Consider the following 70874-nt stretch of genomic DNA (forward strand, 5'->3'; position numbering starts at 1 on the left):
AAATGAGGATGAAACCTTTTAAAGACAATTTACTATGAAGAGTGCGTTCTAGTTGACAGAGCCAATCAAGATTTCATGAATACGATGCATTCTTTTCAGTATTGATTGACCTTGAATTATTTTGAGTACGAAATATCATGATTTGAAAATTTCCTGATGAACACTTGTCGCAAATTTCTTTCCAAATCCACCTTTGTCTCTTAGTTTCTTTCCCGAGAGTTATTCTCTAGACAGGACAATCTTGTAGTGTGGGGTGAGAATAAATGCATACAATTTTTATATAATTAATATAATAAATATTGTTTTTCCTGTATTATCTATACTTTTGCTTAAAAAAATGGTTTCGTGTGTTGTCATATTTTGCCTGCTTTTTGTTACATACAATCTCATTGAAGTTCTACTCTTGTTTAAAGTAACCTTGTAATTCAATGCAATACTGTTTTATTTAGAAATTTAAGTTTGAGCCGAAAGTTTTGTATTAAATATAAATGAAAAATTGAATAGTATATAAGAAAAATAAAATTTATAAATATTAAATTTTAAAATTTTATGTTGGAATTTGTATCATGTATTTTATACGAACAACCTATGTCGGTGTGTGGTTGGTTTTTCCACTTTATCCAAGTAAAAACGGTTAAACATGAAATCAAATTAAACAATAAAAAATTCAATGAAAAGTTAAAACTAATTAAACACCACATTACTTTTGGTATGAAAACAAGTTGGATAGAAATATATAAATGAATATTTTTAGTGACTTCACTTTCTTATTCTATTAAGCTCATAAATAAAAAAAATAAAAAAAACCTCTCTAGAAAGACAAGTTACACTTGAGTATCTTACAGTAAACCTTAAATATATCATATTCACGTACAAAAACAACTTGTAATGTTATAACATTATGAATTCAAAAATCAGTGACATTTTTGTAAATAAATATAATTATTAGACGTTGTTTAAGTCTGTAATTCGATTTGTTATAAGAAGTCGGATATTGAGAAGTCTAACGTTCTATTAGGTAAATTTCGCGAAAATGTATTGCGAGAGAGTGAAAATGTACTTAAGTATGATGTCGAATGCTTAGAATTAGACATCAAAATGTTAGTGAATTCAATAAAAATTTGAGCGAAAGATTGAAAATTCATTCACTTTATCTTAGCACGAGACCCTTTTCTCTCCTCAAACTTTTCTGAAACGAAGTTTAACGACCAACACATGTAATCTTTTTTTCATTTGATACAAATGCATGTTGATTAACTACTTTAGGTATGATTTTTGTTTGTTTTGAGCAATTGTTTTCGTGTTATTGTCCTTCATAGACGCATTATGATTTCTCCCTCACTGGTGGCAATACTCTATTCTGACGAACCCATCTTTTGAATGTTAGTTTTCATTTTCGTTTTGAAGAACTTGTTTGTTGAACTTGTGTGTTGTTGTTTGTTGTTGGTGGCAACACTTTATTCTGACGAACCCACGTTTGAAGGTTAGTTTTGATTTTCGTTTTGAATAACTTGTTTGTTACTGTTATTGTTTGTTGTTGATACTACACCACATGTTAGGATAAAACTGAAAGTATATTGAAAACAACTCCAAATGATCTAAAAATTTGTTCAAAGCACCAAAATATCATGCTAAGCCCCCACAAAAAAAATTTAGAGGTTTCGTAGAGTTGTAAAAAATTTCACAAAGGATCACAAATAATTTAAAAAAAATAAAAAAGTTTATTAACCTCAACAAATAACAAAATTCAACATTAATTGACGTCGGACATAAAACAATATCCAACATGAATTTGCTCTACCGGACGTTGTATTGTTCTATATCCGACGTCAATTGACATTGAATTTTAACATCTTACGGTATGCTTTGAATTTGACGTGAAAGGCCCGAAAACTATTGCCATTATACATTATTTTTGTATTGGTGTCAATTATATTTTTGTATGTTGCAAAGTTAATTGTATATTACCAAAGGCAAAAAAAAATTAAAATTATGTTTATAGACAATTCATACAATCCTATACAACTTCAAAAATAAGTCGTGCAGAAGTACACAATTTTGGTTTTGAACAATTTAAAAAGTTTTTGCAATCGATTAAAAAAGTAATTGATTAAGTAATGTTGAAATTGTGAGGGAATACACATGTTCATTGCAATCCATTATTATTGGGAAAAAAGGATGAATTAATATATAATTGATTATGGTTTAAGTTTTAATTATAATTGAGATATAATTTATTATGATTGAAAAAATAGAGTTTATGTTGTCCTTCATAATGTGATTTTTGATGTTTTAATTACAATTGATTATAATTAAAATATAATTGAGTATGATTGAATATGATTTAAGTTTTAATTACAATTTATTATAATTAAGATATAGTTGTTTATTGATTATGAATTATTAACAATTAATTTTTAATTATAATTGATTATAACTAAGATATAATTGATTGTGATTGAAAAACAAAGTTTTACATTGTTCTTGATGATGTGATTTTTGATGTTTTAATTACAACTCATTGTAACTAAGATATGATTATTATGATTTAAGTTTTAACTATAATTGATTATAATTAAGATATAATTGATGATTTTTTATGTTTTAATTACAATTGATAAATATTTTATAATCATAATCAATCATATCTTAATTATAATAAATTGTAATTAAAACTTAAACCATAATCCATTACAATATCCCGTAATCTCAATTACATGCACAATGCATCCCTTAACGATTTCAGCTAAATGAATTACAAATTTCAAAAAACAAATGAGAGGTGAACAACTTATTTTTTTAAATTAGGTCTCTGACTTCTTCATTTAAAATTGTGTGGGATTACAACACTTGACTATAAATGTAATTTTAAATTTTTTTATCTACACAGACAATGGGAGATTTGCCTATAAATATAAGAAAACCTATTCAATTATAATTCTTTGTAACTAAATAAAATATAAATCTATATTCTACATTAAGTTCAAATATTATAAATGATTAGTAATTCATCCACGGTTCCCGATCAAATTATTTATTAATTATTTTATTTTAGATCAAGAACCCGTAAGGATTTTATAATGTATTACGACTTCAATTAATTTATAATTAATTAAGTCACAATAAAAGAATTAAATATACATAGATAAAAAAACCAAATCTTAATGGACAGATATCCTAATTAATTTATTTTTTTACTTCGTTTTTAATTAATATTTTTATATATGTTTCTATAATATCTAATAATTCCACATCATTAAGATTCAGGCTTTCTAAGTAAAACTTAACTCTTATTATGCAATAACTTTTAAAGCAAAACTCAACCTTGTTATGCAAGACAATTATTCTCCAATCCATATTTTGATTCAACAAGGAAGATACTAAAAAAAATTATTTTAACCAAATAAAGAATGATATTAATTAGCTAAATTTACTTCTTCAATATTTCTTTATTTTCCTGACTTTCCCTTTTTACTAACTCCAACCAAAAAAAATAAAAAGCTTTATCATCAAATCATAGTCTTCATTTAGGATCGTATCATATGGAAAAGGTCTCAACAGACTATTTTACATGTGTCGGTGTCGGTGTCTGATGAAGACTCTGAAGTACTACTAAATAAACTCAGACACATGTCTAGGAATTTAAAAGGCCAAATCTGGTATTCTGACAACTTAACCGACTAAAACAATAATGTTATTTCAAATAATGTTTTTCAATTTTAAATTAATATTACTGAAGACACGTTCTCGTGTATTCTGCATAACATTATTTTTCTCAGATAAGAGAAGTGAGAAGGTATTGAACGAAACTTGTTCTGCAAAAACATAACACTCTTAAATATTTGTGCAATAAGGTTACTTTGGAAGCTATCGAGTATCTGACACCAATGATTGACTCATCAGTCAAAGAGTAGTTGAACTACATCAAACTGCAGCAGCCGTGAGTTGAATATATATATATATATATGGCTTGAAACATGCGTGAGGAGAAGTAGAACCTACTTTGTTTTATCTTGTTCTTTTCATTCTTAACCGAAAAAGATAGACCTACTTCAAACTGAAAGCAAAGCATCTGCATTTGAAAACAACGACTAGAGGAAATGGGACACGAGTTGTTACTCATCCTATGGAAGTATCTGATGAACAACCCTTCACTTTTCGACATTATTAATATAATTTTAAGGGCTCCTTTTCCGTCGCTGTATCCTTTTTTTATGTTTCGGTTAGATGAGATTGGGTTATATTTTCAATAAATTTATTAGGTTGTTAAACCTCTTACTTTTTGATCAACCTTGTTTTGGCTTTTATACTGTGAAGTTGCCACCTAGCTGAAAGTAGATAAAAGAGTTTGAAAGAGTGATGATGAAGGTTAAGGAGGGAGATTTTGAGAGAACTGAGGAGAACATGGCCTCGATGTTTTCAGCAGTTTGCCTTTGAAACTAAAATGAATTCACACTTACATACATGTTTGTGTTTTCTTGAAGCTTACCACTTTTGTAGCTTCTTGCCTATTATCTTAACTTGGAAAAAAAGGCATGAGCCCACCATCAAACCAAATTAATCATAAAATATCACAAAGATTCCTTAGCTTTTACTTTTCTCCAATATAAAGGTAATAATAATTTGAAGATTTGCTTTTTAAGAAAGTATTAACTATTAATTAGCTTTGACGATTGTGATTTAGGTTAGGTTCATGTTGTGTCGAAAACAACTAGTTGAATGACTAGACAAAGATAGTAAAGTAGTCTTCAAAAATTTTTTATCTTGAACTCATAACGGAAGAGAAGAGGCTTATTTAGTTGCACACCAACTAGAAAGATGAAATATCCATGATCACCATGAGGGATGAGTTTGAGCTAATCGATCCAAATGTTCTGCCTTGATCACCAGGGCTTTTACAAGGGGTCATCCCAGATAGAATATTGTTAGGCCGGATAAAAACATTTTTACTTCTTTATATATTTAAATCATCTTTTAGAAAACTAATTTTAAAATGTTTTCATCATATATAACTTTGCTGGGAGGGGAATCTGACACTCTCTGCTAACTTACTGATAGACAAAATGTAGTTAAAACTTCTCAGAGTTCATCTGATACGTTGTGCCAAAACTATACAGAACATTCAATTATGTTTCTTTAATTGGTTTGAGCTCTATAACTTAACTGGACTCTATGTTCATACATTTTTTTTAGTAATACTATCCTTACATACACTGCACAATTTACTATTTTTCCTCTTCTTATCATGTTACTATTTTTGTTTCATCCTTGTCTCTTCTATTTTTCTTTGAAGTTCTGAAAAATGTAGTGAAATAAATTACGTGAAAAATTAATCTCATTGCCAGGGAACCTAATATTATAATAACTAAAAATATATTTAACTTCCTATTTAATTATATAACGATTGACTTAATGGATTCTAGACTCTCTGGTGGGGTCAATACATAATCTAACCATCGTAACCCTCTACCAAGAAAAAGAAAGATTAGTCTCTGACCAATCAATGATAAAAAAATGCAACCTTGCAATATGAAAATAACATTGTGTCTACCAAAGAGCCTGAACCACACCACACAGACCACCCTTTTCATTCAACTGACTCGGACTAGGACCAACCCTGAAGGCTTTGAGATCACTCCTCTCCCTCAGTTATTGTCTGAAAAGGAGGAAGAGAGGTTCAAAAGTGGTTGCAAATGGATTATAGCGATTTAAAAAATTCAGAAAACAAAGAACTTGAGAAAGACAACCTTCCTTCACTTCACCAATACAGCACCCTCTTCTATCCCAGTTTCTGCAAAGAAAACACCCTTTCACCCACCCCAATTAAACAAACACAACCTAATACTAAAAAATAGTGAGTTATTAGAAAAATTCTCTATTTCAATGTTGTTCATTTCTTTCTCTATATTTCCCATCTTTCCCTCCCTTCCCAGCACACCCTCAAGCTAAAGCCTTGTCTTGCTCACTCTTTCTCTCTACCATGCAGCCCCCTCGGCGCAAGAACAATCCTCCAAACTCAGAAACCGCAACAACAATGAAAGGCAAAAGAAACAGCAGCGTTAGCATCTCCATTTTCGTGGTGGTGTTCACCATATTCCTCTTTGGGGTATTCATTTACAACGAGGACGTTAAGTCAATGGCCGAGTTCACCTTCTTGAGGCCTAAGGCTGAAGACATCCAAGAAGCTAAACCGGAACAAGAAGAAACGGTTTCCAAGAATTCAAGAACTCAACTTGAGAAAAGACAGGTCGAGGACTCCGAGGAGGAAAATCGAGAACCAATTGATTTGAAAGCTGCTGTGGCAGAAGAGAAAGAAGAGAAGATTTTGGAAGAGTATGACGAAGAAAAAGAAGATGTCGTGTTGCCTCCAGAAGACTGTGACTTGTTTACTGGGGATTGGGTTCTTGACAACTTGACACACCCTCTGTACAAAGAAGACCAGTGCGAATTCCTCACTTCACAAGTCACTTGCATGAAGAATGGAAGACGTGATTCTCTCTATCAGAATTGGAGATGGCAGCCCAGAGATTGCTCTTTGCCCGAGTACACTTTAACCCCTCAACTTTCTCTTTTCTTATTTCTCTTTGCTTTACTGATAATTTTGTTATCAATTGATTAAATTTGTATTAACTTTTGAAGTTTCAAACCGAGACTTTTGCTTGAGAAGCTCAGAGGGAAGAGGCTTATGTTTGTTGGAGACTCGTTGAATAGGAACCAATGGGAATCAATGATTTGTTTGGTCCAGTCTGCTGTTCCTCAAGTCAAAAAGAGCTTGAGCAAGAATGGTTCTCTTTCTATTTTCACTATTGAGGTTTGTGTTTATTCTTCTTTTTATTTCTTTTTCCTGATTCTCTGCTGAAAATTTTGTCTACTCTGGTTTTGAATATGATAAAGATATGGAAAAAAGTAGAGGAGATATGGCTGGTCATTTTTTGTCGGCATAATTTGACATAATGATTAATCAAGGGCATAATAATAATTGGCTACCAAAGTGCTGCTCTATTGACTAAATTGCCATCAGCATCATGTTGAGCAGCTCACTGATTAATTATTTGACCACTTTTATTTATTATTATGGCTTTAGTCTTTCTTTCTGACTTTCCAATACTGCACCAATCACGCCGGTAGTTAAGGAATTCCATACATAAGCCTTATATCGTGGGATAGCATTCATATGACAGATTTGGTTTGTGCAGGATTTCAATGCTACGGTTGAGTTCTACTGGGCACCATTCCTTGTAGAGTCAAACTCAGATGATCCAAAAATGCACAGCATATTGAACCGTATCATCATGCCTGAATCCATTGAAAAGCATGCTGTGAACTGGAAGAATGTGGACTATCTTATCTTTAACACTTACATATGGTGGATGAATACCGCCACTATGAAAGTCTTGTAAGCACCACATATATTAATTCACTCCAGTCCAAATCTATATTCGATCGTGCATAGTATCTTATTTTTGAAGAAAAAAAATGCAATAGACTTATAAGTGTTCATGTTTGTCGTGTGATGTGTGTGTATTGCAAAAGACGAGGATCGTTTGATGAAGGATCCACGGAGTACGATGAAGTCCCTCGCCCAATAGCGTATGGGAGAGTCCTCAACACGTGGTCCAAATGGGTGGAAGACAACATTGATCCAAATCGCACCAAAGTTTTCTTCTCCAGCATGTCCCCTCTTCATATTAAGTAATGCTCAAACCTTAATTTCATTTGTTTAAGAAGGAAAAGTGATTTTCTGGTCAAAAACTACGACACGATAGACTGCTTTTTTTCTGATTCCAATTGGTGTGTCTAATGTTAATTAGCGCTTGCTTTTTCATCACGTTCATGGATTACTTTACTTTACAGTCCCCAAACTAAGTTGCACATGACCACTTTTTTGGCTATGATATTGAGTTGCCAATTTTGTCTCAATTCTGAACTACTATAATAAATCCTCGTAGAGCTTAGTAATCCTCAAACGCTGTATTATATTTGTTGTGTCATTAATCAGGTGAAGCCCTACTTTCTGTGATCTAATTAACATAGTTGGTATTTTCACGTTGGATCTTTGGTAGTTGGGTTGGTGACCCACAAATAACATGGTTGTATGGTTGAAAAGCTTTATATTTGATTGTGAAAAACGTATCGGGTACACCGTGATCTTCTAGGTGAGTCTCTGTGGATAGTTGTAGTGTGATACTGTCATATAAGTAAGCCTTCACTGATAGTCTCCGTATGACATTCTGTTCTATGACATGTTTTAAAACACACCAAACAACCTATGGATTACAAATCTAAGCATGTATGACTTTGTAGGAGTGAGGCTTGGAACAATCCAGATGGAATAAAATGTGCTAAGGAGACCACCCCAATTGTGAACATGTCGAACACATTAGAAATTGGTACCGATAGACGGCTTTTTGTTGTAGCGAACAATGTGACACAGTCAATGAAGGTGGTGCCAGTGAAGTTCCTTAACATCACAACCTTGTCAGAGTTCAGAAAAGATGCACACACATCTGTTTACACCATACGCCAAGGCAAGATGTTGACTCCAGAGCAACAAGCTGATCCTGCCACCTATGCAGATTGTATCCATTGGTGTCTACCTGGCTTACCTGACACATGGAACGAGTTCCTTTATACACATATCATCTCTCAATCTTGACTAACAACAACTTATAAATATCCTTACAAATCTCCTCATTTCACTCTTTACATAACTGTTATAAATTTTACTCTCTTTTTCTTCATGCCTCGGCGTTTTTTAGTCTTGTCTCAATGTTCTTGTAAGTTGTAAATTTTCTTGAGACATTTTCTCTTAGCTTTCTATACTTGTAGATTGAGATCTAGGAATTGGCGTTGCTTTTCAGTTTCACCCCTTTTGTTTCCTCTTGCTATTTCTTCTTTGTTGAGTCCATTTGGTTGAGGTTAGAAGCACAAACAAACGAATTGTACAATGAATTCTTGAAGAGAAAATAAATCAACTATACATTGTATGTGTTTGGACTGTTGTACATCAATGTTTTTGTATAAACGTTTAATTTATTCACCATTTAATGTTTACATATTGTGGTATCATGGGAGAATACAAAATTGGAACAAAACCACTCATGTAATTGTTTTTGTCTACATATCAATAAATTGGTGATACTACGAACTAAGAAAACCGTGCATGAATCCCGGGTTATAACTTTTTTCAGTAAAAAGTAAAATATAAGGAAGTATTTACTTGATATCTTTTCAAGTAAAAGATTCTTGTAGATTAAAAGAAACTGTAACAATGTGATCTTAATTATTCTAAGATTAACCTCTAACTATGTTGAGTGATGATTTGATAAATTAATCATAGTCAACCTTCACTCCAGTTGGAATGGTGATTTAATAAACTAATCTTAGTTGTTTTAGTTAAGATTAATCCACAATTCAGTTAGAGTGATAGTTTATAAATTAATATTAGTCGTTCTGAGATCAACCCTTAGTCCAGTTGGAGTGGCGATTTAATAAATTGATCTTAGTTATTCTAAGAAAAAGAAAAATGTATAGCCAGTTTGGTAAAATTTTGTTATAATCTAACTAATAATAATATGTAAGAGCTGTAATCAGCTGAAATGTTAAAACTTATGGATTGTTATGACTGTAAATAATTCAGTTGCATTTCGACGAAAAAACAATAAATGTGGTGTTGCCTTTTGCCTTTTATATTTTATTTATTTTTCTGAATGGTCATGAACCAAATATATAGAGACATAATTGGTATGATTTTTCGTATTTTTTTTTTCAAAATTATCATTTTAAAATTTATTTAAAAAAATCGAAAAATGTGATTTGGAAATATTTAAATATTCATATAATTTTATTATTAAAATAATATAAACTTACAGTTCGTAAACATGTTTTAATTATTCACAAAGATTAAAATAAAAGAACATATTTTGGATAAATAAAACTAAACAGAAGATCTTTCGGCCGAAGCCCATTTGAATTATTTTGAAACCAGGCCCGGCCCACCTCTTTCCCCCGGTCCATAGTATATACTGATTCTTTCAGCCGCATGACCTAGTTAGGGTTATCGGCTTCAGGTATTTTCTCTACTCTGAACGTTTGCCATTGGGGTTTTGTCTCTCTTTGTTCTGCTCCGCCAGATAACCATTTTGTCTGTCTGGTTTTTTTCTTCACAGCGCTGTGAGATCCTTTGCCGCTGATTGGAAAAGATGAGGTGCCTATACTTTTTTCTTCCATTTGCTTCTGTTCACCGTTTTCCTGCCTGTTTATTATGCTTTTTTATCATGTGGACGATATCCCTCATTGCTATTCATTGATGAATAATGTTTACTATTGTTTGAGTTTCTGATTTGTTGTTGGATGCTTGTGGTGTAGTAAGCTTCAGAGTGATGCCTTGCGAGAAGCTATCACCGGAATCATGGCCGATTCCAAGGAGAAGAATCGCAAATTTGTGGAGACTATCGAACTCCAGATTGGGCTGAAAAACTATGATCCACAGAAGGACAAACGTTTCAGTGGCTCTGTCAAGTTGCCCCACATTCCTCGCCCCAAGATGAAAATATGCATGCTTGGTGATGCACAACATGTCGAAGAGGTATCTACCTGCTGTATTAATCAAGTTGTTTCTGTTGGTATTTAAATAGGTTATGCAGGCCACCCCATGTTTCAAAGCGAGGTTTATTATTATTTTTTAAGTATTTTATGACAGCACCAGATTATTGTATGCTAATTTCGACTGTAAAACCATGCTTGTTTTATTCTGTTTGCTTATGTTAGTTGCCTACTATTTGATTTATTCAATTTACTGGCTGTCGGTAATCTCTTAAGTTTCTTGGAAGTTGATAATACGACGTTTTTGAAATTCTGTAATTTCAATCCAAGATATAAATGCCAGCCATGTGGATTTGATTTTTGTTTCTTTTATGTTTCTGTTGTAGAGTTAGTTGAAAATTGTTGTTCAGCTGTTGTTAAGTTTGTTGTGTTAATGTTTTTTATTCTAAATCGCAGGCCGAGAAGATAGGACTGGACTGGATGGATGTCGAAGCTTTGAAGAAGCTAAACAAGAACAAGAAGTTGGTGAAGAAACTAGCTAAAAAGTACCATGCCTTTTTAGCTTCTGAAGCAGTTATTAAGCAGATTCCACGTCTGTTGGGTCCTGGTCTAAACAAGGCAGGCATGTATTCCGATTTTATTTCTCTGTTTAGGGTACTTATTTATTTTAAATTGTTAGATATTTGGTGTTTTGCTTTTGTCTTTCTTATCATTTTAACACTAGGGCATTATTGAAGTCTTTTTATTAGTCTTTGGTCACATGATATTTAATTTTTGTTTGTAAATATGAACTGCATTATGATATCTTGAATTACTTTCTGTTCACAAATTAAGCGATCCCTTCCCCTGCGTGTTGTGGACTACTTTGTTTGATAGAATCTTTTGTTTTTGTTTTCTTATTTCTTCCATTGTAGCTGAGTTTGATGTGTTGTGTAAACTATACAGGAAAATTCCCTACACTTGTTACTCATCAGGAAACTCTTGAGTCAAAGGTAAACGAGTCTAAGGCTATGGTCAAATTTCAACTCAAGAAAGTGCTGTGCATGGGAGTAGCCGTGGGCAATGTCAGTATGGAGGAAAAACAAATCTTCCAAAATGTTCAACTGAGTGTTAACTTCCTGGTATCCTTATTGAAAAAGAACTGGCAAAATGTGAGTAGTTCACTCAATTTTTACTAAAACCATTTTCTCTGCCACATTCTTTTTTATTGTGCTTTTTCAATAAATCATGTTTTTCTAGCCATTTTCTGCTTATCATGTTTGATTTACGAGGAATTATTGGTGTAACTAAAGAGGCTCGGCTATATACTATGTGCGTCGACCGAATCCATGATTACGACATAGGTTTTATCATATCGTAATCCATGGATTAAACCTGATTTGGTCCTTCAAGTATTACATTATGCCATAAACAGTCTATAATAGAGTTAAAGGGATTATATTCAAGTTATCCATATTGTATTGGATACCTATGAATTTAGTTCCAATATTAATATATTTTACTAGAGTTCTAGGGACAAAATTGATGGATTCTTTACTTGTTTTATGATTTGGAATAGCTGAGTGAACTTTTATTGTTTGTATAGTTTTAGGATTGGTTAAGAGAGTAGTTTTTTACGAATTGTTCAAAATCGGTGAATAAAATTTTGGAGAATGCTGGTTAGCATTTTATGGAAATTTGTCCCCTTGACTTTGGAGGTCTAGACATGGAGTAGTATTATTTCTAAAGTTTCAGTATCCAATCCTACATTAGTCACGTATTCTTTTTTCCTATCCTTGGAATATTTTATATCTTGATTATATGCCAGACAATCATCGGCTAATGTAATTTTTTGTTGATTTCAGGTTAGGTGCTTGTATCTGAAGAGTACCATGGGAAAATCTTACCGTGTCTTTTGAGGGATATCTATTTTTTATTCGGTGAATGTTATGGCGCATAATACATTTCTCAATAGCTAGATGCAAATTTTCATCTTGATACAGTTTTGCGGGTTGGACTTTTGTTGTTAGTGTTTCGTGATCTTGTTCAAACATTTGATAATGATATGCGTTAATTTTTGCTCTGCTTTCTTGTTTACATGTTATTGCCCTATTTGCTATAATTCATCCTTATGATGCTGCCCATTTAAACTTATTATCTGGTAGAAAATATCTAAAAGTGGTTTCTTGAAAGTGCTAACCTCAACTGTGAATTTTGTTGTGCCGATTAACACTATGAAGATAATATCTAAGGCCCCAAGTTTTGTGCTGTGTCTGAAATAAGGTACTTTGTGGAAATAAAAATGACAATTACTTGTGGATCTTTGTAAAAGTCATTATTTTAAATTGGATTGTTGATGTTTAATTTTTAAGATTTAAAATAAAAATATATATTTAGTGTGTGCAAGCCTGATAACTTTTTTTAAGGCTATTTAAATAGAACATCCGCGGTGCAAAACATTAAAATGGTGTCTCGATTATAATTTTTCTTTTCTATTGTGTTATGGAAATTGTTTGTCGTTCTTATTGTTATGAGTACTTTATTGGAAATGCACAGCTGCCGCTTTTGATTTCCTCTGAATGTGAGTTTTATTCGCTTTAGAAAGATATACATTTATGTACATTTAAAGATAAACACTTTTTAAAAAAATAAAAATTCTTGGCATTTATATTCAATGAAATGAATTGCATCAATAAGTTAAAGGGTGATTAAATTTATTATCTACCTTTGAAACTATTAATTTATTTTATGACCCTTCTCTAATTTGCTTACAATGTTTTTAATAGTGCTTTGAAATCGGGCATTTAGGATTACACAACTGTTTTAAGATAGCCAAACATATAGTTTTACAAAAATTCTTAATAAGAATATTTTTTAAGTAATAAAATGTTACAATTTTTATTATAATAATGAAACATTGTTTTAATTTTTATAATGTTGTATTAACTTTATAGGATTTATATTTTTCACCATCATCATTTTTTGAAATTCTCCAAACCACTCTTATTAGTGAATGGAGTTAAATCCAAACTTCTTCCAAAGTCCCTTTCAACTTTTATCATTAAGTCTATCTTATAGCTCTTTAATAGTGTTTTCTTATAAAATAAACTTTGATGATAGAAATATAATTGGAGTATTTATCTAGAATAATTTATTGAAGATGATATATAAGCATATAATGTTATATAATGAGATGGTATTAACTTTCTATAAACATTTAACATTATTTATCTATACCGGTACTATTACTAATAATTTTACTAATTTAAGAATTAAAAATATATAACTATATATAATGAGGATATATTTTGGAAACACATTGATCTATAACTATATATAAAAAGATATCTTGTTTTGTGTACATATTTATTATTTCTATTTTCCTGTTCTAATATAATTCTTTATCGATTTTTTAAATATTAACCATAGGCAGTTTCATAAATGAGAAAACATTTTCTCTCTATCACGTATACTTAATAATTGGTTTTTTATTAAATATTATTTAATAAGTCAGGAGTTTTAATAATTTTATTTTTTATTATCAATATTAATAATATTATTTGTGACAATATTAATATTGATAATACTATTTAATAATAAAGTAATTTAAATAATAAACATTTTAATTTTTAAATATATAATTATACATAAAGAGGACCTTTATATTTGTTATTCCTATTTTTTTTTAATATAATTATTTTTTAAATATTAATCGTCATGGACAGTTTTATAAATTGAAAATTAGTTTCTCTCTACCATCTCCACTTAATAATTGTTTAAAAATTTTATTTTTATTAAATATTATTTAATAAGTTGAAAGTTTTAATAATTTCATTTTTATTATTAACATTAATAATATTATTTATGACAATATTGAAAATACTGTTTAATAATAAAGTAATTTAAATAATAAACGTCATAATTTCTAAATATATTAGTCATCATAATAAATTATTTTATTATGATTTTGAATACAACTTTTTTTAATAATTTCACTTTGGGATAAAGTGAGATATTTGCCACTTTTAATATTGAAAAGATATCTAGCAAATAATAAAAATAGAGCTTTAATATACCAATTACATGATCTTCATTCTCCATTACTCAATTAGTAATTAAACCTAATAATAATAATAAAAAATAATAATAATAACAACAATGCGTTTTCACCAGATTTTGAAAATTCATTATGATATTAAAAACTAAACGAGTAAACTTCAAAAGATTACTAAAAGACATAAACAAAATGAAAAAGTTTTAAAACCCATTATCTCTTAAAATAGCATAACAAAATCATAATAAAATTTATTAATAAAATATTTAAATATAATTTGTCGTAATATAATAAAATCACTATATAATTCAATAAAATAGATATTAAAAATATATAAAATATTATAAAAATATAAAAATATAATATTATTTTAATATAGTAAGTGATATTTATCACCATAATAATAAAATAAAATAGTTTAAAGAGTAAATATTTTACATGTTTAAATTATGATTAATATTCAATCTCTTATACTATATTATATATCATTACCATGTCATATATTTATATTATCTTTTTTTTCAGTTTTTTAAAATTGAAAAAATTATGTGTGATGTATTTTACACAAAATTAAAGAAACTCATTGAAAAGTATAATATACTTTTTAAAATAATTAATATATTTATTTTTTCAAAAATATATATAGATATATACAAATAAATATTACACTTTATTTATAATTAATATTTAAAAAATACCAAGCCATAGCGCTGCGTTTTTGCTAGTTTTAGTAATAAGAAGTTTGCTGTTGTTCTATCACATAAATTTAGTATATTATTCTTCTTGATTTAATTAGATTAGTTTATTTTTATCTCCGTCGTTTATTTTAAAAAAGGAAAAATAGTGTTGGTGTAAAATACCCATCATCACCAATGAGTTAGTAGTGTGTCTCTGACCATGGCTTTTGTCTGTTTCTTTTTTATTTTTTACTCCTTTGATTTGTATATATTTACTACGTATGAGCTCTCTAATAAAAGAACCCATATTACGTTAATCATGTCAAATTATTTACGGACAAGTCAAGCATCAATAAATGATCAATTACAAACATTAAACTCGTACAGTCATCATATCAATATGTTGTGTTCAATGGAGCTATTCCTCGAAGTAAAATAAATGATAAAAAAAGAATACAAAAGAAGAATTAGTTGGATCCTAAGCTATCATGTCAGTTTTGGTAATGGCAGTGGTAAAAAGAAGGTATACACTCTCACTCTCGGTTGGTCCTATTTTTTTATGGAAATTTCATTTGGGTCTTCATTTGTAATTGTCTCAATTGGATCATATTTTTTGTAAAAATGAATTAATTTTATCTTAACGGTTGTCCCAGAAGAGCATCATCTTCCTCCATTCATTCATTCATTCATCATTCGTCCCTGCATTTCTCTCCCAACAAATCTGTCTGAAAAGCCGGGGTGAAAGGAGAGGGTCCAACACCACCAACAAGAAGGGATATTTTTTTGGGATATAATACCAGGTCACTGTAACAACAATATTTTTGGTAAGTGTTGGAGGAGGGATCGTGGGAAGTAGCCGCTATGTTTGTGGAGTTTATCGATTAGGGATGGGAGGGAGGAGAGGATGCAAGAAAGGTTGCGGAGGTTAGGGTCGGAGGAGAAGACGGCGTGGGACTTGGCTTCGAGGTCGAGGAGCGTGTCAATGACAATGCTGGAATCTGTTGGGAAGAGGAAGGTGAAAGGATTGATGTTCATATGAAGGGTTTTGGAAGCTTATTTGACACCTTCAATTTTGCCATATCATAATTCTTTAATAATTGATTCATTTTTACAAAAAATATGACCAAATTGAGACAGTTACAAAAATGAGGACCCAACTGAGATTACCATACAAAAATGAGGACCAAGGGTCTAAACCTAAAAAGAATAATGAAAAAATAATCTAGAGTTTTCCATTAAAAAATTAATATGTTATGTTAATATAACTTTTTCAGTAAATATTATATTTTTAATGATTTATTTATTAGTTTTCCTTTTTTGCTGAGATATTAATTTCTTAATCCTTATTTTGAGGCAGTTGTAAACAAAATCATTATCAAATTACTCAGATCCCCGATTGCTAGGCTGTAAATCTAAACTTAAGTAGGATTTTAATTTTGAGATTTATTTTAGTAAATTTGCTTTATTAGCTCATAAGACGAGAGAATTCTTTAATGTTTCCGTGTCGTTTATTTTTTTCCAAGGAATTCAATTCTCTTCTCGTTCCGATTCTCACCAAGCCCGCTTTATTAGTGTCAGAACCTCCTTTTTTTTTTCTTCCTCCGTAGATCTCTCCCTCTTTTCTCTTTAGAGGTCCAACTTACTTCCAGATCTCGCACCGATTTGTATCACTCTTTTGACTCTTCTTCCTCTTCCAATTCAATCGCCGCCGCAGATCTCACTCTTCCATCCAAGCCGTCATGGCGGCCGCTAACGCTCCGATCGCCATGAAAGAAGCTCTCACTGTGAGTTCTCTGCGCTCTTCGTTTACTCTAGATTTCTTGAGCTTAATTCGCAACTCCACTTCACCTGCTATCTTTATAACCGATAGTAACAATCAAAGTTTTGCAAGTCACTCTTACGCTCTACTAAACTTTTATTTTCCGAATGGAGTGTTCTGCAACAAATTCGATCGTGTTGTAACGAAGTTCACTGCGCTACTTTGTTTTCTTATTTTTGAGTTAGCATAGATCTAGATGTTTCTTGATTTTCTTTTTTCTGAACTGTTGAGTGAGATTGTGTTGTGAATTGAAAGTGATGTAACTCGTGTCGCGTGATTTGTGATTGCAGTTGCCGAGCATTGGCATAAATCCGCAGTTCATCACGTTCACGCATGTGACAATGGAGTCCGATAAGTATATATGCGTTCGAGAAACGGCTCCGCAGAATAGCGTGGTTATCGTTGATATGAACATGCCGAATCAGCCTTTGAGGAGGCCTATTACTGCAGATTCCGCTCTTATGAATCCCAATTCCAGAATCCTTGCCTTGAAAGGTTGGATACTAGTTCGTTTTATTCTTGTCATGAATTTGTGACTTGTGTTTGTGGCTAGTACTGTTGTGGATAATCTAACTAAAGCCATTTCGGTATTGAGTTGGATTTTTTATGGTATTGTATATATTGGGAATTTTTATTCTTTATATATTTATTTTTTGGGAGAGATGAAGCTTACTTTCCTTATGTTTTTGCCACTGAGGCAATCGTTATCATCATCGTATGAAAATAGCTTGGTCTGAACTTGTTTAGGAGTGGAATAACACATGCACTTCTTGCATGGTATCAGGACTTAGTTGAACAAGACGATCTGAGCTAATTTTGGTTTTATGATCCTTACTTGCTTCTCAAGCATTAGTTCTACTAACCAGAGTACCGAGTGCGTGTGTCCTTAAGCATCCTGATCATTAGGGGTACATTATTGTAAAACAGGTGCCTTTGCTTGATTCTTATTTAACAATTTACCAATATGATAAATTAAAAGATCATGTTCTTAAGTGATATAATTTTATCGAAGAAAACTGTCATACTTTTCTTTCATTTCTCACATGCTAAGCTAATATGATTATTAGGGGAAGTCACCAATAGGCTTTGAATTTATCCCTACGAGGTTTATTAAAGATGGACTGATCTCATTGGTTGTAATGCCATAGACCTGTTAAGTGGTTCTTTTTCGTGATTTATTGTTCAGATAATGTATTTACCATTCACCATTCATCTATGACCAATTAAACATTGTGATTATATATATTATTCACGATACCATCATTTGAGAAGCATGAAAGTGGTTGCATATTAAGAAAAAAATGCCCCTAGAACAAAGGAAAATAGCCAGTGTAAAAAGGGCTCACTGTTCATAGCATTCCAACTATTGGGATAAAATTGTAGGTTTTATTTGATTACATCACAAGCTTCTGTTTGCATTGCATTTTAATTAGTATTTACTTTTGGATTATATTTGCTTATAAGTTGCATCCTTCTCTTGAAGCTCAACTCCAAGGAACAACTCAAGATCACCTACAAATTTTTAACATTGAAATGAAAGCGAAGATGAAATCGTATCAGATGCCCGAGCAGGTAACTATTACGTACAAGTATACAACCACTATTAAATGATGGTTGATAACGAGAGCTTTGTTAAACCTTGTGGAATGCTCCCATTGCATGTGCAGGTGGTCTTTTGGAAATGGATTACCCCCAAGTTGTTGGGTCTTGTGACACAAACCTCTGTATACCATTGGTCAATTGAAGGTAAGAAATTGATAAACTGCAATTCCACTTGACAACTTGGTTTTGTGCTATTATGTTTTTCAGTTTATCCATTGCTGTTCAGCGTAATTTTGCTCATCTTCAAATGTTTTACTAGGATATTTCTGTGTGATATATGTAAATTGTAGGTGACTCAGAACCTGTCAAGATGTTTGAGAGAACAGCGAATTTAGCAAACAATCAAATAATTAATTATCGATGTGATCCTTCAGAAAAATGGTTGGTCTTGATTGGTATTGCTCCAGGTTCCCCTGAGGTATATCTCTAGTGTCTATCATCTATAACTTTATACAAAAGGGATACATTTTTTTGGTATACACATTTTGTATGTCCTATTTTACATTTATAAGTACTACTAACACTCTCCAAATGTCTCTTCCAATAACACACCACACCCCAATTCACTCACTATTTATTATTGACTACCATTATCCTTTTTTTTTCATTTATTTTAAAAAAATATAAAGGCATATTTTCTTCTTTTCCCTAGGAGATAGTAACTAGGTTATAATGTTTCTTGTTTTAGTTATTTAGACTTTTTCTTTTTTCTCATATTCATGTCTTTATTTTTTAATTTTATGTTTCCATTGGATTTATCTGTGTAAAATTTTGCTACCATTGTATGATATTTAAATTAAAAAACTGAAAGCTATATTGGACGCTTTGTTCTGGGCATGGTATTAATCCTCCTTGATTAAGTGGTCTGGGTTTAACGTTAAACCTTGTTTCTCATAGAGTTTCAAGCTTTCTAAGGAAAAAAAATGGACTTATGTAGTGTCAACACTCCAAGCTCAAAGGATTCCACTTTGAGGAGGAGTTGAATTTAAAACAATTTATATAGCCTATGCCATTGGGATAGATTATCCTTGGAAATAATCATTTTCCTTTTTACTAGAATTTGTTTGAGTCTGATCTTGTTTTTTTTCTTTTTGTATGTTGTGTTGTCTATAGAGGCAACAATTGGTTAAAGGAAACATGCAGCTCTTCTCTGTGGATCAACAACGAAGCCAGGCTCTTGAAGCGCATGCTGCATCATTTGCTCAATTTAAAGTGTGTCTCTTTATGATTCTTTGTTTACTTTCCTTCGTTAATTTCATATTTACAAATAAATATTTCTGTAGCATGTTACTGTCATACAATGTGCTAGAAAAATTGAAGTGCTTTTTGGACAGGTTCCTGGGAATGAAAATCCTTCTGTTTTGATTTCTTTTGCCACTAAGACACTTAATGCTGGTCAAATTATATCCAAGTTGCATGTTATTGAGCTGGGTGCTCAGCCAGGTCTGTATATATTTTCTTTAGCATATCTGTCTCTTCAGCATTAATTAATCTGATGGACAATATTGTTATTAGACAAATCTGACTTAACTTTACAATTTAGTTGCCCTTGTCCCATATCGAATTTCCAAGGTTACTTTTCCTGTTAAATCATAAATCTATATTTAAACTGGTCATAAACTTTATTGAACCGAAGTTTGGAGAAGAATGACCTTTCTTAAAGATATGCCCAGAGAGGTGCCTTTGTCTTGTTATTCAAAATTCTTCTACTCAGAATAATGATTTCTTGAACTTCAAGTTGTGGATGGATAAATTGAAGTGATCATGTTTTGCACTATCAGTATGGAGGAGGTTACTCATTATTGGCAATAGATTCAGTTAATAATAAAGAAATATACTGCTTTCTGTTGGAGAATTGGTCATGCTCCTGGGATTACTAAATTTGAATGAATGATTGGAAATTTTGAATAATGTGATGGTGACAGTCTTCTCTTGGATTTTCTATTTAATGATAAGTCAGTGAAGTTGCTGCTGTGATTATCTTCACAAATAAAGTGAGCAGCATACTGAAATGAGGGTATTTAAGCATGGATAGATATTTTGTATTATAGCTGTAAATCATTTGTATAGTTTTATAATCTTTGATTTGGTTTATCATCATTCCGGAATTTACCTTACCGATTGTCTTTGCAGGGAAGCCATCGTTTACAAAGAAACAAGCTGACCTTTTCTTTCCCCCAGATTTTGCTGATGATTTTCCAGTTGCCATGCAGGTACAAAGGTTGCTAGAATTGTTCATTTTGTAAAACTGTGCTGGTATTTGATTCATAATTTTCTCTTTTGGCAGATATCCCACAAATATAGTTTGATTTATGTGATTACGAAACTTGGTCTCCTATTTGTCTATGATTTGGAGACTGCTACTGCTGTATATAGGAACAGAATTAGTCCTGATCCTATATTTTTGACGTCAGAAGCTACATCAGTTGGAGGCTTTTATGCTATTAACAGGAGAGGCCAGGTGTTATTGGCTACTGTTAATGAGCAAACGATTGTGAATTTTGTCAGTGGTCAAGTATGTATCTGATCATGTTATCACTTTCCTATTGTAAAGGGGGAAACAAGGTGACATTTCCACAAATTTCATTTTTTATTGTCACAGCTAAACAATTTGGAGCTAGCGGTTAATCTTGCCAAGCGAGGAAATCTTCCTGGTGCTGAGAAATTGGTATGTGAGTTTTCATATCGAACTTGCTATTTTGTCATTAGGGTGCTTTCAGGACTTAGGATGGTTCTACTGAATCTCACGTGTTATCTTAGATTGGATTTTATTTAATTGGTAAATGCCAACTTGTGTAATATTTGGTATGGTCGTTCTATTGTACAATGCACAATGTTTTAAGGCTCTTATGGCAACGAGTGTCCTAAAGGTATTGATAAATGAATTAGTAAATAAAAAGTTTTCAACGGAAATACAGTGTGATTGCATTGGAAATGAATCATATCATGATGGAGTGCATTGATAACAATTTCCCATGAAAAAAAATCCACTTTGGATTCCTTATCCAGTTCCGTGAGGCATTTGTTAGTGTTCTTCTTTAATGAATTTTTACTAATATTTCTCTTCAGCATTTACTTATTCTATTCTAGTTAGTACATATCTGTTTAACAGAATCATCCTTCTGTTGCTGATATTTTCTGTATCTCTTTAACACCATCAATTTTTTATGTAGAAATTTTTTATGCATCTAAAAGATAGATGCATGGACCAAAGGAGTTTATGTGAGTGACCTGAATTCTGTATGGCGACAAACGTTTTTTCTTTAGTCTTTTACATTTTTTTTCTCTATTAATGAAATCTGCACTCTAATGTTTTTGATAATGTATTTATTTTCCAAATATTTTGATAATTTTTTGGTATTGTTTGATTAGAGAGTGTCTTAGCTTCATTTAAACTAGTTTGTTTTTCATTACCTTTTTTGTGTGTGAATTTTAGTCCTTAACTTGTTGACATTATAGGTGGTTGAACGATTCCATGAACTGTTTGCCCAAACAAAGTATAAAGAAGCAGCTGAGCTTGCAGCTGAATCTCCACAAGGAATCCTTCGCACTCCTGATACAGTTGCAAAATTTCAGGTGTGGTGATAAGTTACAGTGCTTGTTTGTCTTTCTGTTCAACAAACTGAATACCAATCAAGCATTACAGGCATTCTCATGTATTTTTGTTTTCGAAAGTGGGAAAATCCCATTGAATTTGGTTACAACAGAAGAATAAACACACCCATAGCCATCAAATATTTTGTTTGTGCTCTTTCCTCAACAAATTGAACCTACGCATTCATCTTTGCTTGTTTTTATGGATAAAGGATTAAAGAAATTTGAACTGTTTGTCCTTTTTCATGGTCAATTAGACTATCATGGGTGAAGTGTCACAAGTTGTTCTATTTGGCAGAGTGTTCCTGTGCAAGCTGGGCAAACTCCTCCACTATTGCAGTATTTTGGAACACTTTTGACAAGAGGAAAGCTGAATGCCTTTGAGTCATTAGAATTGTCAAGGCTGGTAGTAAACCAGAACAAGAAAAACCTTTTGGAGAATTGGTTGGCAGAGGACAAGCTTGAATGCAGTGAGGAACTAGGAGATCTTGTAAAGGTAGGTTGCATTTGAAATTTTGAAATACTTTTAATTGATTGTCTTTTTTCTTTTTTTTTTGCTTTTTGTTTACCTAATAGTTTATTTAATATGAAATGAGATTTTTTTGTTAATTTCGTTTAATGTGTTCTACCGTGTAGACTGTGGATAATGATCTTGCTTTAAAAATATACATCAAAGCCAGAGCTACTCCAAAAGTTGTTGCTGCTTTTGCTGAGAGAAGGGAATTTGACAAGATTCTAATATACTCTAAGCAGGTAGAGGCTTGTTTATTTATCAAATTATACTGATTTTTGTTCAGCAGATTATTTGGTGCTCCTTTTGTTAATTTCTTTGATATTGTTCTAGCCTAGAGTATTTTAATTGACCATTATATTAACATCATTTCATATCTTATCTCTGCTTTTAATGGAGCTATTTGTGGCTGATAATTTTCATTACTTTTGGGCTACAGGTTGGCTACACACCTGACTATCTCTTCCTTTTGCAAACAATTCTCCGATCAGATCCTCAGGTATAAGTGTACCCTATGTAGTTCATTTTCACTATTTATGTTGAGCTATTTCTTTGTATTTCTTCCATTGTCTTCCACTCTGTTAGATACTGATTATCAAATTATATATTTTCTGAATAGAATTTATAGAACTTTATTTTATTTTTTCATTCTCAATTTTCTAAAATTGGTTGTTGTACTAACTAATTCAACAACTCTTTCTTTTTCCATTTTGGTTTTGTAGGGTGCTGTTAATTTTGCATTAATGATGTCGCAAATGGAGGGAGGTTGCCCAGTTGATTATAACACCATAACTGATTTATTTCTTCAGGTTGTTTATCTACTATGATTAAGTCATTATTATGGTGATTAGTAATATAATATTCATGCTTCACGATCGTTGATTTATGAAATGTTTCTTTATGTGGCATTATGTTGATTTCTATGTACAAGCACTCGCCTAGTCCTTTTTCCTCATTGTTTTTACTGTAATTATTTATTATTGATTGACAGTTCATGTATTACCTTCTTTTTGTCCTGTTCAGAGAAATTTGATCCGTGAGGCAACTGCCTTTCTCCTAGATGTTCTGAAACCAAATCTACCAGAACATGGGTTCCTTCAAACTAAGGTGTTGGAGATAAATCTGGTTACTTTCCCTAATGTTGCAGATGCAATTTTGGCTAATGGCATGTTCAGTCATTATGACCGTCCTCGTATTGCCCAACTTTGTGAAAAAGCTGCTCTTTATGTGCGAGCTTTGCAAGTAATGACTCACCAAATGTGTTTTCTTCTTACTTTTTTTCTTATTTAACCCACAAGCCTCCTCTTTCTATTGATTACATTATTTTTGATGCAGCATTACACAGAGTTGTCAGATATAAAACGTGTGATTGTAAATACACATGCAATTGAACCGCAGGTTTGTGTGCTCCATTGCTTCTATAGTTTATCTATTGAAACATTGTGCTAATTTGAATAATACTAAGTGGTTTTTCGGTTCTTGTAGTCACTTGTTGAATTTTTTGGCACTCTATCACGAGAATGGGCATTAGAGTGCATGAAAGACTTATTGCTAGTCAATCTTAGAGGCAACCTACAGATTATTGTGCAGGTATGAAACTATAATTTTCTTCTATAATATGAAATTATTAATATTTTATTGATAACTAAAAGCTTATTTATATCTGTCTAGGTTGCCAAAGAATATTGTGAACAGTTGGGCATTGATGCCTGCATAAAGATTTTTGAGCAATTCAGGTCATATGAAGGGTTGTATTTTTTCCTGGGATCATATTTGAGCTCCAGGTAATTCTTTCACTTTTATAGAACTGTTTTGTCTGGTGGACAAGGGATGCCTTCTGTAAAGGGGATATTGTCTCATATCAGCTAATTTCTCCCCTGTCCCCCTGAATATGGACAGTGAGGATCCTGACATTCACTTTAAGTACATTGAGGCAGCAGCAAAGACTGGACAAATCAAAGAGGTTGAGCGTGTGACTAGAGAATCAAGTTTCTATGATGCTGAGAAAACAAAGAACTTTCTAATGGAGGCTAAGCTTCCCGATGCACGACCTCTGATTAATGTTTGTGACCGATTTGGATTTGTTCCAGATCTAACACACTATCTATACACAAGCAACATGCTCCGCTACATTGAAGGTTATGTTCAGAAGGTATTATAGTTTGCATTTATAATTCAGTAGCCTTTTTATTTCTTGAATACTACCTACTTTCTCTTTTCCAGTGTTAACTGTCTGTCTTGCTTTGCTTTGCTTTATAGGTGAACCCAGGGAATGCTCCTTTAGTCGTTGGGCAGCTTTTAGATGATGAGTGTCCAGAAGATTTTATCAAAGGCTTGATTCTCTCTGTTCGTTCCTTACTGCCGGTGGAGCCCCTTGTGGAGGAGTGTGAGAAGAGGTGGTATCGGTTCTCTAATCTTACACTTTTTGAGCTCACCTTTCTAATTTTTCTCTGGTGTTAATTTGTCATGCAGGAATCGGCTTCGTTTGCTCACACAGTTTTTGGAACATCTTGTAAGCGAGGGAAGCCAGGATGTACATGTTCACAATGCACTGGGTAAAATCATCATTGATAGCAACAATAATCCGGAACATTTTCTCACTACCAACCCATACTATGATTCTCGAGTTGTGGGCAAATATTGTGAGAAACGTGATCCCACCTTAGCAGTTGTAGCTTATAGGCGTGGACAATGTGATGATGAACTTATCAATGTGACAAACAAAAATTCTTTGTTTAAACTACAAGCAAGGTTTGTGGGTTATATTTATGTATTTTTTGCTCTAAACAATTATCGTTGGATCCAATGGTTACCTGCTTTTGTTTGGATTACAGATATGTTGTTGAGCGGATGGATGCTGATCTTTGGGACAAAGTTCTTAACCCTGATAATGCCTACAGAAGGCAACTTATTGATCAGGTTGTATCTACAGCTCTGCCTGAAAGCAAGAGCCCTGAACAAGTATCTGCTGCTGTTAAGGCTTTCATGACGGCTGATCTACCTCATGAATTGATCGAGCTTCTTGAGAAGATTGTCCTTCAGAATTCTGCATTCAGTGGCAATTTTAATCTGCAGAATCTACTTATTTTAACAGCAATAAAGGCTGATCCATCCAGAGTTATGGATTATATTAATAGACTGGATAATTTTGATGGGCCTGCAGTGGGAGATATGGCTGTTGAGGCTCAATTATATGAGGAAGCATTTGCAATTTTCAAGAAGTTCAACTTAAATGTCCAGGCAGTCAATGTCTTGTTAGACAATATTCATAGCATTGATAGAGCTGTGGAGTTTGCTTTCCGAGTTGAAGAAGATGCTGTTTGGAGTCAAGTGGCCAAAGCTCAACTAAGGGAAGGACTAGTAAGTGATGCCATTGAGTCCTTTATACGAGCAGACGATACTACACAATTTTTGGATGTTATCCGAGCTGCTGAAGATGCCAATGTTTACCATGACCTGGTGAGATACTTGCTGATGGTTCGGCAGAAGACTAAAGAACCCAAGGTGGACAGTGAGCTCATTTATGCATATGCAAAGATTGATAGGCTCAGTGACATTGAGGAGTTCATTCTTATGCCAAATGTAGCCAATCTTCAAAATGTTGGTGACCGATTGTATGATGAAGAACTATATGAAGCTGCCAAAATCATATTTGCCTTTATATCTAACTGGGCCAAGTTAGCAGTTACACTTGTGAAGTTGAAACAGTTCCAAGGTGCAGTTGATGCAGCAAGGAAAGCTAACAGTGCAAAAACATGGAAGGAAGTTTGCTTTGCCTGTGTTGATGCAGAGGAGTTCCGTTTGGCCCAGATATGTGGGCTTAACATTATTATTCAGGTAAATTGTTGTTTTTGTTTGGCAATTCATTAAGTAAATTTTTAAATTAACTGGATTTTTTCTTATTTAGCTGTCATCTGATTCCAAATTATAAAGGTTGAATAATTTGTTCTTTCAAAATGTAATGGGGAAATGGATACTAAAATGTATAAATATGCTGTGAACTTGTGGTGATTGGAAGGTTTTGTGAACATTACTTGAGTCTGCTGCTTGTGAGCTTATACTCTTTGCGATGCTTGTTAAGTCAATTTTGATTGTGAATTTGGTAGGTGGATGACTTGGAAGAGGTCAGTGAATATTACCAAAATAGAGGTTGCTTCAACGAACTAATATCCCTCATGGAGAGTGGTTTAGGTTTAGAACGGGCACATATGGGTATCTTCACTGAGTTGGGAGTTCTATATGCTAGATATCGTCCTGAGAAGCTTATGGAACATATCAAACTATTTGCAACCCGGCTCAACATTCCAAAGCTTATAAGAGCTTGTGACGAACAACAACATTGGAAGGAGCTGACCTATTTGTACATTCAATATGACGAGTTTGATAATGCTGCAACAACCATCATGAACCATTCACCTGAAGCATGGGACCATATGCAATTCAAAGATGTTGTCGTCAAAGTTGCTAATGTTGAGTTGTATTACAAGGCCGTTCATTTCTATTTACAAGAACATCCTGATCTTATCAATGATGTTCTGAATGTCCTTGCTCTCCGTGTTGATCATGCACGTGTTGTTGACATCATGCGAAAGGTAGCTTTAATGCTGGCAACAGTTTCATCAGTTGTTTACTCTATAACCTTTTTTTTCTATTTCACTAATGAATGTTTACTCTGTGTTGTATTTATAGGCTGGTCATCTCCGTCTTGTCAAGCCATACATGGTTGCAGTTCAGAGTAACAATGTGTCTGCTGTTAATGAAGCCCTGAATGAAATATATGTCGAGGAGGAAGACTATGATAGATTGCGCGAGTCAATTGATTTGCATGATAACTTTGACCAAATAGGCCTTGCACAAAAGGTTAGCTGCATTTATTCGGTGTTGACCATTTTCAATTCAATATTAGGAAGCTGATAGATTATCTATTATTCTGAAATACAGATTGAAAAGCATGACCTTCTTGAGATGAGGCGTGTTGCTGCTTACATTTACAAGAAGGCAGGTAGATGGAAGCAGTCCATTGCATTGTCTAAAAAGGATAACCTTTACAAAGATGCCATGGAGACAGCTTCACAATCTGGTGACCGTGAACTTGCTGAGGAGTTGCTTGTTTATTTCATTGATCAGGTACCAAATTCAATTTCAACGGCATATAATCCATTCTTTAGCAACATTTCGTTCAACATGTTTTATTTAAAGACTAAGATACCAAGTTATTATGCTTTCGATCTCTATATCAACACCTGCAGCACTCACCACGGCATATGCAGTTTTACAAGTTATTTGCAACTAGTACTGTTACTGATTTTTTTTAAGCTTATATTCACAACTTATTCTGCCAGTTTGATGTTAGGAGTTTTGTTATCAACGTTCACTTTCTGGAGAGTTTTATTGTGAGTGAGGTCAATATAGTGTAAGATTTCTCTCTACATGCTTATGCAGGGAAAGAAAGAATGCTTTGCCTCGTGTCTATTTGTTTGCTATGATTTGATCCGGGCAGACATTGCTATCGAGTTGGCCTGGATGAACAACATGATTGACTTTGCCTTCCCATATCTCTTGCAGGTTTGTATTCCTTTTGTGCCTGCTTATTTATTACTTAAATATATACATTAACCTATATGTCCTTTTCATCGTGTTATCTTGTGCTTTCTTTCACTGTCTTCTTTTTAATGTTGTAGTTTATCCGCGAGTACACTGGCAAAGTTGATGAACTGGTGAAGGACAAGATTGAAGCTCAGAACCAAGTGAAGGCTAAAGAGCAAGAAGAGAAGGAAGTAATTGCACAACAGGTAATTAGTTTTGCCATTTTGTTTCCTGCTTTAGTTGATATTTTCTATCTCCTTGATGATCATTTATTGAACATTCTTATTTGATTGAACTATATGAATACCCATTGCATAAAATGTTCTCTCTCGTTGCAGAATATGTATTCTCAGTTGTTGCCTCTTGCTTTGCCCGCACCACCAATGCCTGGAATAGGAGGCTTTGCCCCTCCCCCTCCAATGGGTGGATTGGGGATGCCTCCAATGCCTCCTTTCGGTATGCCACCCATGGGCAGCAGCTACTGACAGGAAAGCGGCCATGAGCTCAAATGTATACAGGGAGCAACGTAGCAGCTTGGTTATTTTCAAACATTTTCTTCTGGGATTTTAATGCAGTATTCTTTCCTTGCTTCTATTGGAGGAGGTTCTAGTCAAAATAATTTCGAGTTTCTGTTCGGGGGTTTGTGTCATATTTTTGTAATATTTTTTATAGTTGAGGCATTTTTTGGGCTTCTCTTACGAGCTAGCCGAGGATTTTCTGTATGTAGCCATTTTTCTTGTATTAAATGATGGTCCAAAGCATAATACGAAATAGACCGACTTTGACTCCTAGCCCATGTTTTTCATGGATTTGTTCCACTTTTCCTTGTGATGGAAGCTACCTGATTACAGTTTGTTGGCATGCTGTTGTGTGCATCTTATCTTCTTTAAAATGCGTGTTCCGTTACCTCGATTTCTGGTTTGATCTTGGTTTTGAATTGGTACGAATTTGTTGCACTGTTTTTATTTATTTTTACAATATCTACATTACTATTTATTGCTCTCTTTCTCTCTTTATTCAGCAAGTACTTTTAGGGCATAAAATGTATAATTGCAAGTTTTCATGAATAATATATTTTGTTATGTGCATAGTATACTGATAGTTGAAATCTTGTATTATAGTTCGTTATGTGTATTATATTTCGTTAATTTTTTAAATATTCCGCTATATGTCGTTGGTGATCCTAATGTAGGCGTCTAATCATTAGGACAGCTAAACTATTCGAATATATAAAACAATCTTCAGACAACGTAATCTAAGAACCTTAAAAAAGGAACTGGAGAAAATTATTTAAAAAATTTAACGTAAGCAAAAGAGTAAAAAGATGCGTATCCTTTATATGTTAAACTCTTAAATCACAACACTTATAGTATTCTTGTAAAAGGTAATTTTTTTTAAGGATGTGTTGGATTGGGTTTAAAGTACTTTTTTTCTTCTTCTAACAATCCTCCAACTCAAGTTAATTATGATTGAGTTGAAAGTTGAGTAATTCAAAAGAAACAGAAAAGGAAAATTCTTCAGTATAAATACTTTACAAATATTTTAATTGTAATAATAAGTATATATGATGACAACAATATATATACATGTATTAATAATATTTATATATAATATCATTTAATAATAAAATTATTAGATAAATTATATTTTGCATTATATATTTATTATATAGTTGAGTAAAGTTAGATTCTTCGAGTTTGAAATTTATGAACTAACTCAATTTTAATTAGATATACTAAATGAAGCTCAATCAAATTTATTAACTTAATCTAATTTAAAAATATATATAATTGAGTTCAGTTTGTAAATTAAGCACAATATGTCTATACTCTCACTTCTTCTTTTTTATCTTGTGTCATGTGTAATTACATCCTAGTAAACAAACAAATGTTACTAGGTAAAAACAAGTTTTAGGATTGTTTTAGATAGATTTAAAAATAGCAAAACCTAAATTAATTAATTTTTCTTAGTTTAGGCATTTTTTTAGGTTTTTTTTGTACAACCTAAACTAAATTGATATGATTGAGAGCAATTGATTAGAATCAATTGATATCCATACTAAGTAAACGTGAAATAAAAAAGGAACTTTGTTAAAGAAATTATGTCGCTGAAAGATGTAAACATTGAATTATAATTGGCTCACGTTAAATATATAGTAGAAAATTAAAAATATATATAAATTGGTTTCCAATTTATTGAATTTATAAACACAAATTTGATATTTAAATTAAACGCTATCAAAATTGGTTGAACTAATAATTGAATTTGATAAATTCGAGTTCAACCTTTTAATCTGTTAATGGATGACCTTACTTTTACTTTCCATTTATAAATTATTATTTCAGACAATACTTTACTTGGTATTTCTACAAGAAGATAGACTATCCACTATCCAACCGTATAAATAAATTTTAATAATGTTTTTCAAAAGCAAAGATGATAGTTGTTTCAATAATTACTATAACAATGCGAAATAATTAAAAATTTATTTTAATAATATTTTTTCTTTTATTCAATACTTTGTTTTTGTTCTTAATGAATTGTTCAAGCCACTACTAGGAGTTTTCAATTTTTAGATATTTGTTTAATCACTAATGATAACTTTTATTAAACGTTATGACTATTAAAAGAAACAAAAATACCACGACCATTATATAAAGACATTACTTCTAAAAGATAAATTATAAACACCAATTTAAAAATTAATTAAAGTATAAACATTTTTAGGTTAATTCAACTCAACTATAATTACCAAGTTTTCACTTATATCTTATACTTTTCTTTTTGAAAATTCAGTTAACTCGGGAGAATTTTTTTGTAATAAATTAGGAAATACTTGTTTGTGTAGAATTTAAATGTGGAGTGAAATTTGATCAAATCGTGTATAAAAAGATGCCATTTTCTTTTATTCGAAAAGAAAATTACGTGTGGTCACGCGCTATGTGGCGTGTGTCAACAGCAATTTCAGTCCTGAATAAACAATCTAGTGGTAAGAGGAAGACCACTAATTGTGGCTATCCATGGTTGGAATTTGAAAGACTCTAAGAAGATGGCCATATCTTTAAACTCCATAGTCAGCTTCAGCTCAACGGTAACTGCTTCCTGTTCTCATACTTCACCCTTCACTTTTCTTTGTAGTTTTCCTGTTTTCATGGTTTTCTCATTTCAGATTCTTGCTTTTCGTTTTCAATTATCTGTGGAGTGTTTGTACACCCTTTCTGGCCTTCTGGGCATCTTTGAATTTTATTTGTGACAACGTTTTCAACATATGCGTCAAGTTCGGGGACTCGAATTACTGAAATTTTATTCGTTTAGACTTTTGAGTTAAAACATGTTTGGCACTGATGGGATCGCATTAATATGTAAAGCGCTGTGATGTCTTGAACTTTTGTTCTACTGGGGAAAATGGTAAACGGAGAAAAAATGTTAGGTGGGGAAATTTTAATTTTCAATATAGTATATGTAATTCAAAGAATTATAGCTGCCAAAGTAATGGATATAAGGGAACAATTCTCATAAGATTGAGTTTTGTTCAAATCCACAAATCTAAAAGTAGAGGTTCAGGAAAATTCAGAAATTTATGTTTTGGGCTGTAAGAGATCGTAGGGAATGCATACAGAAATTTAGAAGGTAGGAATTATTTGACTGGGGACTTTTATGGAGGTAAATAATAATCATGATGTTAATGTTTATAGTTATTTGTTCTATAGAATAAAAAGTTTTCGTTAGATGAACTTCTTGTGATAGCCATTGTTTCGGTACTGTACTGAAACATATACAATTTTATTTCAAGCACTTCAACTAGAGTAGTGTGATTCTCTGGTATGATTTAAGAATATCTTAACAAGAACTCTATTGTAAACAAAGATGGATCAATAACATGTAAAGAAAGCAGTACTATGCAACTAGGAATTTGCTGATGTACCAATCATATGGCAACAAAGCCCTCTGAAACAAGGGGCACCAAGGCTGGACTTGCATGCAATTCATTAACAATTATTTTGTTTATCATTGATTATGCTATTTTGGAATATCGTTTTTCTGATCTCTTACAAAAGTCTTTCATTCTCCATTAGAAGTTGGAAACCAAGTATCATGATGCATCAAGATATTCTGTTGGAGCTTCTTTACCTAAGGTCACTCGATTTACACCCTTCTCGGTAGTATCTAGATCGAGAAAGCTTGTCAAAGAAAGAAGATTTGGCCACTGTCTTCCAGTTGCAGACAGTGATCAGCTTGCAGCAGACAACAATATTACTGAGGAATTTGACAATGCTGAAAATTCACCAACCAGTGATCAATTATCATCCCTGAATCCCCCAGATGAAAATTTCCAGCTGCAAGCTAAAGTTGATGCTGAGTCAGTATCTAAAACATTAGATTCTTCCAATGGTTCGATTAACCAAGAGCAAGGATCATCATCGGCAGCAGCATCTTCTAAGTCACAATCTGCAACGAAAGGAGCTTCCCTTACAGCAAGAGAGCGGTTAAAGGCGGCTCGAGCCGGCAACCGATACCCCCAATCGAAAGCATCTAAAGCAGACATGAGCAGCAGAGTGTTAGAAGCTTCAAAGCAAAGTGACAAAGGGAAGAGAAAATCTGGACTTCCAGAGGCTCCAACTAATCTGTTTGATGATAGCAAACGAGGCTTGTCAACAGGCTTCACTTTTCAGTTTCCTGGGGGTTCTGATCTCTTTCTCATTGTATTCTCTTTTGTTTTAATCAGCTCAATCATGTTTGCAACAACTTTCATTGTGTGGAAAGTTGGTGCAATCCATTTCAATGAGTACTGAGATGTCTTCTTTAAGAATTCAACATAAATGTAGTTTAGAAAAGCTTCAGCTGCTTCAAACTTCATCAACTCATGCTGTTTCTTAATCATCAGTTTTTCATTTCTTAGGTGCTCAGATCTTTTTTTCAAGTTAATTGTTTTTATAATCATTATTGTTTTATAAGCTGGTAAACATTTAATTCAGGGTGGATGTAGAAAACAATATATAAAGCTCAACATTATACCTGCCATTTTATCATTTTCTTGGTATTTTTTATTAATTCTGTTCTTTCTTTTCAATTCTCATAGTATAGTATTGTTGTACTGAAAGATAAAAAGTGGCCTGCTTTTACTTTTGTTTTGGTTTTATCAAAAAAACCTTTCAGTAATTAATTTATGCAATACAATAAAGTGTTGTTGCACAAAAAAGTCATTATCGACAAAATGTTTATTGTCATATAGCCATGACAAACACATTATTATGATTATTTGTATGTGTCACTTATATAAAAGGTAATTATCTTATCTACAATAAAATGTTACTGTTTAGATTTAATTATACTCAGTGAATGATTTTAATTCCTTCTACAATCATTTTATTTTCAAATTTAATCATTTCATTTGTTAATTTCTATAATTTAATTCTTCCATTATTTCACTTTACTTAAAATGATGCATTTTTTCATTTATATTCAAATAGTTAGTAGCTGGAATAAGTTTGAGATAAATTTGTGGAAGGTTTTGAAAGTTTAAGCGAAATTGAAAAGAAAAAATGAGATCTTTTATAAAGTAAGGTTGACTTCTTGAAGAAAGAAAAAATATTAAAATTTTTAGCATAGGACTGAAAGACGTTGACTTCATAATTAGTAAAATAAATCTTAAAATTAAACTAATTTGACTTTGTTTTTCTTACATAGTCGAGATAAAATAAACTTTCACATTTACAAGTTTTTTTCCTACAGGAAGACAGTTCAAAATCCAATAGAAATAGTAATGTTTAAGTCGAATGAAATTGTTATAAATGGAAAATTTATTCTTTTAATTGTTTTGCTTAATTTAATTTTATACATAATAGAATACAGAGTATTAACATTTTTGTATGATGGATAATTCTTATTCAAATTTTAAAGGATGAAAAATAGGAAATGTAGTCTCAGTAGCAATGAATTAAATTGTGTATATTACCATTTATATAAATTATTATGTCTGATAAAAAAATTAATTTTAAAAAGTATTTAACTCTCTTAGTTTTAATAAACAGACCTTAAACTTTACTTATATTTTAACTGATCTTTAAATTTTATCTCACTTGCTATTAAATATCATGAATTTCAATTCCATTCAAAAACAACCTTGAATTTTACATGGTTTAAGTAAAACACCTCAAACTTTTTTAATACATTGTAATTGATTCTGAAAATTTACCCTTCTTTTCATAGTCTTTTATAACAAGTTAAATTATTTAGTTTAAATATAGATTATTCTTTAATCTTTTAATTCTTCTGTTACAAGTAATTTCTTCACGTATTAAGATATAGTAAAGAAGTGAATTCAAAAAAGAAGATAATTAAAAAATGAAGACCAAAATAAATAAACAAGCTTTATATATTGTATAACTTAGTTCTAAATTTTATTATGTTTTTGTTGATGGAAAAGTGATTTATAAAACTAAAACTAATGATTGATTGGATTTAAAGTAAATTATTGATTGAGAATTCAACCCAATTTAATATAAGAAACCAGTTTATAAAAGAGATAAGTTTTAAAATTAAATGAGATGAAATTAAAATTAATTTATCTACCTTCAAATAAGATAGAGCTTCAAAGATGAATTGGAATAAAAATAAAATTGAAGAGTCAATTTATAAAAAAAAAATTATGAATGTTAAATACTTGTTTTCCTTTAATAACAGTTATATAAAATAATTTGAACTGATTTTTACATAAATTTACCCTAAAGTGTTCCATGTTTCTATTGTTTGTCATGCTTAAACTTTAAGACAGTAGTGGTTTATATTTTTATTAAAATCTATAAAAATTAGTTTTGTATAAAAAAAATCAATAAAATGTGTTATAAGTTTTTTATTTGTATATTAAAGACAAATTAAAAAGAGTAGAAGTAACAGTATTTGGTCACTTACTTCAATGCTCATTATTATTTGGTACTCATCACATTCATTATTTGCTCATCTACACACTATAATTCACTGTTTACTAAAAAACTCATCACTCTCGTACGCTTCTACATTAAAATTCATCAATAAATTCATATGCACACTAAAACTCGTCATCACAATTTAGTCAACTTACATTTTAATTACTCCTACATTTCACTTATTTAAAAATCCTCAAATAATTATTTAAGGACAATATTCTTACAAGTTTAAATGGACCCTATCTTCTAATCTCTCGCCCTCATCGTCTTCCTTTAAAGGATAATCTTGAAAATTGTTTTTCTTTTTCATAAAATAAAAAATGCTATATAGGACTGATCCAAAAAAAATGCACAAATAAAAACACAGAAAATCGACAATAATTACCAACATCATGATGAATTTGGATTTCTTTCTCAAAAAACTATGACTATAACCACCTTTCAAAATAAAATTTATTTTTATAATTATAAAGAAAATAATTTTCAAACGTTTCTAAAAGCTGAATATAGTTATACATTTTCCATAGTCATTAAGTTTTTCTTAATCACATAATTATTCGAATAATCATATATTAACACAAATTTTTAAATAAAATTTTGATTCAGATTACATGTAATTTTTTTATTGAGTTTAGAAAATATCAACACAATAACAAATAAATTATGAATTATTGAGAAAATGATATATGTACTGTGTCAAAATATTGTAAAAAAAATTGTCAAAATATTATAAAAAAATTGTCAAAATATTTTTTTTCTTAATTCTTCGGTTTACTCGATTTTACTCAAAAAATTTTGAGTCTATGTAATTTTTAAGTTAGAAGTTACTGATTAACATATTAAGATGCTAATTCATTTAAGCTATTGGCATATTTTATTAATTAATTATTTTATGTACGTGAATGGTATCAGATGATATTGATAATAATAATGCTTAGTTGAAAACCTTAATAGAATGCGTTATGACTTGTGTAGCATAAGATAAAGATACACTGAAAGTTGAATTGAATTGGTGAAATTTGCAGTGCAGTCAGTGCAGGGAAGAAGAACTATTGTTTGTCGAAATGGGTTGTTTATTATGTGTGAAAATGGTGGGTACGGTACGATCAAATGTTGCTGATGATTAACTACTTTGGTTCATTTCAATTCAATCATGCAATTATTTACACTTTTATCTGCTGCAAAGCTCTCTAAATAATACAGTGTATACCTTGCGAAGCTCAAAACAAAGTGCCCTCAATTTATGGTTACAAAAAAGATTGGTTCTGCCATCTTTTTTTCTTCTGCATTTGATTCAAATTCAATGTTCTTCCTTCATTCTTGCAGTGTACTAATTACAGGCTTCAGTGATTTGAAGATTTTTTCACCATCCTCAGTGCATAAGCACGAGTACCAACACCAACAAGAAGCAGGGAAGATTAGAACACCAGCAAAGAGAAGAGACAAGGAAGATAAACTTGTTAAACACATGTGCTTCATTTGTTGACATATTACAATTTCAAGAGACGTGTTGTCTGTGTTCACTGTGATCCTTTTGGTTTTCCATATTTTTATCGTGACACTTCACTTGCCGACGGGGTGTATGTGTGTATGTCAATGTGATTATTGTAAGATATACTGCAGATATGTTCTGAGATGATGGGACCCAGAAAGGCTTTGATGAGACAGATAGAGAAGGAAAAAAAATATGAAAAAAAAGTGAAAGAAGAAAATACGGAACCATAAGAAACCACATACACAAGTTGTGTTGTATAACAAAGTGAGTGGTTGATCAGAAGTCGTGTCACTCTTTATTATGAGTTGCAATTGTGAGTGTGTATTGGACCCTACATGCAAGTAATTGAGCCTTCTTTGTTTGCTAGCAGACATACTAAGCAACCCTTTCCTATCATAGTGTATAAAACTATCCTTCTTTTACTGAGTCCCATGCTTTCATCTTTGAACTTCAAATCAAGATACATGAAGCTAACCAAATCTTGTCTTAGGTTTGATACACAGCTGGACTAGTCAAGTTACTTGCATAGCATAAAATTGGTAAAATGGACCCACCCAGTGTCTTCAACTTAAAGGGCAAATCGTGTACTAATCAGGTTACATCATGCGTTTGTCCAATTTCTGATTCAGAAAATCTTGGGCTTTCTTCTTTTTTTTATCAATGATCCTATTTTGTGTGTGCTTATTTTCTTTTGGTATCCCTTTTCATCTTGGCTATCATGACGGGGACTAAAACTTTGGTTGGAATAATTGTACAGGGACATGGGTGAAAGAAAGCGTGAAAGCTTAATTTCACCAAATTTATAATTCAGTGTAGAAGATCTTGCAGTATCTTTGATGAATGGGATCCACCACCACAAGCCTAGACACCACTTTCGTGTAAGCTTCAGTGCCTACTTTTTTACTTTATCAAACGATTAACCACTAAAAAGTATATATTTAAACAGCTTATGAAGGTTGATGTGTGACTTCTTTGGTACAATGACTGACTTTATTTCAGATAACATCTAGGTAAATGTTATGAAAATAATACAAATGATTCTTCTTCTATCGTTTAAGTATACGTGCACTGCTATTTTATATGAAAAAGCAATTAATCTGAAGTAGTCATGTTTGGCACAAAAGTTCAAGATAAGTAAACCAACTCGAGTTCTTATTCGATAGGATCTACGCTAAACACCAAGGGAGACCAAACAGCTATAATTATCGGTAGATCAGATAAAACACTTTCTGGTCTAATAAAAATAAGACAATGAGTCTCTGATCATCATCCACTACATCAACTACTGACTACGTAACAGTGTTCCCCCAAATCTATTTGCCAGATACTACTCATGCATACCATTTCATTTCTCATTCAAATACGAATAATATTAGCTTAGTAGGTCAGGTCACCTCTTTCTTATTCTTTTACTCTTCATTTCCCCTCCTTCAAAAGTCCAAGTTCGTTAGATTTAGCGAAGGGAAAAATTTTCTTGTTGAAGTGACTGACAGGTACAGCCAAAATCGATTATCATTTTGACCAATGAATGGGTATTGCTTATCACAGCAGTCACCATCAAGATAAGAAGATGATCGACCATTATTAGTGCAGCAAACAGTAACTATGGATGGGAGATAAAAGGCTCAGAAATCATGGAAGAAACTTTAGAATGGTTTCCATTGTGACTATGGAAAACTACTATGATTCTGGCTGGCACATGAGCACCAGCTGGGCTCAATGCAGTGATCATTCTTCTTCCTTTGCAGTTCCTACACAAATACTTCCTCATGCCACTGACTCTGCCTCTCTTCAATTTGGTGAGTTCCACTCATGGCCACTTCCCATTGAAGGGGCCGAAGAAGAGAGAGCAATGAGTGCTTCCAAGAGCCACAGCCAAGCTGAGAAAAGGCGCAGAGACAGAATCAATGCACAGCTTGCAACTCTCAGAAAACTTATTCCCAAATCCGATAAGGTAAACCAATTTAATGCACAAGTCTCTCTTTTTCAGTTTTCATGAGTGGCATACTTTAGTAGTACTATGAATTACGAACAATAAGAGAATAGCTTAGATTTTGTTCCTGGCATCACACTGGATAATGAATGGATTATGAAATATATGTGGCATGGTATGCTTAGCAAAGTTATAAAAGGATTTCAATTCCACTTCCACTTCATCAGGTCAAAAAAAGAATATTGAACAAAGCTTAATTATACAGAGGGAAACATATTTTGCCAAACATGCTAATATTAAGATTTGGGTACTTGCAGATGGACAAGGCAGCTTTACTAGGGAGTGTGATAGACCATGTCAAAGATCTAAAGAGAAAAACCATGGATGTTAGCAGAGCTTTCACAGTTCCAACTGAAATTGATGAAGTATCAATTGACTGTGACCATGTAGAAGATGAAAGCTGCACTAAAGTGAACAAATTGAAGGAGAATATTGTGATCAAAGCTTCTGTTTGCTGCGATGATCGACCAGAACTGTTCCCTGAACTCATCCAAGTTCTCAAGGGCTTGAGACTGACGGCAGTTAAAGCTGACATAGCCAGTGTAGGTGGCCGGATCAAAAGCATATTGGTGCTTTGTTCTAAGGATAGTGAAGAGGGTGTTTGCCTCACCACTCTCAAACAGTCCCTCAAATCTGCTGTCACCAAAATAGCTTCATCATCCATGACATCTAATTGCCCCACCAGAAGTAAGAGGCAGAGATTCTTCTTGCCTTCTCGTTGCCTACAGTAATTTAATTATATATTGTAAAATCATTTTCATTTGCCCCTAAGGGTCATTTCAGTGGGGCAATTATTTGCTTTATTTTTCAATATTTATATACGGATAAGATATATAGCTTTTCCATTAGGAAGATGAAATCATGAAATATTAGTTCTGTGCCACCGATTAAACTAAAGTTAAAGAGTGAGAAACTAAATCAGAGGGAATAATGTGTAAAAGGTTAAGTGCAGAAAACGGCGTGTGGCCTCCTCCTGCATCAGGAATAGAAAAGATGCAAATTGATTTACCTATCATTCAATTAATAGAATGAGTGGATTAGTAAAAGGGTGAATAACGTAGCAAGAGAAAAAGAAAGTAAGAGAACAGAGGAAAAGCAAGCGATCATTGAGTTGCTCGTTAATTCTTAGCAGACAAATGTTAGTGTTAAATCACTTCATGTTTGACTTAAAGAATTAGATGTGATCAATGCATTCAGAAAATATTGGCACGTCCACTCAAGTAGTTTTCATCTCCTCTATCACAACACCAGATATTTCCTTTGTTAATTAATGAGGCCAATACTGAAAAACTTTCATGTTGTGTAAAAACAATATGATATTTCTTTAAAATGGTTAATGTGCCTTTTTTCTCATTTATCCCTCTAATTCATAATTTTGTTTTGCATGTTTGAAAAATCTAGTTAACAAGCAAACCGAAAGCTGAAAAGCTATGCTTTTGCCATATTGCATTTTAACTGTATTTCTTATAAGCTGATCTAAGAACATTTGTGTTGCGTACATTGTTGAAATAGTAATTTTCAGATCGTGCCATGATGTAATGTGGATGGTTCATGGTTCATGGAATGTTGTCGACCTGAGTTTGCTTGGTATAGCGAACTACCTTTCTTTTCTAACATAGCAGCCGCTGATCAATAAGATTTATTATAGAGTGAAAAGGAATCTTTTCGCACAAATTTTCCTTCTTTTTTGTCAAATGATTTGACATTTTATATGAGAGTAACTTAAGAGTGTAAGAAAAAACCAGATTTGTGGAGCCGTGCTTGGTAAGAAAGCCAATCAGTTGGAAGTAGCAATGATGTTTAATGCAGTAAAAAATGGGAAACTTAACAGTAAATACAGCCCACGTTAAACAGCCGCAAAGTGAGAAAATTTTAAAGACAAACACAACTGAGTGGGAGAAAAAGAGGAAAATGCTTTTACCACCAAATGAGGAATGCACGGATGTTGGACCAATTTATAATGGCATCCACGATGTAACGTAGATATTATTTTATGAGAAATGCAAAAAAAAAATAACGTTCTTTGAATATCTGTAAAAAAATATATATCTTGAGATGCATAAAAATGTTTTTTTTATTCGTTTTAATGCCTTTTTAGATTATCTTAACTAAAAAATATTTTCTTCTTAACTCCTTAACTATTGTCCGAATTAAAAAAAAAAGGCCTTGTTTTTTTTTTCCTCGGTTCAACTGAGTCGAAAAATTCTTGGGTGTTGTTTCCTCCACCATTCCAAGTGTTTCTGCACCTCTCCACTATTTTCTTTTATTCCAAAAATACTCTATACCTTCTACTATTTTTTTTTATTTCAAAAATATCCTACACCTTTTCACTATCCTCAACAATCTTTCTCTTTTTCTCTCTGCATTAATGGAACATTCATATAACTTAGATTTAAACTTGATATATTACAAAATATAAAATTCAGAGAAAACTTCAATATTAGTACTTCTACCACTTTCATTTTATAAACTTAAAAGTTAGATGCAAATACAAAATAATAAACATAATAATATTAATAATAAATAATATATTATTATTATATACTAACTTTATTTATCTAATAAATTAAATATTTTATTCAATCGGTAAGTTAAAACATAATATAATGTTAAAAATCGGTAAGTTAAAACATAATATAATGTTAAAAATTATAGATATTAAATGTAAAAAAAACACACATATATAAACATTTTTCTAGAAATTTAGAACAAAATTTGACCATTTATTAAGTAATTTGAAGAAAAAAAAATATATTGAACAGTAAAAATAAGATTGAATCAAACTTATTTAAGGGAAAGTGTAAATAAAATTTTACAATATACCACAAGTTTAAATCTGAGCCATGTGAATACTCCATTAATGTGAAGAGAGAAATATTGTTAAATATAGTGGAGAGGTGTAGAGTATTTTTGAAATAAAAGAAAATAGTTAGGAGGTATAGAGTATTTTTGGAATAAAAAAAAATAGTGAAAAGATGCAGAAGCACTTGGAGTGATGGAAAGAACAACACTTTTGATAGATCCATTTACTCATTCAAAATCTGATCATATATATATATAAAGCTTGCATAACTGAGATGGCTTTTATAGCTTATTTGCCATGTTCATTCGGCCTGCGTCAACTAGTTAGCTTGATTCGCACATAAAGATATAACATATATATAAAACAACTGGATACATTTATTTCACCACATACCACACTTAAGTTCGCCTTGCAACATTACACCTTATATTCTTATGGATAAAAACATTCAAATGCGTAATTCAATTTTTTAAGAGAATTAAAATTTCTTCGTTCAAACATGTCTTTCTTGAGGTATTACGATAACTTAATATACAAAAGTATTTAAGATTTACCTAATGGAAAAGCGCGATCGTCCCTCAATATCACTAAATTTGGCCTCTCACTTTAGTGTCCTTGTTTTCACTTGGCTTACAACAAATCCTTGCTAAACAGTGAAAAAATAGATTGACGTATTGGTCTTACTGGGGACGAAGAGACACTGTCATCTACTACGTTAGCTAAAACGAGCAGAGTCATTATCGAAACTCGTCAATACGAGAGTCCAGGAATAATGATATGATATAATATCATAAAGTTTTTTAAGATTCAAGTTGTTACTCCAATGGTACGATATTTGCTAACCTGTTCAGGATTTAAGTTGTTGCTCTAAGTTAGTTGACCGAGATCGGATGGTCTATTCTCCCCAATGCAATATCTCCATAAATTTATCCGAAGTTTGATTTAATTCAAAACACGCAGTTCAACAAGCAACTATCGTCTAAGATGTTACATCATCGACAGACGAAAGAAATAAAGTGTATCATACAACCAAATCAAATGACAACTTAACACATCACCCTAGTAATAAAATCCGAAAAAATTACATTTCCCATGCTCACATCTAAAAGTAAAAATATACCATGGGCACCTACTGATCAAACAAAGAATAACAGATTCACAGAAACTGATACCAAAAAATTAAACAGAGACCCCTTCTCTGAAACTACGACATCACTATAACATATACACGACTGCAAAATCTCCTTCCAATGGAGCACATACATATATCACCTTCCTCCACTATCCGATAAATGCAATGATACTTTTATTCTCTCTAAATTCATTCTCTTTCACAAATCAAAACAAATTGGACCTCCACATCATGCGCAGTAAGCAAACCAACCAAAATAACGTCAAACGTAATCAATGTATGAAAACTGCGCTGCAGAACTCTACACGATAATTCAAATAACATTTTATATTCTCATCAGACACCCAATGTCGAAGCCCCCAATATTAACCTAAACGAGTTAACTCCTTCGAACCGTTCCTATATTTGAAGATACACAACCTTATGACGACACAGTTTATTTTTTCAACTTTACTTCTTACGTACTTAAATAAAAAGGGACCAAGAATTATTAAAAGCATTTAATTCTTCGCAAAAATGGCGACGTGTTATAGTGATCGGAACATCCAAAATCCTAAAATGTGAACCAAACAAAGAATAGATATGCAATAGCTTCGAATATTAAAACTGGTTAATTTGCGGGAAGAATATTTTTTTAAGCTAAGACAGAAGCGAAAGAAACCAATAAAATGTATCATAACATTAGATTGAGAAAGAAACACATAGCAGAAGTGAAACAAAACTAAGGGCAATAGTTGCTGGGGAAACACGCACACTACTTCGATCTCTGCCTCATCTTTCGGCGCTTCCTCTTCAATCTCCTCATACGCTTCTTCTTCCACTGTACAAATCCACGCGCTTTATCAGCACACAAATCATGCAATGAAAATACAGCGAGAAAGTAACAAATCGAACTAAAAAGAAATTACCTTGGCTCTCATGGTGAACAAAAATCGAAAGGGAGACTCAGAAGTTAAACCCTGGGAGATAGCACAGAGACCGAGCTGCGTATTATCACCGGGGATTTACGCTTGAGGAATTTATAGCGAACCAGAAACCCTAGCAAATAACAAGCATTGGGCTTAATCGTGGACCCGTTCATACCTATACTGGATGGCCCAGTTCATTGTGTTTTATTACTGGCCCAACTAAGGTAAATGTTAGTTTTTAATGAATTTTAATTTAGGGGAACGTTATAAATTGACAGTTCTAACTACAGTCTAAGTAGTATAGCTAAACACAATTAAGTACAAATTTAACTTAAAGACACAAGGACTAATTTTGAAACTCAATGTATCGAAAATCTAACAATAGTAAATGTATAAATAATAAACACGGTATTTTTTTTCAATTATTAATGTAATTTATTTGTAAAGTGATATAAAAAAGTGTAAAAATAAAAAAATACATGTTAAAATTCAAATAATTTAAAAAGGGATCAGTATTTTAGGCTCAATTGGTGCAACAATGTTTGGTTCCCTTGTGATTGCGAAGCATGTCTTTCTACCATCCCATTACTCTTGTTCTTTGATGGTGTTAGTAGGTAAGCATGCCCTTCAATCATGTTGAAGCAACACTTTGATGAAATATTTGAACCCTCTATACGAATTCACTATGTTAATTTCGTTATTATTTTAGCTAAAGGTGCTTGATATTGATACCCCATTCATTAAATAAGAGAGAAATGTTTATACTACTTATAATGGGTTTTTCTTACCATCAACATAATTATAATACAATTCATGCATTGGTTTGTATTAATTTACTTTTAGATTGGAAGTCACACTAATAGTTAAATTGATTGGTCATCTCATTTGCTAATTAACAAATTCTATAATTTTCATATTTGAAGTAATGATAAAACTCCCAAAACAAAAAATGATTTATATCATTATGTCGATCAACATAATGGATAAACGTTTGATGGCTCGGGATATTTTACAATTTTGACATATCAAATGATCAATTTGTAGTATACATTGGTCCCCAAACCCAAACATTATAAAAAACTAGGTCGAATAAGGGTTTGCATTATAATGTATTTCTCGGAAGACATTTGAAAAGTGACCACGGGTTCAACCCGCATGAACCGGATTGAAATCTGACTCGCATAAAAGAAATACAATTTTTTCAAACCCAATCCGGCTCAAACTCGTGGTGGGCCGGGTAGGTCCACGGATTATGACCCATTTTGACAACTCTACGTTCATCAACTCATATCTCTCGTATTAGGAGATATTTGAAGGGAAGTGTTGTACTTTTATTATATTACCCCTATGATTTTATAATAATAATAATAATAAATAATAATAATATTTTTTTTTGCATGTTAAAAATTAATTTGTATTTTTCTTTCTCCTCATAATAATTTTTATAATTATATATAATATTAACAATTACAATTTTATATTATTTTTACTATTAAGAATACTTTGATAATCTTCAATTTTTATACTAATTTTTACAAATTTTACTTTCAAATTCGTTCTCACTCACTTCTAAATCTCTTCAAACGAAGAACAATTAATTCATTCTCAAATTCATCAACTTACTCTCCTCCAGTTTCGATCATAGTGCATCTTAACATTTAAATTTTTTGAGATTAAATCTAATCAAATCATGTTTAATCTACACAGTTTCTCTTCTTACACCAGTCTAGTCTATGTAGACCACCACAACTTCACTTCAAACAATTTGAAATTGCATCATATAAGCAAGATTTATTCATATGCCTATAAAATTTGGAACTTAGTCTATTTTGGTAAGTTAATGCTAAAATTACACCATAATAATATAAATTTGACCAATCCTAACATATAAAACATGGACTGAATTGTCGGTAGAATACTCTTGAAATAAAACACACACGCACACAAATATATATATATATATATATATATATATATATATATATATATATATATATATATATATATATATATATATATATATATATATATATATATATATATGAACAAGGGATGTTGCAGTTTCTTTTTAATATTGTTACAAAAATTATCGATATGAGCGCTGCAAATTTAATTTTGTCCAGTTTACTAACTGCATTGAACCCACGTGACATGTCTTGTACTTTATGTTATCTTTTATGAGATAAAGCCGAGGTCCATGCCGGATTTTTACTGTTTCATGTTATATTTAAAACCCAATCACATTGAATAATTTTATCACGTCTCAAATGTCTATTTATTATTTTCTTTCTAAAACTTTTAAAGTGAATAACAAGAGACGTGGAAGGTACATACATGCATATGAAAATATATTTCATAAAACAACTCAGTTTAACAAGGATATGCAAATTGTAAAGTCTGCTTACACAAGTCACGTGAAAAAAAGTGATACTGAATTAAAAGTTTCTCAATATTAAAAAATCATCCACAAAGAGGGAGAAATAATTGTGCAAATCCTTTGTCCTCCTCCAAAACAAGATACATAATTGCAAATCGACTCTGATAAAAACAAAATCGTTTTTCGGGTTTCTAGCTAATGGAATCCGAATACTTACTGCATATCACTCTTAGCAGCTCAATATCCCTATCCAAATAAGAAAGAAAGTCTGGTTGAAGAAGTTTATATTCAAGCTAGAAATTAAAAATATATTTAACAATTTTAATGTAAATTTCAATGTGATCTTGAATTCACTAAAATAGTACTTCTTAGAAATAAGAGGATTTAATAATTCTCGTGGAAGCGTTGTTATCTTAAAAAGAAAAGAAAACTTTTTTGAAGAAAATTAAACTGTTGCCTTTTTTCCAGATTCAATTGGATAATGCCTTACTTTCGGTTTACAGTCGATGTACACATTACTCCAAAGTACAGAGGCACAAGTCCAATATAGCTTTTCATTTTTCTGATGCCATTCTTTTGAAAACAGTACGCCAAGTGGATCAGGTGAAAAATCTAGTTAGTAGTTGCTTCACGGAACTATCACAAGATGCACCACCACCCGCATAACAGTCATGTCACTAATCAATCATTCACTTCACATGTGCCGTTTCAGTTTTCTAATTTAACTATGATATGATATGATAAAAATGTTTGTATACAATCACTGCTTTATAAAAAGATGAAAGTTAAATGCACCAATTGCACTCTTCATCTCTGATATCAGGCAAGTTTCCGCAATGAATGCTGCTGGTTTATCTAAGAACATCACGCAAGTTGGGAGATTAATTTTCTTGCACAACATTATTGTCCCTATGCCATGTTCGATTGCTTTCAAACAGAAATAGGTGCGCGAAACCATTGGATAAGGAGGGACAAGGAGGCGAGTTATCCTCCAACTTAACTAGTTACTCGACGCAGCATGGTTCAACTACTTCAAAAATTCATGCACGGCATTTCTAATAAAAAAAATTGCACACTTTACTCGTAACATGGAACTCCACATTCTTACTTTACACCAAAATATAGAAAAAGAAAAGATTAAAGAAGTTGATTTGCTTGTACTTAGATGCGGAGCAATAAGTTCCTTAGATTAAGAGAAGAGCACCCATCGTGGATGACCTTTTTGGGGTCCCAATACCAATTAAAAAAAATCTTGCCATATCCAATTATCGAAACTTATAAGCAGGACCACATAGATGACTCAGAAGAGCAACGTCTCTGAGGACTTTTGTCAAACAAGTGGCGCTGGGGAGAATTATATGACCTTTCCGAACCCCAGTCGCCTATCATCCAACGTGGGAACATACCATAATTTAACAATATCACAGACAACCCTCACATTCTCCCCCTCTACGCCATGTGCAAATGTCTTACAATATTCTCCTAAACAACTCAAGCAGTACGAAATTGTTCCAAGAAAATTCAAAATTGTATATATCCACATATAATTAGCAGACATCTGGCACGACTTCTTTTTACAACGATTTACAAGACGCAAAACAAACAACAAACTGATTCTTCTTTCAGGTTGGAAAACAAGATTAAGCAAAGAAAACAAATACTGTTTTAACTTAATCATGATCTCAATTTTGAGCTCTGATTATTTAAATACAAGATTTATTTTTCAAGAATAACAATCTTACCCGATTGATTCTATGAAAGAAAGCTAGAACTGAAAATCAATTCTGAGAGGTGGTTCCTGAATCAAAATCTTTGGGAAAGAAGATTCAACCTTGAGAGAAGCTCTGCAGAGAGGGCAACTTGAGTGGTGAGTGAGCCACCTATCAACACATTCACAATGGAAATAATGGTCGCACGCCGGCAAAACCTTCACTTTCTCGCCGTCTCTGAACTCGCCGAGGCAGATGCAACACTCCGTTTCGTCCCACGAGCTTTCGTCGCGATCCGAGGGCGCGTGGTGAAGGATTATGGGCAGTTTCTTGAGGGTTGCGGGGTCCAGTCCCTGAGACTGCGGGAGTGACGGCGCGTGGGTAGCGGCGGAAAACGCTGTGGTGGGAAGGAGCCCCTGGTAGCGACAAACCCAGCGCGTGTATATGAAGAGAACCGTGACGAGAAGGATAATGGAGAAGAGTACGATGACGAAGAACAAAGTCCTTCCTCGGATCTCTAGGTCTCTGTCATCGATTTCTGTGTAGTGCCAAGTGAATGGTCGGGTATCTGGGCTGGCCATCGCGATCTGATTCCACAGTGTAGGAATTGTAGTGAGTAAACGAGGCGGGTAGCGGAGGAGGGCTGCGACGGTGGGGCATCAGAACTAACAGTATCATGTGACACTGTTCGCAGCTGTAGTAGTTAGTATTATCACTGACGATTACGAAGTGAGAGCTGACACGAGTGGCCAAGGGTATATATAGGGTTAAGTTAGGTGATAAGTGTACTCCCAAAGTCGGCGCGTGGATGAAAGTGTTAGTTTGCTTTATAATTAAGATTCGTTCTGAATTTAATTTTATATAAAAAAGAAAAAGGGAAGCTAATAGGAGGAGAAGAAGAAGAAGAAAGGTAAAGTTATGGATTACGGTTAGTAAACATCAAGGTTATGATATTATTAGATGATTATGCAGCAGGGTGGTAGGGAGTTCGCCGACACGTCCTTTTTCCTCGGAGACACCGTGGTCACACTGGATACGATAGTGTCTCCTTTGTATACTGCCTTCTTTCTTCCACGGAATTTCTTTCAAGACAAATCAAAGGTTTCTGTGTTTGATTTCAATAAAATCAACAAAAATTTAAAATTTAAAGTCTAAACTCACATTTTAAAAATAATACTGTTGTTTCTTATAAAAAGAATATTGTTAAAGAATAACTTTATGTATTTGATAGTCTACATTGATGCATACTGGACTTGTTGTTATTGTTATTGACTGTAAAAGATAAATTTAGATATTTCATATTCGTAAGAGGTACACTACAAAAAATAATATTTTTTATTGGCGATTCTTTTAGCGGATATAATACAACGCCAGAAATAATTACGTTTATGATAACTTTTTTTTTTAATTGCCACAAATTTTATTATTATTTTTATTTTAAACTTAGTTATATTTTAAATTAATTGTATTTAGATTAGCTTTATCTTTAAATAAAACAGTATAATGTATCTTTTTCAATACTGCTTCTTTCAGAACACTGCCATTACCACCTATTTCAGAACTTCTTTAAGAGCACTGCTATTAGCGCTTCTTCATGAACAGTCACTGGCATTATTGCTTCCAGGTCAAAGCTGGCATTACAACATCTAAAGAATATTGGTGGTATTCCGGTATTTATATTTAATCGTTTTTAAAAAATTAGAAACGATCTCATTTTACCCTTAGTTTCTTCAAAAGATTATGTTCACACAAATTTTCCAAAAATTATTTTCGCGTTCGCTCAACTTTCGTTCTCTAAAATCATTTTCTATTTTCGACTTAATATAGTTAGGATTTTTTTATCACCATCAATTGATTTCATTCACATAATAAATTTTCGTGTATAATCCTATTTTAGGAATATAAAATTAATAAAATAAAACATTCATTAGTAAAATTTGAAAAAAAAAACAGTATAAAAAATTGTTATGACATTTATTTCAAGAATATAATCATAGTTTTTCTTAAGAAGTTAAGGAAGGAAAGAAAAACAAAAAGAGGACAATAATACATAACTCTTCTAAGACATATCAACTCCTATTTCCTCTTTTGCTTACATTAGTAAAAATAATTATTGCAAAAGAAAAACAAACAACACAAATAAAATAACACATAAGAAAAGGTAAGTTAATGTACAACAAAGTTTTTATAAAAAACATAGAAGTAATCATCATACATCACTCATTCATTAAACAATCCTCACATATAATGACACATTTTAGACTCAAATATTCAAATAAAACATTGATGTGAAATCTCGAGAGGTGGTACACTTGTGGTGGCCTCTACTGCTCTTCAAAATCATTGTTATAATGTGTTTCACTCTACCACACATAAGCTTAGTCCGTTAATATCTGGACCGAGGTAAAACCTATAGACTAGACATCATGCACTTCTCACTACATACCTCATTATATTATACATGAGCTTGAATGATTATTAGAGCAACAGAATAACCTTTATCGTTTGTACTCCCACATCAATGCATACACTAATGACACACCACCATAGAATTTCCCTAAGAAATTCATGAAATTACGCCAAACACATATACCATGATCATAAACAATAACAAACTCATCATCATCACGATAACATATATGAATACCCACCATAAACTCATAGACATGCATATAATGCATTGCAAATTATATACAAACAACTATGGAATAAGAAATTTCAAACATGTATATTGACGTTCAAAAGTGATGCCCAGCGACAGTCCTGACGCTCAACGCCAAACCTTTTGTAAAAGGTGACACTCAATGACACTTATTACAAAAAGTCACGCTTAGCAACACACTCATGTCGCTCAACTTCTTGGAACAAAAATGCTCAAGATCTACAATGAAACATGGGGCTCAAGATGCCTTGTTATTGCTCAGAGCCAAAGCATTCACATTTATAAGTGTTTAGCAGTACAAGATTATCGCTTAACGGCTTAAAGCTAAAATGCTCTTAGATCTGAATAAAGAACCGGTTCTTGACGCCAATTTGCCATCGTTAAGCGTTGTATCAAATATTAGCACATTTAAAAATATGGTTTGGGGAAAAGGGAGCTTGTTCAAATGGTCAAATTGTTATTCGCTACTTTATACTTTGGTCAAAACAACTTTTAGTTTAGGGCACATACCAACTTTCTTATTTGATCAGATCCTAAGTTCCTCAATTCAACACCAATTCAATCAATGTAAACAACATACAAACATCCACGGTAAATTTCACCACATCAAACACCATTATATCACCCAATCATGGAAAATATAAATTTCATGACATCTACAACTTAAAAATAAAGCAATTAGTTTTCCTTCCTTGAAAAAGATACAAATTTGCTCAAAAGAAACTCAAAACCCTTTCAAGCTCATAGGATGTGCTATCTACACAAAAAAAACACAAACACGATCAAGACATACAATTAAAACCACTAATCAACAAAGACTCATATAAATGACTAAAAAGACGCATACAAATGAAAGAAAACTCAGACATAATAGATAACAGAAAAAAGAAACAAGAAAATAGTTGAAACTCAATTTACACGAACAAAGAAACTGATTTGCCCAAATTGAAGAGCTCACCCCAATGATCAATCAACGGTCTTGGTTGTTCAATCAGATAAGTAGAGGGGAAAAAATTTTAGAGATAAGTCAAAAAACTCTAGAAAAGTGATTTTTAGAGATATAATGTATTTGAAAATAATGAAACTCATTAATAACAAAAATATTTATACTAAAGTATTTCAATATTAAAATAGTTGAGTCTCACTATTTTTAAAACACTGTCACTTTTGTCATTTTCTAAGTCTTTATACCGATGCTACCTAATTTTCCCATTTTCGATTTGATTATTTATATAATACTTTGTAATTACTTTTTTTTTCAGCTTATTCTCTTAGTTCAGGAAAAATAATTGTTGCTTTGGAGTTTTAGTAGTTTGTTGGTCTAATGATCTTTTATCAACAATAAACTATTATACATACCTTGTGAAGTCATAGAAATACTGATAAATAAAGAGTAGAGATGTGACAAAAGAAAAGGAGAGGTGAAGAAGGACTATTATATCTCTTTTCTTCTACAATTATGGTTTTTGGTTAGTGTGGTGAAGTTCATAATCTTATTTTGGTCGCTTATTGATATTTGTGATGTTTTTGGTTTTGGTGTCTCTTTGAGAATAAAATTTCAACAATAGCTAATTGATGTGAAGGTTAGGGATCAATAAGTTCACACTAATTCCATATCAAGTTGTTGACTAATAATAAGGTCAATTTAAAATATATAAGTAGTTACAAATATTATTTTACAAACCGATTTTATAAAATTGAATTAAATTTAAAATTCAATTCTTAACATGATATCATAATCATATTTTAGAGTCTAAATGTCGTATGCAAAGATGATATAGTGAAAATCTCCTATTAATTAAGTAATAAGACTAGTTTAGAATATATAAATAAATATAAATTTTATATCTTTTACATTCTCAATCAATCTTTTTCTTTTTCAAAATATAGAAGATACCATAATAGAGTAAAATAACTAGGTCCAAAACTTGATGAGGAGACCTGAATAATTATCACTGCTATTTTATTAAGCCTTTCCTATAGGAAAGAAAGAAATAGATGCAGGAGCTTCACAAGGACATGTTAATTTATTGTCTTGTATTTCTGTCTTGTAATATAAATCAGAATCACTTTCTAAGTGTTAATGCGTTGATGGAAACACATGAAACAAATATCAAAGGTGATGTTTGGTCGGACGAAGCTTCCCGCGAATGAGTATGACGACGAGGACAAGCCAGGTGTTATTATCTTTTCCTTTGTTTTCGTTTTGGTCAGCAAAGACTCTTTTTTTTATTCTCTTTTTTTGGGTAGTTTTTAAGAGAATGTCAAGGTTGGGTATGACTGAGCAAAACTTTCCAACACAGAAATGGGCCCATTTGAAGCCCAAATTCAACGAAATTTAGGCCAACTTAGCTATCCCAAAAAAATTGATAAGGACACGGAAAATAAAAAAAAGCAGGTTTGCAACGGATGTGGGAGAGACATGGCATTGGTGGCACATTTGGCAATGACTCGAAAAACAACTAAACCGACCAACACAACGACCCAAAACAAAAATTGTGGTAAGCCCCACAATATCCAGTGTCGGTTTCTTCACGGTTCTTTCTCTCATTCCTGACTCACAATATCACTTCTCAACCTTTTCCTTTTCTTTAGAGAGTGATCTAACGAACATCACCAATTAGGTTTAGCCTCTTCTCACCATCTCAAATTCCTCTACTTATTTACGCCTCACATTTCTTTTAACCTCTTTCTTCTAACTGTCATTGCTATTTATTAAAAGATTAAAAAAATTAATGCGTTATTGTTTTACCAAGAAAATGACGTTTAAAACTACATTTTCCTCTTACCATTCTCTTTATTTCTAGCACGTTTAGATATGTATCAAAACATTTTTTAAAACAATAACTTAGCATATACACGTAAGGACTAAAATATAAAGGTGTTTGATTTTCGCTATACACTTTGATTATATCATATTCAATCATTTAACGAGAATTGTGTGACGTTCTTCTATAATAATTTAAAAAAAAATGGAAAATATATTTCTACCTTTCTTTAAGAATAATTACGTGAAAAATATAGTTATAGTTATGTTTAAATAATACTGTTTCCAGATAATTTTATTTACTGCAAAAATAAGCCAAACACATTCAAATTTAGATCCTAAAAAGAATCCATTTTTCATCATAAGAACAAACACCGTTATTGAATTTTACAGATAATAGGCAAACACAAAAATGGGGAATATAATATATTAAATTCTTGATGTTTATTTTCCTTTGATACAGAAGAAAATAAAGAGACACCTCTTTGATTACTATACTATTTAGAATAAGTCATAATACAATTTTCTATTTAAACACCTCTGTAAAAAAACTGTATATTTTTATGTACTTTGAAAATGTGTAGTGAGTGTTGTGACAATAAGTTCGTTTCTAACTTACATTTAGCTTTATAATCCAAGGATTAAAGTTAGGGAATTGTTTTTTTTATTATTATTATTTCTATTCAATCAAATTAGAGATGAGATGTTTTCGATATCAATATTAGATTTATACAGTCCTTTAAAAAGTGAGTTCGCATAATTATGCTGATTTAATGAACAAATCATTCATTAACAATTAAGATGATATATAAATTTAATGTGTAATGGAGACTTCATCTAATATGAATTTAGAGGATAAGAAACGGAGATCTTAAACTAATCAATATATTAGAAAAGGATTGAGTAGTCAACGTATAAATAAGGACGATAACACTTAAATTAAGAAAGATAGACAAACTTAAGGTTTTAACCTATTATCTCTATACTTTCTTATCTCTCTGCATCTGCAATTCCTTTTGGGTATCTATTACTCTTTCCCTTGAATTTGTGTCTTGCTCTTGGGAGAGAATAGAATTTCATGAATGTTGATTTGAGAGTGTAGAACAATTTGTGAGGGTGAGTGAATGGGAGAACACACATGCAGCTGCAGTGTCCAGTGAAGAAGATGAGGATAAAATAATTAAGTTTAGATTGAAATCCATTAGGTTACTTGTGATATTTTACTTATTTGATTGGTGCAAGTTGAAATTTGAGGAGGTGCATCAAGCAAATTTTAAATGACTTCACCTGAAGAAAATGGGTGTTGAAACGTTAGCCCATTTCAGCCTGGATGATACATTCGGGCTTTATTCTCGAACATTCATGAAGATGAGAAGTCATTGGAGTGTACTTGTCACCCTTTATTCTTATATTTAATTTCTCTACATGTCTGAGTTTTCGCAACTACTCAGTTGATTTCAGTGAAACTCGTCTTGCTATTTGGTTGCAGTGCGTGTTTCGTTTTTTTAAGCAAGCACAAAAAAACAACTTACGGTAAAAACAACTTATTCCAGAGTGTTTTTGAGCAAAAAAACGATTTTTTATTATTGTGTTTGATTGGATAGGAAAAAAAGAAGAAAAGTTACCAATTTAAATTGAAGTGAAAGAAAAATTGGGGGTTTTGTTTTTGGAAGTTTTTTTTTTCCATTTTTCTAGTTCATTAATTATTTAGAAGTTTTATTGAGTTTTTAAAACCACCTAAATCATATATCTTTATTTTGGCAAGATGGAAATCTCCATCATATTGGATATGGGGTCGAAGACAACGATTCTCGTGGTGTTATATAGTTTGAAGTCTAAAGATTGTCAATAAGTCCAAATGTTTGTATCGAATCATTTGTCTGAATGATTTGGAGATACTTTCAAAAGATATTGTGTTGTCGAAATTGGTTATATTTTTATCATGAGTTTTTAATGTAATAGTAAATGAATGTAACCTATCTCTTTATCTCAAATCATTATTTATAGACTTTTGGATGATTTTTTTATTAACATTAACTTAATTACAATCAAATTATATGTAATTATAATTTACTCTTAAACTGATAAACATAAAAGATAATGCACTTGATTTGATATATGATTTTGGTAGCCATCGTATTCAATGATAACTAGTTAAGTAAATTAAATTATGACAAACTGATTGATTTATAACTATATTTTATCTGAAATTTACCAAAGATTATAGATACGATATATATTCTTACGTTTTTTTAGCAAAAGATTTAGATAGTAAATATTGGTATGTCATTATGGTTTGTTTGGTGTGGGATCACCAAGTACATTTTTATTTTTATTTTATCGATAGAAGTTATCATTTGGAAAAGTCTAAACGAAAACCACGGACAATTAATGTAACATATCATTTTGAGGGATGTAAGAGAATACGGATCTTTGCAATATCAGAATAGATATATGTAGGATCCACTTCACTTCTAGATGTGCTACTGGGAATAATAGATATAAACTGTAATGTAAAGTCTAGTCTTTGAGTGAAATTGATATTTAATGTTATGATAAGGATATTTTTGCAGCACAATACAAGGAGAAGGGTTATATTGTTGTTTTTTTATTCTATATTACTTTGTTACTGGCGGAAAAAAAATGGATAACCCTACCGGTTAATTAATTATTATTTTCTTTCATCATTGCAAAGGAGCTACTAGCAGATTCGATTGAGCTAATTTTTGCTAGGTTTATAAGTTGGTTTTTGCAAAATCAGCATTTGTTTGTAAAAACAACGAATTTCAACCGAAGATGCAACCGATATAATCCAAACATGGTCCTGTTTTTTATGTGCATTTAAGTATGCGGTGGCAATGTGGAAATGTGATGGTGGTGACCTTTGGAATGGCACTGTATGTTGACACAACATTGTATTTACTGTGCAATGTCTTGTCAGCACTATTTTTTACTACAGGCCCATGTACAATATAACGGCGCAGTACATTGGAAGTGTTTTTGCTGAGCAAGCCAGTATATAATGGTGCTATCCATGATATCAGGGTTCTGCATGATCTTCTGCCTTTATTTTTTTTCTTTTTGGGATTTGGTCTGCTTCGTTTCAAGGAAAAATCACTGTTTCCGACTTTTCTTCCTTTTCATTATTCAACTCCCTTTTATCAATTTTTTTACTGTATTTCTCACTTTTGATTCCATTTCAAATTATATCTTTCACCTTTATTTTAACACTATCTTTATTTGTCTTTAATTTTTTTTCCTAAAAATATAAAATTTACTTTTTTTTATAACAATTTTACCTTTATAATATATATTAAATGAATGTAAATATATATATCTTACCGTCAGATCAGACTTCAACCTAATCATTCATCAGAATTGCATTCACTCGTGTACCCTGTCCTTCAGCATTTATAATAATGTACGAACAAACTGTTATATGGCAAGCTTTTAGTTCAACCACGAGTTTATAATTATATATATATATATATATATATATATATATATATATAGAGAGAGAGAGAGAGAGAAAGAGAGAGAGAGAGATGTGTGTTGAATTGCTGTAGATCATGATTAAAATCTAAAATTAATTCACTTTTCAATTTCTTTCTCATAGATTTGTGCTTTGCTTTTGTTGAAATAGGGTAAAAGGCATAATCTGAGAGCTGATGGGTGAACTACTGTAGCAGTGACAGGATGACGATGTGGTTTGAGGCATGTTTAATCTGTGTGAAGGCCATACTCGGATCCCACGCTGAAATGAATTTCCTCCCGGACAGATTGATCATTGATAGATTTGTTTGAAATTCGTAGATTTTGAAACCATTGTGGGTGTACAATATATCCATATTTATATTTTTGTACTGTTAACACATTTGATCATTGGGTGAATTTAATTTCATGTGATGTGAGAGTGAGACCCACTGGATAGAGCGTTAAACCAACTAGATTCACATCATGAAACAAGTTTTTGAGAATTCACATGAAAAGCAACAAGGGCACATGTTACGGTCTTTGTAAGTCACAAGAGCTGAGATTAGCAGAGCATGATACGTGTTGGTGTGTTCGAGAATGATCGTATATTTATTCCGAAATTGTTAACCAAACATGAGATGTGATATGAATTAATGAGGGCAGTAGAAAGTTGCTTTGCGGTGCGTTTGGAAGTATGTGGCGCAAGTGATTGGGTGTAATGTAATAGATAATTGATGTAGTTTGAATGGTAGGCATTTTCTTGAGGCATATCCTGTTACTATCAGAAATGTACATCCCTCAAAGAAACTGAAAACTTTCGGTCTTGGAGTTACTCTTTGGATTCCCATTATGATAAACTGGAGGGCCACTTGTGGGGTTTGTGACCTTGGGGAAAATCATAATGGGAGCTCCATGCTGCATTCAAACAGTACAATTGGACCCACTGTATTGGCCACCAAGTGTTCGAAGATAAGCAAGAATCAATTGGTAGTGTTGCTTTCCTTGTGCTCAATTCTGTGTCTCGTTACTGTAGGTAATGCCAATCAATGCTCTGGCTGCTCTGGTCTCTATCACCGTTTCATCCAGACTAGAAGGTGGTGATCTGAGTTCACACTTGCAAGAGACTTTCTTTTTTTTTTCTAATTTATTTTATTTGTATGCCTCTCAACTCAAAGCCTGGAAAATCGTGTCTTACTATTACCAACCAAACAAAAGTTGTCTGAAATAATCGGAATTGGTAGAAAATAGATTGATGAGAACAGGAGTTTTTGAGGTAAAATTTATGGTCACTTTGAAAAGTTGGAAAGCAGGAACAACGAAAATCCTATTACTGATATGCTGTTACAAAAGTGAACCTAAAAAGGCCAAGATACCCATCATTTTCCAGCAGTTGCTAGCTGCCATAGCAGCGTAGAAACCGTGAAATTTAGCAAATCAACAACACAAAGCAATAATACATTTTGGTTGAGAGTTTTCAATTCAGCCCTATTCATTCTCCTGGAGTTCTTATTCATTAGCACATACATCAGACCGTAGCTGCTCATGATTGATTAGAAAGACTGATAACAACAATTACATGGAAAAGGGGACCATAACATGCATACATAAGATTAAAATATATATGGGATTTGGTTGAAATCATCGACCGTTTCGTGGCGGCTGAATAATTGAGATGACGAACTGTGGCAGAAGATATCATTGAAATCATTGGAGGAAGTGCAAAAGTCAGGGAATGGAGGGAGGCTAACATGGGCATGCAAGATATCAGGAGAAGGGAGAACAGTAGCAGCAGCGTGACATCGTGCAAGACGGTCCTTAGCAATGGCGAGATCATGTTGAAGCTCGACCATCTTCCTCTGCAACAGAGCTATGGCACCAATGCATCCATAAACGGGGTCTCTGAGCCTTGCCTCGGCCTCATACGCGAGAGAATTGACGGTGTCCTCTCTCTGCTCTTCCGACACTTCGATCAAGATCTTGCTGACATTGCTGGCTCCAAAAACCTTGTGCACCTTGGCAAACTTCTTGCACTCATCAGACCTAAAGTAAGGTGCAAAAATACAATTGGGTACGCATCTTCTCTTCAATAACTTGCAAGCTGCACATGAAGAGCTTGAACGGGGCTCATAACCCTTCATGCCTCTCACTTTCTTCCTGTGTTACTCTAAACTCTATACTCTATCCTCTATCCTTTGCGCTCATAAATATGTGGTCCTTTGTGTGCCTATTTCTATTTCCTCTCTTGGAATTTTAATATTTTAAATTAACATAATCATAATTCTATTTACAAAAAAAAAGCGATATTTTGTTTAAAAATTTGTATATATACAGCATTAATATCTCTTTCCCAATGGTCTATTTTATGAGCAATTACGTGTCATCGCCTATTAGCTCGGCTGGATTGATCACCGTGCCAGTAACAAGAAGGTAGTAGTAGCAGGTTTGGGACCTGCATGGGCCATTGCTGTCTTCTCATTTCATTTTCCATTTGCTTTTTTACAAAAGAAAATTCATTTGCCATTTTGGTTTTTCTAGGCAGTATTCATATTCAATTTCTCATTTATACCATTCATTCAAACTGGGAGTGCAAAAGTAGGTCCAAATAATTGATTCATTCAGACAATGGGTGCGATGTGTTGGTAGTTTTCAAGTCAGACATGATAGTTCATGAATAAAGATGGAATATTTTGATTGATTGAAGGAAGGAAATAATCCATTCCATAAATTTTTTAAATCATGCTTTTGCAGACAGAGAGAGAGAGAAAGAGAGAGGTAAACCAAAGAGGTATGGTCGCAAGAAGCAAATTGATGGGATCAAAATGAGTACTTTGAAATGAACTGGTTTGGCTGTATAGCATGAGTGCAGCCAAAAACCATTAAATCAACTTGTTTTCTGTATTGTTTTGTGCCCTCTATCATAACATGTTTAGTTTTTTCAGTTGTGATTTCTTTTCCATTTCCTAGTTCACTTCCAACACACCAACTCCAAATTTAAGGTGAAACACATGGAAACAAAATCACTGCCTGCCAAATTTAACCACATGAAAATCATCTACGAGCCAGGTAAACCACCTAAGATCACTCACCCTTTTTCATTTATGGTCTCGCCGTTATATATCTGTTCCTTGATGTTGATTATTTTTGTTTCCTTAACTCTGTTGAACTTCTTTTTCTTTTTTAAGTGTCAATTCATTCATTACCAGGGAGTACTTTGGTTTGTTACACTTTTTTTTCCTGTTAAAGATAAACGTTTCAAATCATCCGTTATAATCCATTTTCTGTACTCCATCTTACGTGTTCCCTCAAAAATGAAAAAGTAGTTTAGGTTGTCTTATTCAATATAATATAATAATAATGAATTATTTATGCTATAAAAGGTACTTGCATAAACTTTTCAAGCATACCAAAACCAAGTGGGATAACCTTATCCCCCTCCAGAAAAAATAAAGTGGTGAGAATTTAGTTTACATGAATGTGAGTAGAAAGTGATGTTACCATTATTATTAAATATCGATAAACTTGGATCACGAACATTAAATATAGAAAGATTCATCTTTAAAACTTTCCATACATCTATCATTGTAGGCTTTGGAACGACTATGTTTAGCATGATTGATAAGTGCAGACAGTTTCCATTTTCTGCAAAACAGACTTTAGAACAAGATTAAATGGTTATAGGTTTATGCTGAAAAGTGAAAATTAAAAAATTCTTTTAACATGGAAAACAATGATGATGCACCAAAAATTGACATTTTATCTTTTGTCGGTAACCTTTCACCAAAATATTTGCTTGAAATGTAAAGAATGGGAAGATTCATCAGTAAAGTATCGAGCACTAGGTGAAGAGGACCTGATGCTTTTTTAAGAATAACAAACATAAAATGACCCTCTATCTTTAGCATAATGCAAACCACCGTTGGTTGGAAATGTCGACACGTGTGATTGAAGAATTATATGAATAATATGCACAATTGACAGTACAACATTTTCAAATTTAGAATGAATTATAGCTATTTTTTACTCATGTTCTGGGTTGAAACTGGAAGGGTAAAAAAATCCCTGGAAGGGTAAATAAAATTTTGTAATTGATTTTAGCATTTGATCTGTAATTAAAGAGAAATACATGAATTTATGTGTTTTTTTGTTTCTGGGAGCTTGTGAGAAAAGAAGAGAATGAGAATAGTGATTATAAAAGGGGGAACAAACGAGTGATTGTCACTTCAAATAGGTGGAAGATTGAAAAGGGTGTGGAAGAAGATAATTCAGCATCCAACTCCACAGTGAAAATAGACCCATTTCTTTAATTCTTTCAATTCTTTTCTTTTCTTTAATTATTTTATTTTTCCCACTCAACCAAACTCTTGGGGAAATGCCGAAAGCTAGGGAGGGAATAGTCATCACCACACCCAAGCCTTCTGCTTTATTCGGTTCACACAATCAGAGAAAAAAAAAGTTTAAATATTAATTTAGTTTTTATTTTCGATTTTTCAATTTAAGCTTAATATTTTTTAAAAAATTTAATTGATGTTAGTTCTCATTTCTAAAATTTTTATTTTAATTTTAACTTTCTAAATTAGAAATATTTAATAAAAATAATATTTGTCATCAAGACGTCAAAAAAGTCTATTTTTTTTGTTTTAATTTGGACCTGCCGAAGGCAGTAAATTTTATTGGTGAATATTCTGTGACGTAATCAAAATCTACGTGATGTAGTTTTCGAAAGTAGAAATAAAACATCTATATTAAATTGGAAAATTCGTATATTAAGCGCATAGTCAATTGTAATTAATTAATTAATGATTTTTTATTTTAATGTTAATCATAAACTTTTACTATTTAGACATTTAGGCGTGAGTTTAACATTTATGTTTAACAAACTAAAAAAAAATTAGCTCTTGACAACAACCGCCTTTTAAAAAAAAACATAAAAAAAAACATATTAAAAAAATGTTAATATTTTGAATCGAAAGTAATATCAATTATATTGAATTCATCTCATTTACATCGTGTCTTAGTAAACCTCCTCCTAAGACCCATAAATAATATCTAAAAGTTTCTTTTTCTAAAAAGGATCGAAACAACTTATGTAAAAAACGATATTGAACGAATTATTTGTTTCTGATTGTTTTTATCTATACTATTATATAAGAGCTCTTCTTTTAGTATATATTTTTTCCAATTTTTATTCTTTAAATATATTTTTAAATCAAAATATTTAATTTATTAATTTTATCTTTTAAATGATATTTTTTTAAAATTTAATAGTGTTTTTAAATTTAACTGTTTTTTAAAACTAAAATAACTATTTATAATTAAAAAAATTATCTAGAAAAACCTACAATTTACTTATCACAAAATTGTAAAACATATTTAAAATTAATTTTATAATAATAATAATAATGTTATTAATTTTTGTTATCATAAAGAAATTAAACACAGCTCAGTTTTCACAGGTTTTAATAAATAACATAGAATAAAACTTGCGATCTGTATAGAAAGCTTGAAATTTTGGGACTGGGAAAGACGAGAATACGAAGATGAAAAAATGCGTTGGAAATCAAACGCTTTAATAAAGTTTTGGGCCTAGGATGAGGCACATGGGCTTTTAAGAAACTGGTCCAAAGAATCATATAGCTGACTTGAGAGTGCTTCATCCTACATCTCCAACATCTCATCCTGCACTTTCAAAAATTCCATTTTTAATCTTCTGACATTTTATACCTTCAACTTTTTTAAAAATTTCATTTATTCTCTTTCTTATTAAAATATTTTAATAACTATTTTTTTATTTTCTTCTCTTTCTTATTAAAGACACTCTACACCATCTTAAAATTAATTCTAATTTAATTTAAAATTTAAATATTATTTAATATAATTTTATATTATAATAATTATTAAAATATGATTTATATTATAATAATAACTATATTAAAAAAATAAAAATAAAATAATTAAAATAAAAATAAAAATAAAATAATAATAATAATATAAAATTTGACTTAATATATTCAAAAATATTAAATTATATTAAAATATTAAAATAAATTAAACAATTATTAAATTGAAAATAAAAACAAAATTTTTAAAAACTTGTTATCGAAAATCAATTTTGTTTTTTTTTTAAATTTAATCAATATTTAATTTAATTAAAATTATAGCATTATTTATTATATTTTTATATTTTAATAATTATTAAAATATGATTTATATTTTTATAATATTTTTATTAAAAATTAAAACTAATAATAACTAAAATAAGAGTAAAAATAATAAAAATAAAAATTATATTAAAAATGACATTTAATATATTTAAATATATTAATTATATTTTAATATTAAATTAAATTAAATAATTATTAAAATTTAAATAGAAAACAAAATTTCAGAAACGTTAGTTGGATATTGTCCGATAAATTTATAATCGGATATAGATATCCGATAAATAAATTTTTCTAGAATTTTGATTTTTATTTAAATTTTAATAATTATTTAATTTAGTTTAATATTTTAATATAATTTAATATATTTAAATATATTAAATGTGATTTTTAATATAATTTTTATTTTTATTATTTTTACTCTTATTTTAGTTATTATTAGTTTTATTTTTTAATAAAAATATTATAAAAATATAAATTATATTTTAATAATTATTAAAATATAAAAATATAATAAATAATACTATGATTTTAATTAAATTAAATAATGATTAAATTTTAAATAAAAACAAAAATAATTTTCAATAATAAGTTTTTAAAAAATTTTGTTTTTATTTTTAATTTAATAATTATTTAATTTATTTTAATATTTTAATATAATTTAATATATTTGAATATATTAAGTCAAATTTTATATAATAATATTTAAATTTTAAATTAAATTAGAATGAATTTTAAGGTGGTGTAGAGTGTCTTTAATAAGAAAGAGAAGAAAATAAAAAAATAGTTATTAAAATGTCTTTTAATAAGAAAGAGAATAAATGAAATTTTTAAAAAAGTTGAAAGTGCAGGATGTCAAAAGTATAAAAATTGAATTTTTAGAGGTGCTTGGAGGTGTAGGATGAAGCATTCCTCACTTGAATTAGATAATTCCTTCGAGCACTATCGTGCTTTCTTTGTACACACTCTTAAGTTTGAAAAAAGTAAAGGTTCAAATTGTGCATAGGTAAAAAATATTTTTAATGATGTAATTTGAAAATTTTACAATTTAGAAAAAGTATTTTAAATTTCACAATTTAGAAATATATTAAAAATTATACAATTTGGAATTTACTTTTAGATTGCATAATTTAAAAATGTATATTAAATTTTACAATTAGAAATACGTTTATAAAAGTTATTCTAAAAGGTAGAATTTATGAAGTATAGTCTTCTCGGATTATACAATTTGACAATACATTACAGATTATATGATTTGAAAATCTAGAATATTTTTCTTAATTTGAAATTACGTTATCAAAATTACATAATATATAATATATTTTCAGATGAATAATATATTTTGAATTATATAATTAAGAATATTCTTACAAATTCTATAATCCAAAAATCTAAAGTATGAAAATTTAAACTTTTGTAACATTTCCATGCAGATGCATGAAGAAAGCAAGGGTGTGGAGGAGGAAAGACCCTCACTTGAAATAATGAGAGACCCTCTGATTGTGTGATCCAGTGGCATGAAAACAAGGTCCAAGTTTAACGATCCTACGCCACGGGCTTTTGTCTAAACCATCAAAACCCATAGATGTTGGGCCAACATCAAGCCCAATAGAAACAACAAAGGACCATCCCGATATACGGATTTTCTGTGATTAGACTCAGAAAAACTAATTCAAAGTTAATATTTCAATCGTAGTGAAATTGATAATAATAATAATTAAATAATATTGGAGAAATAAAATATAGTAATGCTAAAACCTAAAGTATCATATTTTATACTTAAAGTATACAGTCTTAAAAAATAAAAAGTATACATAGAAAACTAAATCAAATATGTCATAATACTTATGTCTAAGTATTTTTTTAAAATATTATATTACCGATTTTTTAATTATTGTTTTTGAAAAATTATTTTTTATTTATCCACTAAGAAGCAGAAAAGTCCTTTGATGATAATTAGTAGGGAAGTTGTGACTGTAGAGTTGAATTTAAATAGCAAATACTATGAATACTCAGACTTATCCTAAAAATTCTTCTTCTTTAAATGGGAAAATATTCCCTTCTCCAATGGGAAATTACTATTATTAGCTTACGAATATTGGTGCTTAAGTAAAATGTAATATACCAATTATTGAGGGGAGAATAAAGTTTTCAACTTGTAATAGAAATCATGAAAGTGTAGTGAACATCAATTTTTATTTTAGTGTTACATATTTATGTTAAATAAAAAAAATAATTTAAGTTATTATTCTTACTATCAATATTTATTTTTAATAGATTTTATTTGAACTGTTTTATGAATATGAAACCTAATGAACCTTGGATGGAATTCTTTAAAACATCTATTTGGTATATTACAGTATTACGTGGGAGTTGGATTCTTATTCATATTCACTTTGAGAGGGAAACAGAAGTGAGAAGAGAACTTGAGTGCAGTGTTTGGCGAAAGAAAAGGTGGCTTAATTCTAAACCTTTTTTTCGCAATATATTACTTTTTCAACTTTTGTGGATTGAAGAATTCAACATGTTTTATTTTTCATAAACGAGACTCTTAACCTTTTCACTTTGGATTCCACTTTCACCTTTCAGAGAATTCGCACATTCAATTGCATTAGTAGCACAAATAAAATAGACTCCTAAGTTTCAAAGTCGCATTTTCAATAGAAAACTTCAAAAGGTTGTTAAAGGGAAAAAAAGAATAAATTTTTTTGTGCTGAAATCCGAAAAAAGAAAAACCGAATTTAACGGAAAAAATAAAGTAAATCCTGGAAAAAGAGTGCCAAACAAAAAAGCTGTTTGAGTCAAATATTAACTTCATTAGCTACTTTGTCTTTTAAAATTTTAAAATATTGTTGGTTAGTTTTTGGTAAACGTTAACTTTTTTTTTTCTGGTACATTTTGAGGTACAAAACAATCAAGAGTAAATTACACGTACCACTCGAGGTTTGAATAAACTAAACAGGGCCCTCTTCCAACTTTTTTATATCACAGAAAATTGCTTTATGTTAACAACATTAAAGTAAGTTTAAACAAAATAAAATTCTATTTTCTAGATCTGATTTAATTTCAAAACTCGTCTGGTAGGTGTATATTGGGATTTTACTTGTAAATACACCTAAATACAAGAAATATAGTAACAGTAATTAAGATGAAATATTTCTGTCGTAAGGATAGGACCACAAATGAAGAAAACAAAATGTGTAACTACTTTGAAGAGAAAGTGTCTGACTGTGTGAACCAATATCAAAACGATGAGTGTAGCGAGGAATGAGAAATGTTGTACTCCAGTTCAACGAGTTGGTGCTTGTCGGCCAGACTTTTAACTAATGTTTTAAAGACAGAATATTAACATGTAAGACAACATCAATAGCCTCAACTCGATGCCATTTTTGCTAGAAAGAGGCTTCATTCATGTCTTGCCATGTGTCCTTTTTTATGTCAGGAAAAATGCTAACTTTAGCTTCAAGCAATGGATACGTTGTTTTTTTTCTTCCTTACAGACTCTGACATACCCCATTTCACCATTTGCTATAGCTTCTTACTGTGCGTGAGTTAAATGACAGTAAACTCTCATTACGTACACCATGTTGCTATATTCATTACTCACTTTATTGCACTTGACCAACGATCCTTCCCAATTATACTCATATCTGCTATGATTATTGTCACACAACTGCTACCAGTAATAAGAAAACCAACCATATCTTCCCATGCTTAACGTGGATCAACACTTTGGTCTTAATTCATGGTTGTAGGACCACCCCTAGTTATATAGGTTCATTGGAGCATGAGATTTCAACATGTCCTCATGGATTTTAATTCCAATATTCACTATGGTCTATGGCATTGCAATAATTCATTTATCACCATTTCCACTTTGATATAAATTCGCATATATTTCTGTCATCATTTCTACCATTTTTCCTGAATAATAATTCCTCCATCATCTTACCAAGCAACAATCCAAAACCATCATAATTACATTCTCCTACCTTTTCAAATTAGGCATGAACCACAAAATATGGATTGTAATAAACAGAAGAATCTGAAAAAAGAAAACAAAACCTTTGGACTAGATTTTCTGTCATTGGAGAGCGGAATAATAATAATAGTAAAAAAGTTGAGTTGTGATTTAGGAAAAGTTGCAATGCACCTCAACGTAGGGTTGTAAGTTTAAAAGGAAAATGTGTTAGGCTGCTATTTACTAAGTAAGCGAAAATTCTTTTTTCACCCATTTACTGATAAAATTCAATCTAAGAAAATGCAAAAGTGTCAAAAGAATTATTGAGTTTCGAAAGACCAAGAACACAGGATGATGCAAAAGGATGAGAATCCCAAATCAACGCAGTTCTCATTAACTTCAATCTGCAGCCGAAAGAACATGTAACATAAAATAATTCAAAGTCGGTAAAAAAGGCAGTTATCCGCCGTTGACAAAGCTACATATGCTTTACCAAATGAACTTATACAAATAAGAAAAAGCTTTATACCAGCACTACAATATAAAATATGTATTCAACCCAATCATATGAAGATGAGTCAATTACAAAACAAAACACTTCAGTATATGCGTATGATATACCTCAACAAGTCTTACATCACAGTAAAAGAAGTTGAAGATGCATTTAGTAATATATTTAACCAACAAAGAGCCAACTCTTATAAATGCGTCATGGTGAATGTCATGATGAACTTCAAAAGAACATATACTTGGAATAAGTCTGGTGTGGTTCTTTTGATTTTCATTGTCTTCGCGGCAGATAATTTGAAAGATAGAAACTAATATATCCTTGGAAATATTAGGACCAAAAACTTCATCATAAGATGCTAAAAGGACGAGAGAAAAAAATAGTAAAAAGGACGGTACTGCGTGGAGCATGAAATTGAATTATCACAATGCATTAGTGTTAGTCGTCCCAGCCAAAGTCATGAGAGGAAAAGTTATGTTAAAGAGTATCATGACCTCTGCAGAAAAAAAGAAGAAAGCCTAAATGTTACAAGCACAATGAGGAATGGTAATAAATAGGATAACAGTTAATCAGTGAAGAATGTAATGATGAGTTCTGTTTTTAAGCCAGGAAAGGAAATCCATTGATTGAAATAGTTGAGGAGATGATTAATGTGAAAAAAGTATATAATAGAATGGTTTAGTTAAAATGGATGGTGGAGGGGGAAGTTGGTGGTGATGATGTGGAGGGAAAGGAATAAAAAGTAATGTTATTTAATGAAAAAAAGGAGTGATAAGTATACTAGGTATAGGGAGATGAATGGGAGAGACAGGTATATGAAATGAAGGAAATGTGAAGAAAACATAAAGAAAAAAACAAGAGAAAAGATTTATGGAGGAATTTGGATGAGATGGTGGAAACGGAAATGACTGGTCATCACTTCACCCAACAGACAGAAAGCAAAGCCAGCACAGCTGTTTTACTATTTTTGTTTTTCATATTAATTTTTCTTCCATAAAGCGATGCCCCCAGAATCTTCACACAAATCTTTCACAGTTACTCACTAACTCACTCATTCATCAGCCGCAAACAACAAATAAATACCACCCTCTCCCACATCCATTCACAACACAAACCTAACATATGCTTCAAACTTCAAACTACCCAATTCTCAGTTGCCAAAAATGGTGCGTGTCAAAGAAGCTCATGTTGTCACACCGTCAGACCCCACACCCGACACTGTCCTTGCACTCTCGGCACTCGACTCCCAACTCTTCTTGCGCTTCACAATCGAGTATCTCCTTGTTTACAGGCCCGGCCCGGGCCTCGACCGCCCTTCAACCGCCACTCGTTTAAAAACCGCATTAGCTAAAGCCCTTGTTCCTTATTATCCATTTGCTGGAAGAGTCCGGCCCCATCCCCAGGGGCTGGGCCTCGAGGTCGTTTGTCGGGCCCAGGGCGCTGTCTTCATCGAAGCCTCTTCCGAACGCTACAGTGTCAATGATTTCCAAAAGGCCCCCAAAACAGTGGCCCAATGGAGAAAGCTCTTATCCCTCTACGTCACTGACGTCCTCAAAGGCTCGCCTATTCTCGTCGTCCAGCTCACCTGGCTCGCCGACGGAGGCGCCGCCGTCGGCGTCGGAATCAACCACTGCATCTGCGACGGCATCGGCAGCGCTGAGTTTCTGAATTATTTCTCCGATTTAGCCTCGGAGAAATGTCAGGGTCTGGGTCTCGGTGTGAGTGTGGATCCGAAGCCGAAACCGGTTTGGGATAGACATCTTCTGAATCCGGATAAGCGAGGCGAGGCGAATCCAGCGATGCATGCTGAGTTTTGTGGAGTTCCTGATTTGTGCGGGTTTATGAACCGTGTGACGAGCAGGCTGAAACCTACTTGCATTGTGTTGGACGAGAGACGCATCGAGGCGCTGAAGCGCGCGTGCGGAGGAGAGTCGTGCACGTCCTTCGAGGTAGTGGCCGCGCACGTGTGGAGGAGCTGGGCTCGGGCGTTAGGGTTTCCGAAGAACCAGACGCTGAAGCTTTTGTTCAGCGTGAACGTGCGGAAGCGCGTGAAGCCGGGTTTGCCGGAGGGGTACTATGGGAACGCGTTTGTGTTGGGGTGCGCGCAGAGCAGCGCGTGGGAGTTGGGGGAGAGAGGGGTGGCTCACGTGTGGAGTGCGGTGAAGCGTGCGAAAGAGAGGGTGGATAGCGAGCACGTGCGGAGGGTCGTTGAGTTGGTTTCCGAGTCAAGGGCGAGTCCTGACTCGGTGGGGGTGCTGATTCTGTCGCAGTGGTCGAGACTGGGTTTGGAGAGGGTTGAACTAGGAATGGGAAAGCCTCTGCATGTGGGACCCATTTGCTGCGATAGGTACTGTTTGTTTCTTCCGGTTACCGGTGAACGCCACAGCGTGAAGGTGATGGTGGCCGTCCCCAGCGCCGCCGTTGGCAATTTCCATCGCTTCCTCCGGGAATCCAATTCATGACCCAACCACAACTTCCTATGTTACGTTGACCTCTGTAATTATTATGTTTTACAAAAATAAATAAATTTCCACTTTTCCTTTCTAAATAAAATCTTTTATTAAAATGGTTAATAATTTAACTATTATTATATAATAACAAGACTTTGAGATTAAGGAATAATTTTATATAATATATGTATTGTTTATGGGTCTCATCAATCAATCAGATGAGTGAATGAAAGATTGGCATAGTGTTACTATTTACGGTTATGGAATTGAAATTTATTTGATGCCATTCCCACTCTCTGAAACTGATCCCTTAGGCTGTGTTCTTTTTAATTGATTTGAGGGAGATGATTTGGGGGAGATGATTTGAGTGGATTTGAGGGTAATTTTTTTGTTGTTTTTTTGAGTGGATTTGAGGTTAATTGTGAGTGGATTTGGAAGGAAAGTTTGTGAGAATTAGTGTAGGATTTGATTGATGTGATTGATTTTAAAAATTAGTTTAATTGGTAGAAAATATAGATTACCAAATTGCCCTTCTTATAAAAGTATTATAAAATGTTAGTTTGTAATGTTATATTTAATTGTAAAAAAGTTTATAAAGAGAAAAAAAATTATTAATAATTGTTAAAAATATTGTTTAAAAATTATAAAAATTATAATGTAGTCAAATAAATATATTTTAAAATGTATAGGGAAATTGTAACATAATTTAAGATTTGAAAGTCACATACAAACCAAAATAACAACCATTACAGTCACGGAATATATTATCGGAAATAAAATGAACTTAATCATCTAAATGGTGAAGAATGGAGTTCACATTTTGATTTAGGTTAGCAAACTGGCGGTTCATGTCTAGGGAAAGGTTTGCCAAGTTATCTTCAATACGTTGTACCCGCACCTGCATTTGTTCCATACCCTGCATCCTATGTCTCAAGTCTTGTACTCCTTCCCACATTTGATTTATCATGTTAGCATTTGATAGAGGTGGAGGAGGCTGCAGAGGGTTTTGATGAGGGTGTGGTTGGTCTTCTTCTTCATCATCATCCAGATTGTGTTGCCAAGCACCGTTGACATAAACAATTTTCATCCTCTTCAAAGAATTGATAGAAAAGTGATGTCGGGACCCTATTTGAGTGCTGGGATCGGCTGAGACGTCAACTCCACAATATTGCATGATGTGTGTG

The 70874-nt window shown here is 32.0% G+C and overlaps 8 protein-coding genes and 1 long non-coding RNA gene across 12 annotated transcripts; 6 read left to right on the top strand and 3 right to left on the bottom strand.

Moving 5' to 3' along the window:
* The first annotated feature begins 5543 nt into the window (after positions 1 to 5543).
* On the top strand, positions 5544 to 9005 carry LOC108327105 (xylan O-acetyltransferase 1). Of its 2 annotated transcripts, XM_052873841.1 has the most exons (6): positions 5545 to 5854; positions 5987 to 6543; positions 6640 to 6811; positions 7197 to 7396; positions 7534 to 7692; positions 8305 to 9005. In XM_052873841.1, the coding sequence occupies exons 2-6, from the start codon at positions 6035 to 6037 to the stop codon at positions 8654 to 8656; spliced, it is 1392 nt and encodes a 463-aa protein (XP_052729801.1). In that variant the 5' UTR covers positions 5545 to 5854; positions 5987 to 6034; the 3' UTR covers positions 8657 to 9005. The 2 variants fall into 2 exon arrangements, with proteins under 2 accessions (XP_017416320.1, XP_052729801.1); XM_017560831.2 differs by having other exon boundaries at positions 5544 to 6543.
* Positions 9006 to 10055: 1050 nt separating this feature from the next.
* Positions 10056 to 12621, top strand: LOC108326855 (60S ribosomal protein L10a). Its single transcript, XM_052872357.1, has 5 exons — positions 10056 to 10207; positions 10369 to 10588; positions 11002 to 11167; positions 11491 to 11696; positions 12390 to 12621. The coding sequence occupies exons 1-5, from the start codon at positions 10203 to 10205 to the stop codon at positions 12441 to 12443; spliced, it is 651 nt and encodes a 216-aa protein (XP_052728317.1). The 5' UTR covers positions 10056 to 10202; the 3' UTR covers positions 12444 to 12621.
* A 4131-nt stretch (positions 12622 to 16752) lies between these two features.
* Positions 16753 to 29158, top strand: LOC108328915 (clathrin heavy chain 1). The gene is made up of 29 exons (XM_017562819.2): positions 16753 to 17039; positions 17365 to 17569; positions 18558 to 18646; positions 18742 to 18820; positions 18967 to 19094; positions 19790 to 19888; positions 20011 to 20119; positions 20810 to 20889; positions 20964 to 21191; positions 21279 to 21344; positions 22136 to 22252; positions 22569 to 22766; positions 22907 to 23023; positions 23221 to 23280; positions 23504 to 23590; positions 23805 to 24023; positions 24117 to 24179; positions 24267 to 24371; positions 24453 to 24565; positions 24681 to 24933; positions 25041 to 25177; positions 25254 to 25532; positions 25616 to 26618; positions 26888 to 27373; positions 27471 to 27641; positions 27723 to 27908; positions 28224 to 28346; positions 28463 to 28573; positions 28706 to 29158. The coding sequence occupies exons 1-29, from the start codon at positions 16995 to 16997 to the stop codon at positions 28850 to 28852; spliced, it is 5103 nt and encodes a 1700-aa protein (XP_017418308.1). The 5' UTR covers positions 16753 to 16994; the 3' UTR covers positions 28853 to 29158.
* Positions 29159 to 31297: 2139 nt separating this feature from the next.
* LOC108327873 (uncharacterized) lies at positions 31298 to 33219 on the top strand. Of its 2 annotated transcripts, none has more exons than XM_017561594.2 (2): positions 31298 to 31458; positions 32444 to 33219. In XM_017561594.2, the coding sequence occupies exons 1-2, from the start codon at positions 31417 to 31419 to the stop codon at positions 33158 to 33160; spliced, it is 759 nt and encodes a 252-aa protein (XP_017417083.1). In that variant the 5' UTR covers positions 31298 to 31416; the 3' UTR covers positions 33161 to 33219. The 2 variants fall into 2 exon arrangements, with proteins under 2 accessions (XP_017417083.1, XP_017417084.1); XM_017561595.2 differs by having other exon boundaries at positions 31300 to 31458; positions 32447 to 33219.
* A 4036-nt stretch (positions 33220 to 37255) lies between these two features.
* Positions 37256 to 40138, top strand: LOC108328331 (transcription factor bHLH51). Of its 2 annotated transcripts, XM_017562190.2 has the most exons (4): positions 37256 to 37383; positions 37546 to 37666; positions 38337 to 38742; positions 39039 to 40138. In XM_017562190.2, the coding sequence occupies exons 3-4, from the start codon at positions 38398 to 38400 to the stop codon at positions 39510 to 39512; spliced, it is 819 nt and encodes a 272-aa protein (XP_017417679.2). In that variant the 5' UTR covers positions 37256 to 37383; positions 37546 to 37666; positions 38337 to 38397; the 3' UTR covers positions 39513 to 40138. The 2 variants fall into 2 exon arrangements, with proteins under 2 accessions (XP_017417679.2, XP_017417678.2); XM_017562189.2 differs by lacking the exon at positions 37256 to 37383 and having other exon boundaries at positions 37499 to 37666.
* A 3139-nt stretch (positions 40139 to 43277) lies between these two features.
* LOC108328419 (uncharacterized) lies at positions 43278 to 43783 on the bottom strand. Its single transcript, XR_001832112.2, has 2 exons — positions 43625 to 43783; positions 43278 to 43536 (listed from the first exon to the last, which is right to left on the bottom strand). It is a non-coding gene; the product is annotated as an uncharacterized LOC108328419 (long non-coding RNA).
* Positions 43784 to 47513: 3730 nt separating this feature from the next.
* LOC108328371 (RING-H2 finger protein ATL66) lies at positions 47514 to 48453 on the bottom strand. The gene has a single exon (XM_017562231.2). It carries the CDS (start codon positions 48289 to 48291, stop codon positions 47767 to 47769), a length of 525 nt encoding a protein of 174 aa, XP_017417720.1. The 5' UTR covers positions 48292 to 48453; the 3' UTR covers positions 47514 to 47766.
* A 9459-nt stretch (positions 48454 to 57912) lies between these two features.
* Positions 57913 to 58828, bottom strand: LOC108327838 (LOB domain-containing protein 21). The gene has a single exon (XM_052873701.1). It carries the CDS (start codon positions 58749 to 58751, stop codon positions 58224 to 58226), a length of 528 nt encoding a protein of 175 aa, XP_052729661.1. The 5' UTR covers positions 58752 to 58828; the 3' UTR covers positions 57913 to 58223.
* Positions 58829 to 67936: 9108 nt separating this feature from the next.
* LOC108328063 (alcohol acyltransferase 9) lies at positions 67937 to 69793 on the top strand. The gene has a single exon (XM_017561847.2). It carries the CDS (start codon positions 68404 to 68406, stop codon positions 69700 to 69702), a length of 1299 nt encoding a protein of 432 aa, XP_017417336.1. The 5' UTR covers positions 67937 to 68403; the 3' UTR covers positions 69703 to 69793.
* The last annotated feature ends 1081 nt before the right edge of the window (positions 69794 to 70874 follow it).

Source organism: Vigna angularis, chromosome 2 (genome assembly GCF_016808095.1).
Source record: "Vigna angularis cultivar LongXiaoDou No.4 chromosome 2, ASM1680809v1, whole genome shotgun sequence".
Taxonomy (NCBI): domain Eukaryota; kingdom Viridiplantae; phylum Streptophyta; class Magnoliopsida; order Fabales; family Fabaceae; genus Vigna; species Vigna angularis.

What these genes read in the sequence shown, in the direction of transcription:
- LOC108328331 (XM_017562190.2), top strand. Translation starts at nt 38,398, where the DNA reads ATGGGAGATAAAAGGCTCAGAAATCATGGAAGAAACTTTAGAATGGTT. An exon ending in TTATTCCCAAATCCGATAAG is followed by an intron (nt 38,743 to 39,038) that starts GTAAACCAATTT and finishes GGGTACTTGCAG; the next exon opens with ATGGACAAGGCAGCTTTACT.
- LOC108328915 (XM_017562819.2), top strand. Translation starts at nt 16,995, where the DNA reads ATGGCGGCCGCTAACGCTCCGATCGCCATGAAAGAAGCTCTCACT. An exon ending in CGTATCAGATGCCCGAGCAG is followed by an intron (nt 18,647 to 18,741) that starts GTAACTATTACG and finishes TTGCATGTGCAG; the next exon opens with GTGGTCTTTTGGAAATGGAT. An exon ending in ATACAGTTGCAAAATTTCAG is followed by an intron (nt 22,253 to 22,568) that starts GTGTGGTGATAA and finishes TCTATTTGGCAG; the next exon opens with AGTGTTCCTGTGCAAGCTGG.
- LOC108327838 (XM_052873701.1), bottom strand. Translation starts at nt 58,751, where the DNA reads ATGAAGGGTTATGAGCCCCGTTCAAGCTCTTCATGTGCAGCTTGCAAG.
- LOC108326855 (XM_052872357.1), top strand. An exon ending in ATGCACAACATGTCGAAGAG is followed by an intron (nt 10,589 to 11,001) that starts GTATCTACCTGC and finishes TCTAAATCGCAG; the next exon opens with GCCGAGAAGATAGGACTGGA. An exon ending in TCCTGGTCTAAACAAGGCAG is followed by an intron (nt 11,168 to 11,490) that starts GCATGTATTCCG and finishes TAAACTATACAG; the next exon opens with GAAAATTCCCTACACTTGTT.
- LOC108327105 (XM_017560831.2), top strand. Translation starts at nt 5,981, where the DNA reads ATGCAGCCCCCTCGGCGCAAGAACAATCCTCCAAACTCAGAAACCGCA. An exon ending in TTTCTATTTTCACTATTGAG is followed by an intron (nt 6,812 to 7,196) that starts GTTTGTGTTTAT and finishes TGGTTTGTGCAG; the next exon opens with GATTTCAATGCTACGGTTGA. An exon ending in ATGTCCCCTCTTCATATTAA is followed by an intron (nt 7,693 to 8,304) that starts GTAATGCTCAAA and finishes ATGACTTTGTAG; the next exon opens with GAGTGAGGCTTGGAACAATC.
- LOC108327873 (XM_017561594.2), top strand. Translation starts at nt 31,417, where the DNA reads ATGGCCATATCTTTAAACTCCATAGTCAGCTTCAGCTCAACG. An exon ending in TAGTCAGCTTCAGCTCAACG is followed by an intron (nt 31,459 to 32,443) that starts GTAACTGCTTCC and finishes ATTCTCCATTAG; the next exon opens with AAGTTGGAAACCAAGTATCA.
- LOC108328371 (XM_017562231.2), bottom strand. Translation starts at nt 48,291, where the DNA reads ATGGCCAGCCCAGATACCCGACCATTCACTTGGCACTACACAGAAATC.
- LOC108328063 (XM_017561847.2), top strand. Translation starts at nt 68,404, where the DNA reads ATGGTGCGTGTCAAAGAAGCTCATGTTGTCACACCGTCAGACCCCACA.